Source organism: Xyrauchen texanus, chromosome 4 (assembly GCF_025860055.1).
Source record: "Xyrauchen texanus isolate HMW12.3.18 chromosome 4, RBS_HiC_50CHRs, whole genome shotgun sequence".
NCBI classification, from domain to species: Eukaryota; Metazoa; Chordata; class Actinopteri; order Cypriniformes; family Catostomidae; genus Xyrauchen; species Xyrauchen texanus.
The window spans coordinates 18,912,090-18,974,713 of record NC_068279.1 but is presented as its reverse complement, the minus strand read 5'-3'; the positions used below and the strand labels follow the sequence as shown (position 1 = coordinate 18,974,713).

The 62,624-nt window shown below is 39.5% G+C and overlaps 1 protein-coding gene and 1 pseudogene across 2 annotated transcripts; both read left to right on the top strand.

Annotated features, from left to right (window-relative positions):
* Window positions 1–3,708: 3,708 nt before the first annotated feature.
* Window positions 3,709–4,511, top strand: LOC127637418 (beta-1,3-galactosyltransferase 1-like; annotated as a pseudogene).
* A 6,274-nt stretch (window positions 4,512–10,785) lies between these two features.
* Window positions 10,786–60,504, top strand: LOC127643233 (dual specificity testis-specific protein kinase 2-like). 2 transcript variants are annotated; one of them, XM_052125878.1, is made up of 10 exons: window positions 10,786–11,000; window positions 11,516–11,618; window positions 34,126–34,319; window positions 35,162–35,283; window positions 44,733–44,781; window positions 44,926–45,075; window positions 56,402–56,569; window positions 56,701–56,784; window positions 56,910–56,996; window positions 58,859–60,504. In XM_052125878.1, exons 2-10 carry the CDS (start codon window positions 11,585–11,587, stop codon window positions 58,958–58,960), a joined length of 990 nt encoding a protein of 329 aa, XP_051981838.1. In that variant the 5' UTR covers window positions 10,786–11,000; window positions 11,516–11,584; the 3' UTR covers window positions 58,961–60,504. The 2 variants fall into 2 exon arrangements, with proteins under 2 accessions (XP_051981838.1, XP_051981840.1); XM_052125880.1 differs by lacking the exon at window positions 11,516–11,618.
* Window positions 60,505–62,624: the final 2,120 nt, after the last annotated feature.

Below are 62,624 nucleotides of genomic sequence, written 5' to 3'. Positions count from 1 at the left end.
GTAAACTTTATTAAAAAAATTACTGAGTGCACCTTTAAAGGGTTAGTTCACCCAAAAATTGTCATTCTCATCATTTACTTGCCCTCATATCATTCCAGATGTGATTTTAGAAGAATATTTCAACTCTGTGGGTCCACACAATGCAAGTGAATGGGTGCTAAAATTGTGAAGCTCCAAAATCCACATAAGAGCAACATAAAAGTACTCCAGATGACTTGTGGTGATTAAATCCATATCTTCTAGGTATATCTCCCTCTGCTGGTGAGGCAGTAGAATTTATAATAAAAGATTACTTAAAGTGAAATCAAAATGAAAGTTTAGCTGCTTTTAGTCTGAATCTATTAGCTTTAAGGGCATCTGTATGCTAGTGCACTTCTAAACGTTGACAAAATTAGTTTTCAGAAGATATAAACATTTAAAATCTGCAGTTTCTCTCTTCCGACTAAGATCACAATTTATGACTCACAATGTACTGTATTAATTTTGACCAATAAAATGCTTTCTAGAAATGAGAATTTCCCCTCCCCCTCAATCTGATCAGCATGTCTGGCTTTGTTCTAACTGGCGTTGATCATGACTTCACAGGGCACTTCGAAGTGTGCACAATCCATGCTGTAGTGTTGTTCCAAACAGCTTTTCCAATAAGAATCACATAAAAATGTTGTTTTAAATTACCTTTATCACCATTCCAATGCCAACGCTGAACTTGAATTCGAGGAAACTCATTGGAGTTTCTTCATATGTTTAATGCAGCCATTTTTCTGAGGTTTCTTGAGATGTACAGTGCAAGTGTGTGTTCTTTATTCTTTATATTAAGTATACTCAGATTTAAACATGAATATATTTAAATGTTTTACTCACGTGTTTTTCATTCATCTGAATTGACGAGCACAATGGCCCAAGCTTCATTGTTAGCAAATACTGAACGCAATGTGCTGTGTCTGCTTGTAGCCTGCAGAAACAGATCAGTTTGATACTCAAGTCAATGGATAAGTTGTCAGTCTCCGGCAGATCGCTTCCCCAGTTGAACACCAGTTCTCTCTGGCATGAGAAGCATCAGGTGTGTGTGATGTAAACTAAAGCTTATTAGCTGTTTTTTCAATAAGGCATGGGCTGTTTGTCAAGTCCGGCCCCAACATCATATTTCAGTAGGTAATACGTCAACAGGCTAAAGAAAAATGGGTTTTTAAGGCACTTCAGGGGGACTTTAAATATTGACCTGTTTCTCAACCACACCTATAATATCATGTCTGAACACATGGATTTAATCTCTGGAGTCAAAATTATTACTGTTATGATGACTTTTGGATGATTTTGAAGCTTCAAAATGTTGGCATCCATTCACTTGCATTATCTGGACCAACAGAGCTGAGATATTCTTCTATAAATCTTAATTTGTGTTCTGCAGAAGAAAGTCATACACATTTGGGATGGCAGGAGGGTGAGTAAATGATGAGATGAACAACAAACCTGTTGTATTGAAACAATATAGCACTCGCTAATATCACTGTTAATTGCCACGGCTTTGATGATCTTCCACCAAATGAAGGCAGATGTTTTCCTTTATTACACTTCCTCATATTTTGTCACATGAAACTTCAAATATTTAAGCTATTTAAGCCTTCTTGTGTGATTGGTTTCTCTTGTTCTAACAGGCTTGAAACCTGAAGTTCGAAAGACTTTACTTTGAGAGAGAGGCAGTTGGTTTACTACAGTGGCATAACTAGACCGTTGCTGACAGGGCTAAAGCCTCAGATCTTTTGTTAATAGCCCCAAATGTTTTTTTGTGATGAGAGAGAGAAAAAAAGTAAGGCTTAATATTAATTAGATCAGGGTACAAAAGCAAAAGGCAGGATTCAATTCTGGCTTCAAATGTAAAATAATTCAGATCAGTGAGCCCCACCTGCATTAATTGACAGTTGACTTTTACCTGCTGTTCGTGCTCAAGTTCATCAGACGAATCGTTACGAATGCCTTTGGGAGCTTTCTATTTTCTCTCACAGGGGTGCAGGTTTTCTGTATCACACTAATATAGGCACTGAGGTTTTATTATATAAACTTTCTTTCAAAATATATCATCTATAAGCCTAATTTCTAATCTTCATTTGTTTTTAACAATCCACACACCAAGTAGATTTTAATGCATGCACCAATCATCTTGTTTGGTTATTCGGGTTTAGTCAGGAGTCAAACGCAGCTCAAAATAGCACCACAGTGAGCTATAAGCTTAAATAGCACAATACATAGGTCTTAAAATTGATAAAATCTCATATTAAAGTCAAACACAAATTACCTGTATATGCAATCTGCCCATGCTGGTTCACATTTCCATGCAATGTGTGTGGAGTTACACTGCTGCGTTTAAATAGCCTCTTTGGGCAGTGGTGGCTCAGCGGTTAAGGCTCTGGGTTACTGATCAGAAGTTCAGCGGTTCAAGCCCCAACACCACCAAGACACCACTGTTGGGCCCTTGAGCAAGGCCCTTGAACCTATCTGCTCCAGGGGCGCCGTATCATGGCTGACCCTGCACTCTGACCCCAGCTTAGCTTAGCTTAGGATATGTGAAAAATAAATAATTTCACCATGTATATGCAGAAATGTATGTATAATGTGTGACAATTGATCAATTAAATTAAATTAAATTTGGGGTGCCTTTATTTTTAAATGGTTTTCATTGCAAAAGGGAAAAAATACTCTCTTACCGTTTATCAAGCGTTGAAACTTTGCTTAGTTAAAAACAACCAGGAATCATGTTTAATAATAGCAGAGGAGGTCCTAGGGACCCCACAAAACTTTTTATTTTTCATTTATTTTCCAAAAATAACAGGAACATATAAAACAGAACATTTGCAGTAAGCTATATTTAAAATGCACGTAAATTAAATCCATGCAATAATAGAAAAATGATTTAAGTGCACATTGTAATACAAAAAATTTAAATATACACTCAACCTGGACTATTCTCATTGTAACACACAGAATTAGGTAAAATAATTTTTGGGAGAAGGCCATATCTTTATAAATAATACCACATTGTGAATTCACATTCAATATGTGCTTGCCTGGGGTGTTGTAAAGACTTCAGTAATGCTCTTAGAGAGAGAGAAAACAAAGCATGAAGCATTTACGCTATTATATCTTTCACTAACAAGCATTCATTTTTGTAACATACAGTATAGGTCCAAAAGTTGGCAATGCCATCTCACAACCACTCTTTTCATGAAAAATAAATGATCTAATCCATAGTAGAACTTGCTTATCTAAACTCGACAGAAATGTAAACTAGCTGTGATGTAATAACTCTCTTCTATTCGTGCCCCTCTCTTTATGTACATATGCAACACGCACCATGAGAGTTGAATAATTTAGAGGAAAATTGAAAGGCAATCCAATCTTTTCTAAAGAAATGTGAAACATATGAGAATCCATAAAATTCTCTCTAAATGCACTCATATAAACTACAACTTCTAATGGACGTTGTTTACTGAAGCCTCGTTTCTAGCAACACCCCTGGTTCACAAGCAAAACAATACAATGTCAAGAGGGTTAGGGTTAGGGTTGGGCACTGCAATGTAACAAATGCGTGATGAAGTTTACACTAGGTTGGACTTTGCAACTTTGATTAAACGACATTCAAATCCGTTTATCGTGTGGTGAATCCGCTTACCTAACTTAAATAAGCCAGAACGATCTCGATATAGGCATTTAATGTTCCTTGCGGTGGCTTGCTGTGGATTAATTACAGTTGTAGGTATCCTGGCTTTAAACAGCACAGTTCTTTCATCGTTTCTTCTGAAGAACAGGCTGATTCCGACACTTACTTACAGATTCATTTTGAACCAGCCAGGTCTCTGTAAGAGGTAAAGTCCTTTCCTGGTCCTTACGATCCCAGTGACCCTTAAAGACACAGAGGCGAGGGCTGCTATAAGAAGGATGTGAGGTCAAGAGGGCTTGATTCCAAATGTGAATAATTTGCGATTATTTGTCATAGGTCAGCATGCACAAAGCAACCCAGGCTTCAGGAGCATCTTGAGAGGGATAGCAAGGAATATGGTGAAATCATTCAAATGGATTTTGTGGACACCTACTGCCAGTGTGCCTGCTATGTCGTGAAGATCGATGCATATAATTTTCTCAGCGTGCCTTGTGGACTGTCTGCATGCCCAGGGTGAGTCGTCAAGGAAAGACTACATCACAGGATCAGTCATCATCAAAAATGGTCTTTCTCTTAGGAACAGCTGCAGCAAATTGTATATCTCAGAGGATCTTTACCCAGACACCACATACTTGTCTGGAGTTGCATATATCTTTTCCACTGACCTGTAGAGAAAAATAGAAATGGCCTAGGTTTATGCAGCCAATTCCACTTGAAGCTACGTGGGGTTGTGCCTGCACGTCCTAGGTATAAGTTCAGTATACTCACAGACTCAGGAATCTTTCTGAGGTCCTGAGGTAAATTTAGGTATGAAAGGTGCACTTTTGACAGCCGCATTATTGTTAATGATTTTTAAGCTTCTTTAAATTTGGCATTACTTTTAGAACTCTCATTTTACATGTTGGCAGTTGTGTAGTAGTGTACGCATACGCAGGCAATTGTGAATTAAACAATATTTTTTTCCATTTCAGTAAGGGGCTGGATGTTTCCAGTGTCTAATGCTGATGAACAAGCATTGCTGGAGTAACCATTGTCAGTTTGTTCAGATACTCAGGTGACATTTCACCCCATGCTTCCTGTAGCACTTGCCATAGATGCTGCTCTCTTGTCGGGCACTTCTCACACACCTTATAGTCTAGCTGATCCCACAAAAGCTCAATGGGGTAAAGATCCTTAACACTATTTTCCAATTATCTGTTGCCAGCATCTGTGTTTCTTTGCCCACTCTAAATTTTCTTTTTGTTTTTCTGTTTCAAAAGTGTCTTTTTCTTTGCCTATTCTTCCATAAGGCCTGCACCCCTGAGCAGGGCCTTAGCCAGGGTTTGAAAATTATTGAGGTCCACGGAGAGGTGTCAAGACTTTTACCAAAATTACACCTACACCTACCCATATTCTATACATCAAAATTAAATATAAAAATTAAAGGATAGAAACCAATAATAATACTGAAATATTGTTTTAATCGCAAATGCAGTTAACAATATTAATACTGAATTTCTGTCACATAGAAATGCACATTTGAAAATAAAGCATTGATTTTGAGTTGAGCTGCAAAGTTTACTCATATTAACTAAAGAAAAACAGCAAAAGTTAATTAACAACTAATTTATCTAGGGCTATGTTAACTCTGTTACATTTTAATATTATCCAAAACAATCAATTGTTTTCCTTTTACCAGACTCTTAATTATTTAAAGGTGCACTCCGTATATTTTCCCCATTAAAAATAATTTACTCCTGAAGAAATTAATTCTAATTTTGAAACAGATGTATAAAATTATGACCACTCAAATGAAATGAAGACTCTAGTCATATTAGTAACCTTATAAAAGCTGTTTTATTCTACATTTCTAAAATGGCATCTGTAACTGAAAAGTGGTCCAAGATGACATTAACAAAGAGTTACTGATTGTAAGCACCTTTAATTCACATTTTTCAATTAAAGTTCATTAGAACTAAACATATTTACAAAGGAGAGAAATTAATAACGTAATACTTAATCCATGAGTGTCCAGGCTTTAAAGCTTTATGTATTTAATTTTTGTAAAAAAAATTGTATTTGCATTTATGACAATTTACCATTGTTTGTGCATAGTATCCAGAGTTTAACTATGGTATTAGTAAGATCATATTAATCACAGGTAACAGGTAAAAAAAAAAAGGTTAGTTGTATTTTATTTGAATTTTTTAAAATTATAATAATCTATGGAATGTGTAATGAAAAACAAATGACTTTTATTGCCCTAATATAAAATATTTAATATTTTTGTAGGCCACTAATATTAACATTTATTACAAATATATACACTATTTCTGGCAAAAGACCATAGTTACTACTACAGTTAATGTTACTACAGTAACTGTCAGGTATATTTCTAGGGTGCTGATTTGTGGAATGAAAAGACTGTAATTACAATTGTGAATTGAACAATGTTTTCCTGTTAAAGTCAGCACTGCAACAGATGACATTGGCCCCACAGAGCCCCCCACTGAACATGGTGTCAGTCTGAGATTACATAAAGAGACAATTGAGACTAAATAGATAGAAGAACTGTGGTGAATTCTCCAAGAAGCTTGGAACATCTTATCTGCCAACAACCAAGAAAAACTGTGTCCAGGTGTACCTAGGAGAATTTGTGATATTTTAAAGGCAAAGGTGGTCACACCAAATATTGAGTTAGCTTTTTTTTTAAAGCACCTTGGAGAAACTCAACAGCAGTGCAAAATATGAAAAGACAATGCAGAAAAGCAGAGCGCATGTGGCGGAAGACAAAACTTGTAGTCCATTATAACATCTACAAAGACAGCATCCATGCTTTTAATATGGAACTAGGCAAAGCTAGACAGACTTTCTTCTCGAATATTATAAACAGCAACTTAAACAACACACGCACTCTTTTTGCGACTGTAGAGAGACTGACAAACCCCCCAAGCCAGATTCCCAGTGAAATGCTCTCAGACAGCAAGTGCAATGAGTTTGCTTCTTTCTTCTCTGAAAAAATCAATAATATCAGAAAGGTGATCAGCACATCCTTGAGTTGTGCTGGGGTCAGACAAATCAAACCACAACCTGAGAAATTAGTTACTATGTCTGATTTCAAAGAAATTGATGGCAAGATTTTGGGAGAAACCGTACAGCACCTTAAAACATCAACCTGCGCCCTTGATGCACTTCCCACATCTTTTTTCAAAAGTGTGTTCAGCTGTTTAGAAGCAGATTTCCTAGAAGTGGTAAACTCTTCACTTCTCTCTGGGAGTTTTCCAAACTCCCTGAAAACTGCAGTTGTCAAGCCCCTCTTGAAAAAGAGCAATCTGGATAAGACCATATTAAGCAACTATAGACCGATCTCAAATCTTCCTTTCATAGGCAAGATCATTGAAAAAGTTGTCTTCAATCAGCTGAACAAATTCTTGAACTCAAATGGATACTTTGACAATTTTCAATCTGGTTTCCGATCGCATCACAGCACAGAGACAGCGCTCATAAAGATAATAAACGATATTCAGCTTAAATACTGATACAGGCAAATTATCAGTACTGGTACTGCTCGACCTCAGTGCTGCATTTGACACTGTTGATCACAACATACTTCTTGACAGGCTGGAAAACTGGGTGGGGCTTTCTGGGATGGTCCTAAAATGGTTCAGGTCATACTTAGAAGGGAGAGGTTATTATGTGAGTATAGGAGACCATAAGTCTGAGTGGACGTCCATGACATGCGGAGTCCCTCAAGGCTCAATTCTTGCGCCACTCCTGTTCAACCTGTATATGCTCCCAATGAGCCAAATAATGAGAAAGAACCAAATTGCTTACCACAGCTATGCAGACGACACACAGATCTACTTAGCCCTATCACCTAATGATTACAGCCCCATTGACTCCCTGTGCCAATGCATTGATGAAGTTAACAGTTGGATGTGCCAAAACTTTCTTCAGTTAAACAAAGACAAAACTGAAGTCATTGTGTTTGGAAACAAAGATGACGTTCTCAAGGTGAATGCATACCTTGATGCTAGGGGTCAAACAACTAAAAAACAAGTCAGGAATCTTGGTGTGTCTCTACAGTCAGACCTTAGTTTCAGTAGTCATGTCAAAGCAATAACTAAATCAGCATACTATCATCTGAAAAATATTGCAAGAATTAGATGCTTTGTTTCCAGTCAAGACCTAGAGAAACTTGTGCATGCTTTCATCACCAGCAGGGTGGATTATTGTAATGGACTCCTCACTTGCCTTCCCAAAAAGACCATAAGACAGTTGCAGCTCATACAGAACGCTGCTGCCAGGATTCTGAGCAGAACCAGAAAATATGAACATATCACACCAGTCCTCAGGTCTTTACACTGGCTCCCAGTTACATTTAGGATTGATTTTAAAGTATTATTACTGGTATATAAATGACTCAATGGGCTAGGTCCTCAATATATTGCAGATATGCTCACTGAATATAAACCCAACAGATCACTCAGATCATTAGGATCACATCAGCTAGAAATACCAAGGGTTCACTCTAAGCAAGGAGAGTCTGCTTTTAGCTTTTATGCCAGCCGCAGCTGGAACCAGCTTCCAGAAGAGATCAGATGTGCTCCTACAGTAGTCACATTCAAATCCAGACTCAAAACACATCTGTTTAGCTGTGCATTTACTGAATGAGCACTGTTCCACTGTGTGTCCGACTGTTTGTACTGTATTTTATTTTATTTTATTCTAAACTGTTTCAATTATTCTTATTTTTTTATTCTTATTTTAATCTCTTCTATGTAAAGCACTTTGAATTACCATTGTGTATGAAATGTGCTATATAAATAAACTTGCCTTGACTTGTATGACATTAAGGGATAAAAGAAAGCTATTTATGGCATAATGTTTTTAAGACTATTTTAGTTTAGATTTTATTGATAACTAAAAAAGGTTAGTGTTTTTGTCACGTTCACGTTTGAGCTTTTTGTAACATCACAACATGTCTGGCGCATAAATGAAACAGATGGGGGCGCTGTTAGATTATTAATCGCAAATGGAGGAACTTGAGCCTATTTTGGAACCTTTTGATTTTTTACTGAGGTATTTCCTTTTAATCCTTTCAATTCAGGTTAATGTATTTGATATATTTACACAATGCTGGAATGTGTTCATGCTGTCTCTAGAGATCGGTGTGTGTGTGTGATAGCATGTGTTAACTCAATTAATTATTACTTAATGTATATTTGTTATACATTTCATTTACGTGTTTGTTATTCATTAATATTGATTGTTGTTGATACTTATGCTACACCTTTGGTTAATCAGAAGAGGCAGCTGTCCGACCTCTTTTTTATACGCAGCGCAGAACGGGTAACAGTGGTTTAGGAGTAGACCGGTTACATTGGTTTATGGACCAGTTTACCTCAATTATTAACTATTACCAGTGACGTGCGGTGATGTCTTAAAGAGGCTAGGCACTGAGTTATGAAAGCCAGATTACCTGATTTATTGTTTAAGCTAATAATACGTAATAACAGTGAACGTTACGCACAAGCGCGGCATATCAAGAAATGTAAAAATCAGGATGTATATCGTGTACTCTCTCTCTCTCTATCACAGACACACACACACACGCACACAAGCGCGTAAACAGTGAACGTTACGCACAAGCGCGGCATATCAAGAAATGTATATGTATTTTATATATGTTTTATATATAATATATACGATTTTGTTAATATATCTTCATTAGATATTATTATACAAAATTCAGTAGTCAAAACACAGAACATATAACAGAACATAAGTTGTTTATTTTTTACAACATTATGTGCTTATTTTTTTATGTGCAATCTTCATCTTTATAACAGAAGATACAATACAACAATCCTTTACCTTTTCATTGTGGTAGGTTATATTCAGCTTCCTTTGCTCGTCAAGTGCAAGGTCGATCCGAGATTTTCCAAAGATTTTCAGTGTAATTTGACACTGGATGTGAGCTGACGACTTTTCATGCTTGGTTAAAGCTGCGGGCAGGTTGTTCAAATCACAATATCCTGCTGAAGTCCAAACAGTCTGACTGGTTGAAAAAAGCAGGCAGGGATGCTGATTGTTAGCACAGCCACATAGCCAATCTTTTCTTGCATACCAATCAGTTTGAAATGATCGGAAAATGTTTGGGCCCTTTTGCTGTACTAGTCCATCTGGCGTAGACCTCCCTCTTGCAATTAACTCATATTTGGAATTAAAATCGAGCTTGGAAGTTGGAAAAATTTCTTAATTCCGTGATTACGGCCGGTGCTGTCGTTTTGATTTTGAATTTGGCGGGGATTAGGCATAGCTGTGGTGTAATGACGTTAGCTACGCAAATGTCTAGGAATATCTCGATTTTAATTGGTCCATGTCTGATACGTAATGGAGATGATTACGGGCATAACATATTTACGTCAAAAGGCACAGCAGATTTGTGCTTTTTGCCGTACATGTTAAAGAATACAGGATCGAAGTGCGCATGAGCAACATGGGTTTTCCGCTTGTCGTCTGCAATGAATGGACCGTAAAAGCGCTGCTTATTCTACCATTTGTTTTTAGTTGATTATGCGTAACTGCTACATTTGTCATCATAACGTCTAAACAATTGGAATAACACACATATTGCATATATAAATCACAAGAATAAATAGTAAAAATACGAATACAAGTTTATTATTTAATAAACATTTTATTTTTGAATTTTGGCAGGGTAGGCAGTGCCTAGTTTGCCTACCCAGACCGCACGTCAGTGACTATTACATGCATACAATTAGAAGAGTTACAACCCAACGAACAGATTATAGGTACCCTTCACTATAGATTCATAACAAATTATGGTAGTAGTAATTAAAAAAGAACACAAGAAAAACTACTTAGGCAGCATTTTTAGACATTCACGCACGTTTCGAGTCAGCAGCTTGTTGGGTCTTTAGACACCATTTATAATGAAGAATTATGCCCAAAATGATGTCTATGTAAGCAATTCAGTAGTTTTTGACAAAGCCCCTGGTCTCTACAGGTGGGTGGGGTTGAACTCCACTAGTTTGACGTCACGACAACTGGCTCCTCCTACATACAGCGGATGAAACACGTTTCATCTAAAGTAGAGACTTGACTACCAGCGGAGCTGTCTGTTTGAGGGCGGATGGTTTCGCTGTATTTGAAGATTGTCTGGGCTTAGTAAGCGACGGAAAATTGAGTCCTTCTAGAAAACGCTGTAGATGCGGTGGTGTGTCTCGGTCTAGAAACGAAATACACTCTAAATTAAAGAACTTGTTTAAAAAGTCGATTTTATTTCAATACTTAGAAACCCATCAGCAGCGCACGTGAAGACACCGCGGGGCTTTCTACTGTGAGTAAGCGATGCATTTTTAATAAGGTCCTATGAGAAGGTTTTATATATATATATATATATATATATATATATATATATATATATATATATATATATATATATATAGATGTGTGTTTATTTGCTATATTTACAGTATACTCATGCACACATTTTGCTTAAAACCTTTCTGCTAGTCAACTGTCACCGCATCTTGCTTCCTGTCTATTCATCCATCCACCCACTCCACCGTCTGTCAATTTATGTTCTCATTTTGACTAATAATAGGCTGTGAAAACTAATTGAAATAATTATTAACGATTTGTAATATCGCATTGTGCATTTGTTATCCGCATCTCAGGTGACTTTGCACTTTATCAGAGCTGACACCATCTACTTTAAGATGATGTTGAATTTAAATGTCATGTTCAATGTGCAGTTTGTAAGTGCTTGCTGATTCTAGGCTCTGTTACAGTGCTGTGGGTCTGTGTTTGTGTCTGTTCATTGTTGTTTGTATGTGTGCTTTTTCCTCATAGCTTCTGTGATATTCCCATCTTCTGTGTCTCTGTGTTTTGAGCTCGTGCGGACTGCCTTCCACCCACCTCATGATGCACGTGAATAGCTTATTGAACCAGTGCAGTAAGTAACATTGCCTGATGCTGTAGGAATTGTTAATTGTTTTGAATACTTGAAACCATTTTTTATCCTTAAAGGCATGCTGTATTACTTTGCTTTGCCTAATGCATGAGTTTACTGTTGGTGATAATTAATCTAATCAGTGATGTCTGACTCAACACAGATGATTGTTCATTCGCACTTGACATTTCTGTCACTTGTCTCATTACGGCTGGGAGTAAGTTTGTGGATTCACATAGAGCTTGTCATGAAGATAAAAAGTAAAAGTTCAGAATAGATGCTCACAGACTCTCTAGTAACTCTCTCTAGCCATCTCCTTCCTTTCCATGTCTTTTTAGACCCCTTCCCCCTTTTTTTATTGGCTCAAATCATAATCAGTAGACTTTAGTCAGCCCCATGCTATGATGTGCCATTTCTCCAATATAGAGTACACATTGTTCCTGGTATTGTGTGCTCATTCCTCTTTATGGGTATTACTATTTTCCATTCTGTAGGGTGTATATCTTTCTGTTTGTGCCCTGGTGTTGACATAACTGAGATCCTCCCTGCACTTTGGAGCGAGACAGGAAACCATTTTTTCTCCATCCATCTCCTTCCAAAAGTACACTACCCTGTTCCTTTCTCTTTCATTTAAAATTGTCCAGGACCAAGCACAATTTCAGAGCTGGTCTCTGAAGAACTTATCTTGATTTTCTCTGGGTTCCCAGTGACACATTATAGCCCTCTGCATTTTAATTATTATTTTTTTAAATAAGTTATGTGATACATAGTAGGGATGGGCGTTATCGTGTAATTTTGTAGTCCAGTAATCTTACCCACAAAAAATTAGTAGGCTAATTGATTAATCGTAAATTAAAATGGAAGTTGAATATAACAAGTATGTACATGAGTCTACATAAAGGCAATCACATTTTTATCATTTGTGAATCATTTCATAATTTCACAAAATTGCGATATTAGAGTAGTGTTTATAATAGTTGACTAGCTGGTGCTGAAGTTCTCGATTAACCATTTACTTGTGCTCATCCCTAATATGTCATAATTATGAGATGCTAAAATACAATTAGATATTATGAGACACCATGTCATAATTATTGGATACCAAGTCAAAATAATGAGATGCTAAGTCTTAATTATGAGATTACACATTTTTAATTTTGATAAAAAGTCATAATTATGAGATGCTAAATCATAATTATGACATAAATAAGATATTCATTAATTCAGACTGTATTCAATATGTAGATCACTCGTCATCATCATTATCATCATTATTATTGTCGTAATTAAATTTTGGAGAGTGCCTTTCCTCTGCTTACTCATGATCCAAAGTCAAGCATCACCAGCTAAAAGTTTATGGCTGATTCTATGTTTAAGAAGGATTTTAAAGAAAACAAAATCTAGTTTTTAAAGAATAGATCAAACAGATTTAAACTTGTAACTTTTCAATTACTTTTATTAATTAGATAAAAGCCAGAATGTCTCCTTCACCCAGACATTTGAACTACAATAATTTATCATAATTAGAGACATTCTTCACTGATTTCTTCATTGACATTGTTCATTTATTTTCTAAGAACTTAAAACCTATTTTCAATTAATTTGTTATTTTGTGTACAATTTGGATTTGTTAATAATGATCAGAGATGCAAAAGCATGAGGTGAAAAAGGAGTGAAAGTCAACCTCCGTGAAGTTGGCACCCCATATAATTAAATAATCACCAAAACCATTTAATTCGTTTGTGCTGATTTGTGCCGGAAATATTAACGTTTGTGCTGGTTTGAGATATTAAGCATTCTTTTTTGGGCTGTGTGACGTCACTCCCCACCCCATCTCGCTCAAATTGACCCAAACCGGTGCTGGTCGTTTGTGCTCCGTTTAACCGGAGCAACCGGTGTTCGTGTTTACCATCGCCAGACACTGCACAAATATAAGATTTATGCAACAACCAAGCTGCATGATGACCTGCAGGAGGCGGTACGCAGACTCTGCTTGCTGCGGAGACCAGGCCTCCAGTCCTCGGCGTCGCCTGAAGCGATGTGTGAGGAAGCGGAAGCGCGGCAAGAGGGCGGGGGTCCATGCTAGGCTAAAAACAAACCCTAGCCGGCCAGCTCTCCCGTCTATCCTGCTGTCAAATATTTGCTCCCTGGACAATAAACTGGACTACATCCGACTCTAGCAGGCTACGCAACATGAGTTTAGAGACTGCTGCGTCTTTGTTTTCACGGAGACGTGGCTCAGCGAGTTCCAGATGCTGCCATTCAGCTAGACAGGCTCCCCTCGTTTCATGCTGACAGAAATACAGCTCTGTGCGGTAAGACTCGCGGTGGTGGCTTATGTGTTTACATCAACACGGAATGGTGCAAGAACTCTATGCAAGTCTCTAGCTACTGCTCATCGCTGGTGGAGCTTGTGACTGTTAGTTGCAGACCTTTTTATTTACCATGGGAATTCACCACTGTTATCATATCAAGAGTTTACTTTCCCCCCAGTCCTAACGCTAAGGAAGCGCTCCGTGAACTTCATGGGGCTATGAGCGAACTGCAGAACGCTCACCCTGACGGACTGTTTATTGTCGCCGGAGATTTCAACCATGCGAATCTCAAGACAGTGCTCCCTAAATTCCATCAGTATGTGGACTTTGCAATGAGAGGGGCGAACGCACTTGATCTTGTTTACACAAACATCCCAGGCATGTACCGGGAGGAGCCCCGCCCCCACTTTGGCTACTCAGACCACATCTCTGTTATGCTAATTCCAGCATACAGACCGGTCGTCAGATGCACAAAACCGCTTCAGAAGCAGGTGAAAACCTGGCCAGCAGGAGCCATTTCTGCTCTTCAAGTCTGTTTTGAGTGCACTGACTGGCAAATGTTCAGGGAGACTGCAACATAAGGCGACTCTACCAATTTGGAGGAATACACAGCATCAGTGACCAGCTACATCATTAAGTTCATTGATGATGTCAATTTCTCCAAGACCATTACCACACGCTCCAACCAGAAGCCGTGGATGACTGCGGAGGTGCACGCACTGCTGAGGACCCGAGACTCCGCCTTCGGAGCAGGCGACTAGGCAGACCTAAGAACAGCGAGGGCCAAACTGTCCCGGGCCATCAGAGAGGCATAGCACACCCACGCCCAGAGAATCCACAGTCACTTCCAGGACAGCGGTGACACACGGTGCATGTGGCAGGGCATCCAGGCCATCACCAACTACAGGACAACATCAGTTGCCTGTGACAAAGTTGGCTGAACGACTTCTACGCTTTGTTTGAAATGCAGAACGACGTGGTGGCATCCTGTTTAAAATAATAAAACAACATGACATTCTATACTTCATTATCCCTGAGTAATGATTGTAAGGTGAGGTAGGTCTGTTTAGATTAAGTATTTGAGATGTATTGTACATAAAATATTCCATAATAAGTCCACGCTGTGGGCACTGCCATTGACATTTATGCTTTTTAAAATTAAAGTTCATGTATTACATCAATAAATAGGCTATGATTTATTGAAATTGCACATATTGCATATATACTGTATATTGTTCCATGTTTGAGTTTACATATTTGTACTATTTATTATGATCTAGATATGTAGATCAAGTGCTAAAATGGTACTGTCTTTTTAAGACATGTTGCAGGGATTTCGACAGTAGTTTTTTTGGTCGAATGGTTTATTTACAGTATTCATGCTATGAGTGATTAGAATTAAATGTTTCTTTTGTTGTTTTTGATTAATAATTAACTGTAGAGGATCCTGCAGGATCAGTTTCAATCGTGCCTCATATAAGCATCTCTGACTGCACTGAAAATATCACAATACATGAATCTAAGTATTGATATAATATCGTGAGGAAAATTATTGCAATATATCAATATATGATTGTATCGATACAGACCTACTCTGAACATAAGATGATGCTGAGGGAGTGCATGATGTTTATGTTGATATGAGATGTGCTTGGAGACCAATTGCATTAGTACATGAGAGGTATCTGATAACATTCGGGTTGTGTGCGTTCATATGCGGTTTCGTCAGCGAGCACCACCAGTGTGTCTCGAGACACTTTTCACCCATTCTGTTGTGATGAGCTCACTGCACGCAACAACAAACCCAGTGCGAGAGAGTACTGACCAAATTATTCTTTTAAACCTTTTTCTTGAATCACCCAAAAAATAACTGGGAGTGTGAACTCCAGAGCACAGGTTAGCAGTTTGAAGTCACTTTCTCAGCAAATCATCCATCAGTGTGCTCACAACTGAGAGCGCAGACATTTCAAAATAAAGTCCCATGTGTATTCCGGGCTTTATAATTAAAAGTCCCGCACCAAGTGTCTTGGTGGTGAGCGTTTTGGTGCTGGCATGTCAGTCGCTCTCTGAAATAGAGAAGCTTTAAAGTCTTTAAAGCTCCCTCTGGAGAAAACGTCCTCCCTCTCATGTTTCTCTTGCCAGCATTTATAATCCTAAATGTTTAATTGTCAAATCATCAGATTTCCTTTGAAATACTTCATTATCCAAATTCCTGAAGACAGCGAGAGTATCAAAATCCAGGTATTTTGCAGAAATCATTAACAAGAATTACCATAGACCCAAAATTATTTTTACTATTTTTAATGCTGTTGTTAATACAACTGTTTGTGAGTACCCTGTTATGTCAAACTGTGTGCGGATTTTCTTTGATTTTTTGTTAATAAGATAAATTATATCAGTTTGGGAATATCTCCCCCTGTTTTTGATCCTTCCATTTGAACCCATCTCTTTTATACATCTTCAAGAAATAGTGTGTCAGTTAAAGCCATCAGGCTCCACCATTGATACTATTCATCAAATTTTCCTGGAACCAGTTTTTGATGCAGTAGGTACCTACTTTTTGTCTATTATAAATCAGTGTGTTGAAACTAGTTCTGTACCTGATGTGTTAAAACATGTTACAGTTTATCACTTGCTTAAGAGACAGAAATTGCCCTACTGTTTAAACTAATTTTAGACCCATTTCTAATCTGTTTTTTATTACAAAGATCTTAGAAAAAATAGATTTAAAACAAAATTTTCTTGATGAAAATAAAATCTTTGAGTTTTTTTGAATCAGGTTTCAGAAAACACCACTCGAAAGAGACTGCATTTTTTAAGGTTTTAACTTATATAAATTTTTAACTGGTTCCTGCTTGTGCTCCTAGACTTGAGTGCTGCATTCGATACAGTGGATCATGCTGTCCTTCTTGCTCACTTGGAGCACTGTGTTGGTATAAAAGGAAGTGCTCTTAAATGGTTTAAATCATGTCTTTCTAATATAAGTTTTAAATTTAACATTGGTGAACATTCATCTGAGGCAGCTCCTCTTTTGTGTGGTGTGCCCCACGGTTCTATCTTAGCTCCCATTCTGTTTTCATTATATATGCTTCCATTGGCTTCTATCTTTAGGAAGCATGGGCTGTAGTTCCATTACTATGCAGATGATACTCAAACATATCTGCCCTTAAAAAATAGTTCTGTTGGCTTCGAAGCACTTTTGACATGTTTTTTCTGATGTGAAGGCTTGGTTGTTGTAGCACGGAGGAGGGCAGAGCCGGACTCCAATCAGCCTGAGGAGACGAGCGAGGGATAAAGGTGACCGGAGATGGTGGTTCTAGAGAGAGAGCGAGAACTAGGGCAGCTGCCCTGTTTGTGTTTAAGTTTATAAATAAAGTTTAATGATATTGTCAAGCCGGTTCTCGCTTCCTCCTTTACCTTGTAACCCCTTTACAGTTGTGTTTAAATTTTCTTAATTTTAATGAGAGTAAAGTAGATTACTGTAACTCACTGTATTTTGGGATTTTCTAGTCAGCTCTGTCCCGCTTGCAAATAGTTAAAAATGTGGCTGCAAGACTTTTAACTAGTACTAAAAATCTAGATCACATTGCGCCCATTTTACGTTCTTTGCATTGGTTGCCTGTACGATTTCGAGTAAATTTCAAAATGATTCTTTTAGTACTTTTTTGGTTTGGCTCCTCCTTATCTTTTGGATTTACTGACTTAACATCATCCGGTTTTGTCTCTCTGGTCGTCCAACCAGAGATAGTTGTGAATCCCGAAGTTGAGGCTGAAATGTAGGGCTGACCATGCCTTGTTGGTAGCTGCAACCAGATTGTGGTATACTCTGCCCCTCATTGACATCATTCTTTGGAACATGGCTGGACCTGGTATTGCCAGTGCCTTGTGGGGGAGCGAAACGCAGCCTTTTCCTTGGCTTGGTGTGTAAGGGGTACCTGCTAGTATCCCTTGGATAGGTCTAATGTGGAGATATAGCAGGCCCTTCCCAACCATTCGATCAACTCATCCACTCGTGGCATGGGGGTAGCTGTCAAACACAGAGACTTCGTTCAGCTTCCGGAAATCATTGCAGAACCGGAAGTTGTTGTCGGGCTTCGGGACCATGACAATCGGACTGGTCCACAGGCTTTTAAAAGGTCTCGAATACGCTTAGCTCCAACATCCGTCTCAGTGGCTTCCGGACATTTATTGGGCCGCTGCCGGACAATGACTCCTGCAGGGGTTCTCACATCGTTGGATAGGAAGGATGTCCACCCGGGGCAGTCGAGGGTTTCAAACTTGTGGTGCCATGGGGATGACAATTTGGAGCTCAGGTTGGTCATCGGTTGGTCATTTCAACCCAGCATTTAAGCAAGTTGATGTAATTAATGTTTTCTTCCGTTCGCCTCCCGGGCTGGCACATCTGATAGTTTACTGGCCCAACTCATTCCACCATGGCATAGGGACCTTGCTAAGAACATGGAGGTGGTGTTTGGAAGGAGGACTAAGACCTGGTCCCCCGGTTGGAACTCACGGGACTGCGCTCACCAATCGTACACTCTGTTGAATGTGCTGGGCCTCTGCCATGTGTTTGCAGGAGGGGTTTAACCTTTTCTATCCTTTCTCTCATGCTTTGCACGTGCTCTATGACGGAGCGATGAGAAGAGGATTTTTGCTCCCAAGCTTCCCATGCCATGTACAGCAGCCCCCGAGGCTGATGACCGAAGAGCAGCTTGAAGGGGGTAAAACCTGTGTAGGTTTCAGGAACCTCACGGATGCCGAAGAGCACATACGGGAGCATGAGGTCCCAGTCTTGCCTGTCCTCGGCAGCCACGTTATGGAGCATCCGTTTCAGTGTCTGATTGAAACTTTCCACTAGCTCGTCTTTTTGGGGGTGGTATACTGAGGTGTGGAGCTGCTTTACGCAGAGACGATTGCAGAGATTGGCCATGAGCTGGGAGACGAAGGGGGTTCCCTGGTCCATCAGGATCTCCAATGGAATTGCCACACAGGTGAAAAGCAATTACATCTCCTTCATTATAGCAGATGAGGTGGCCAGGCGGAACAGTACAGCCTCTAAATACCACGTGGCATATACCACTGTCACAAGGATGTGTTCGTGCCCCCGGGACTTCGACAGCAGCCCTACTAGGTCTGTACCGATGCTGTCAAATGGCACCTCGATAACTGGCAATGGTACCAGGGTCCCGCCTGCCATCACCTGTTTGAAGAGATCAGAATAGATTTCCAGGTTAGTATTTTGCAACTCAATCACTCTATCACTCCTCGAAACAAGGTAGTCTGACCTGGTGCAAGCCTTCTTGGAGTTTCTGGATAGTCGTCGAAAGGTGGGTGGGCCGGTCCATTGCAGTAGATGATCCAGTCCTGGCCAGTATCTTCCTAACATCAATGGTGCCGGAAGGTCCTTCATGACCCCCACTTCCATGGTCCAGGTACCTGGGAGGCGGAGATGGAGACAGTGTGAACTGGCTCGTACCTGGTATCCCCATGGACACAGGTGATGGGGAGGAGGGACCGTCCCAACTTTCCTTGCCCCAGGAGCCTGGGCTGCATCAAGATCCATACACTCAGAGGCTTCTGCCGGAGGGTTGGTGGTCAGAATTTCGTCCTGAATGTCATGACAGCGGGCATTTTAGGTGCTGGTGTGTCAGTCACTCTCTGAAAGAGAAAAAAGAGAAAGCATTAAAGTCAGCTCCCTCTTGAGAAATCATCCTCACTCTCTTGTTACTCCCGCTGGCATTTATATTTCCATCCACTTAGTTGTCTAATCCTCCTCAGCTGTGTGCTATCAGCCGTTCATCGTTGTGTGGCAGTTGCTAAAGGCAACCGGGGCTGAAGCATCAGCACCTCACCACAGTAGCATACAAGCAGTCAAACTCCTAGCAAAAATAGTCCAACATTAGTAAAACATTTGACTTTTTTTTTCATTTGGAATGCCATGCTGACAACTGTGCTGAATGTAGTTTTTTTTGTACAGAGAGCGAGAGTGGGAGAGAATGTGAGGGGGAGATCTGGGGCCGGACGCCAAAGCTCTCTCTTCTCCAACAGATCTAGAATTTACTAGAACTACTGTACTGCCCCTGTAGTTCACACCAATCCCAGCAGCACAGGGGACAACGTAGATCAGCACCTGTTTTGATGTTGTGTAGTGCATGGACTGATCTGAATTTCATGACTTAAACATGTGATGTCCACTTATGTTCAGAGGAACAGTTTTTATTATTATCCTCCCTGTTGTTTCCCTTTGTCTTTCATATCTGTTCTCGCCTGTACTTTTCTTAGTAATTTTGGAAATGTACTGCCTACTTGGTAAGAATAGGTTTTGTTGTTGTAGGTATTTGTTGGTTAAAGCTAAAAATAAAGGATAATTCGTTCAAAAATTTTAATTCTGTCATTTATTCATCCTCTTGTTTTCCTGAGTAGATGATGATTGAATTTTTGTGTGTACTTTCCCGTTAACATGAACTAACAATGAACTTTAAACATTAATCTTAGTAAATGTTAGTTTCTACATACTACATGATTAACATTAAAAGTTAACATTAATGTATTTTGAACATAATCAATTAACAGTAGTATTTTGATTAATTCTCATTAATATATGTAGCTTTTTGCACATTAATATTTGTAACATTTTAATGTATGTTTGTACGTTTGGATGGACACTAAAACTTACAATAATGACCTTTTGAAAGCATCTAAAACATAAACATTTGTATGTATTTACAGCTTTAGAGACGTAAAATATTGACTAATCCATCACAAATATATTTGAATACACTAATCTATTATACATTTTTTTTATTTACAAGATATTTATGTACAGTGAAATATTTTATAACAATATATTAATTTGTATATATTTTACTGCTGCTAATCTCACCCCTGCTCCTAAACCTAACCATAAACATTTATTAAGCATATAAAAAATGTAACCGGCAGATACATTTAATCACAATAATCGATTCAGAATAATGGCAAAGTTCAGTACAGAAGTAGTCCAAAGGGTGATGAGCTGCATCCAGTGTGCTCCTTTGTAGCACACAATAGCTTTGTGTGAGGTAGAGAGTGAAATTTAAGTTAATAATGTCTGGAAATCTTCTCCTGATGTAATATGTAATGGCATTGTCATATCTCATTTAAACGTATACGTGGCGGAATACGGCATGTCGCAAACGGTCACAAGACACTAGAAAGCCAATGAGCATTCGACATCACTGCTGAAAAACCTATGTCGTGCTTCTTTAGGTGGCAATTTTTTAATTATGAAAATGAAACCAACGCAGGTTGACATTACGGCAGGGGCGCTATGGCGGATGGAGACGGAGATCATTAAATTAAGCTTAATTTGGTTCTGTTCCTCACACAAAGCTATCTGAAGATTTGGATTATAATGAACAAATTAAATGTATTACTTTTATTATTGTTTTGTGGTGCTTTTGTGTTTTTCTTTTTATATATGTTTTTATATTCTGAATACTCCTTTTGTGTCCCATGGCAAACTAAATTAAAATTATATTCTTAATAAATGATTACAGTGTTACATTTTATTCATTTTAACATTTAAAGGTTTATTCTTGGTTAATCTGACAAAATGATGCTTTAAAACATTGTATAGGACAGCAGTAATCACATAATGAAACCGTTGAAATGCCATATAATTTCAACTGCGTTAAATGTGATGAACTAATCTTATTGATTAGATATGCAATGAATTTAACTGATTAATAAATTTTAGATGCTGTCAATACATCATTATTGTAAGTTTAGGTGTATGTGTAAGCATAAGAGAATTAATGTTTGCTAGAGCCAAACTTTACGTAAGAATACATATGCATTCTCATGAGATCAGGCTGGATAAATTAACATTAACTGAGATTTATAAATCCTGATAAAAAAAATTATTGTTTAATGTTCATGATACCTAATGCATTTACTACTTTTTTTGCTTTTAGATAAAAGGCTATCAAATTATTTTATGTAACGTTGGATCTGCATCAAAAATTACAATTAGTATTTTGGTCTTGTAGTTTTGCAAAAGACATTAAATTGTGGTAAAGGGTTTTGACCTTTTTATACATCTTATTATATCCTTTAAAAGACCCACTACATAATCAAAGCAAATAATGATAAGATCTCTGGTCCTGAACATTTCTTTTGAACGCATAGAGAATCTAATTAAATAAGAAATGTAATTACATGCACAGGGATATACTGATGTCTAAGTTCTGGCCGTGGCCATTTCTATCCTGTCATGGTTGTAAACGCAGTGCACATACATCCTGTTCTGTGCTGTTTCAGTGTGTGGGAGGAACTGCTTTGGGAATCTGTGTCGCACTGAGGTGGTTTGTCGGCTTTAAGGCTTATATCTACTATCTGTACCAGTGAATCAGTTTAACTACAGCATTTTCATGTAATGCAAAGATCATGAAGATTTTTGACTCTGGTAAAGGAGAGTCGTTAGGGTATAATGTTAATGAGCTCAATGGCTTTCAATTGGATTATTATACAATTTAAACTATGAAGGTTTAATTCTTGAATTAGTGGTTGTATGCATTTCTAAAGCAGTGGAATTTAAGATAATTATACACACCAATAACTACCAAAAAAAAAATCTGACAATGCAAGAAAATCGTGTTTATACAGTGAGACTTGAAATAATCTTTTCAAGAAAAATCATTATCATTGTTTCCCCATCTGTCGCTCTCTCGACGTTGTGTCGGAGAAGCGACACTAGGGGTCCCTCTTGAGCACCGAATATGCCTCTGATCTATGAAAAAATGCCAATGAGAAGTTGGCAGATAGTATTTGCATACCCCACCCCGGACATACGGGAGTGCTCGAGGCAACAGCGGCTTGCCTTACAGCCAGCCTGCCTATCCTCTGGAGCTTGAGGTGGATGAGATCATCTCCTTCGGGCCAGCATGCCCAGGCTGAGGCTGACGCTCAGATGACCGACATGCTTTCCCGGGCCGCCTCCAGCGTGGGCTTGGACAGGAAAACCTCAGTCCTCCCCACAGCCATCGCGGTTGGATGACTGGTTCCTGGGGTCTGGGCGCTGCTTACAGCCACGCTGTGTAGGACAACATCCTCGCTGACCGCGAAGGCCTATAGTGCCGCCGGACATGCCGCTTCCGCCCTGCATGCCATGGCCCTCCTGCAAGTCCACCAGCTCAAGGCACTCAAAGAGCTGCACATGGGTAGCCCTGATCCCGATGTGCTGCAGGAACTGCGCTCAGCGACCGACCTCGCCCTTAGAGCCACAAAGGTCACAGCGCAGTCACTCGGGCAGGCGATGGCCATGCTCGTGGTTCAGGAACGTCATCTGTGGCTGAACTTGGTCGAGATGCGTGAGACCAACAAGACTCTCTTTCTCGATGCCCCAGTCTCCCAGTTCGGCCTCTTCTGTGACACCGTCGAGGACTTCGCCCAGCAGTTCTCTGTGGTGAAGAAACAGATGGAGGCCATCTCTCACATCCTGCCACGCCGCAAGTCTGCTGCCATGGACCATGCCTCATCTGCTTGCTGAGGGCGTCCCCCTGCGAAGAAACACCAGACTGCTCCGCCTCAACCTGGGCCCAGCTCTCAGCCCACACTTCGAGCACCCCGCAGGAAGCAGACGCCACCCATCTCACGGACCCCCTCGAGGACCCGGAAGGCTCCCAGGCGCTCCTGAGACGTTCGACCCAGAGCTCTAGATGTTAGCTCCGGAAAGGGTAAGACAACTTCGACCCCCGGTGGAGGGCCGGAAGGAGAATCTTTTGTTGAATTCATTTAATTTGCCGCCCCCCTAGACGGGGCTGCGGTACCCAAATTCTCAACAACAGAGCTATTTCCTTTGTCTCTGGGTCATCTGGCCTGCAAATGCCGTTCTCACGGCACTCTGCCACCAGATCTCAATAGTCCCGGCATGCTGGATGCAGACCCCCCGCCTTCAGCCCCCCGACTGTTCCCCGGCCAGCCGGTTCCGACGAGTTCAGAGGACGCCTACACCGGACCTCCTCCTCAGTCGCTAACCCGCCCCCTGCCAGGTGTGGGGAGCAAGGTAAGTGCTTTGAGTCTTTTCTGAGCACTAGAGCCTCGGGACACACCCTTGCCTCCTGATGCCATACTACCAGGAACAAGTCCCACTAGTGGCTCCCTATTGGCCCACCCAGTGTCTGGTTCTCGGACCTCATACTCCTCGCGACAGCCCCTCCCTGGCAAATTCCCCTGAGGAAGGACCTTCTTTCTCAGGGGCAGGGCACGCTCTGGCATCCGCACCCAGACCTTTGGAACCTCCACGTCTGGCCCCTGGACAGGACATGGAAGATCTAGCCAGTCTACCACCTACCGTCGTAGACACGATCAACCAAGCAAGAGCCCCTTCTACCAGGCATTTCTATGCCCTGAAATGGCGCTTGTTCGCAAATTGGTGTTCTTCCCGAGCCGAAGACCTGCAGAGGTGCGCAGTTAGGTCAGTGCTCTTATTTCTGCAAGAGAGGCTGTCCCCTTCCACGCTAAAGGTGTGTGTCGCTGCTATCGCGGCCTACCACGACGCAGTAGACGGCAATCATCAGGTTCCTAAGAGGCGCACGGAGGTTAAATCCCTCCCGGCCAAGCTTGTCCCCCTCCTGGGACCTCTCGGTAGTCCTCGCGGGCCTCCAGGGACCTCCCTTCGAGCCACTAGAATCAGTTGGACTCAGGGCCCTCTCTCTTAAGACTGCCCTGCTTATCGCGCTCGCCTCCATCAAGAGGGTCGGGGACCTGCAAGCGTTCTCTGTTAGCAACACATACATGATCCTAAGACCGCGACCGGGTTATGTGCCCTAGGTTCCTATCATGCCCTTTAGAGACCAGGTAGTGAACCTGCCAGTGCTGCCCCGGGAGTGTGTATTATCCGTGGTATGGACCCCTTACAAAATTTGTAAGTTGTTATCACCGTGTTGTAGCAACTCCCCCCTCCTTGAGGCTGGATCTACCACCACGGCACTTTCCACATGTCGCCTAAATACCCATGTGACGTATTCACCACTCTTACCTCCCCTTCCGGGCAGGTGTGGTCTCCACAGTGTCTTTCCCCCCTGAAAGAATAGGAAACTGGGTAAGACCCCCTTCCCTTGATGCATGTAAGGGCCCCGGCCGTTTATTGCTCTATGCGAGAAACATAGAGAGAAAAGAGGCCCAGCCAAAAACTGGCCCGTTTCCCAGGTTGGCAAGCGTCGCCTTGTTCCCCTGTCTAGGGTAACCAAAAGGATTCCGACGACTCTTTTGGGGCATGACACAGCTGGCCACCTGTGCACGTAAAATACCTGCCCGCTCCTGTGCCAGAACACGTACACGGCTCAGCGCATGGCTCGATTTAAATTGGACCCCTAGTGTCGCTTCTCCGTCGCTTCACAACGTCTCGTTCCATCCATCAGGGAACGGAGGTTACATCCGTAACCTAGATGTTCCCCGTCCGTCGCTCTCTCGACGTTGTTCCTCCCGGCCATGTCGCTGAGCCGAGCCACTGTAGTGGCCGGACCATTTCCGGCTCCTCAGAAAAATCCTGAATGAACTCTAGTATTTCCTCGACCTTTATACCCGTATGTCCGGGGGGCGGGGTGTGCAAATACTATCTGCCAACTTCTCATTGTCCTTTTTTCATAGATCAGAGGCATATTCGGCGCTCAAGAGAGACCCCTAGTGTCGCTTCTCCGACACAACGTCTCGTTCCCCCTAGACGTTTCTTTTCATAAAATCATTATTTTCTGCTTTTGATGTGAAAATATCATGCACACAACTCACAGGTTAAGGTGTTTACATGCAATGCAAAATTTGCAAAATTGGCAAAAATCTGCATGTGTCAATCGTTTATATTCTTAAACCCTTTTTGAGCTTACCCAGCTAAACAAAAGCCATTTGATGTGTTTACAGTACCACACATGCTTATTAAACATGATCGGAGTGCAAGAAGATCATGCATGTCAAAGTGCTCATGGCCAAGTTGTGTAGCTTTGGCAAACAAACTCGAAATATTTTGCTGCTAAAATTGTTCATTTCTCAGTGTACGCTACTGTAGTATATAGTTGAAACACAAATGTAGTGAAGAATAGCTATTTCATTATTTTAAACAAGAGTTGCAATTTTTCTTCAGTGAGTCTTTTGAGCCCCCCCCCCGCATCATTTCATTTTTGTTTTAAAATTAGATGGATTTATCAGCCTAAACGCAGTTTAAAGTGGCATTTACTGCTTCTGTTTTTCTTTTTAATTTCAACAGTTTTCCTGTAAAAGTCCAGGTTTTGGGGCAACTTCCTCTTATGTACATGTGAAGTCAGGTTGTGGGCCCCGTGATGGCATACTGACGTGCTTGATGCTGTGTAAACTTTGAGTAAATGCCTCTCTTTGACCCGCATATATTGCAAACCTTCAGTCTCTGCATTGCCAGACATCAGCTGTCCCTTAGATGGCATCTGTTTCCTCTGAGGGTGGTGGGAGGTTAAGTCCACTTCCAGTGCTGAATTTTATCACTGCAGTGTTAATTTGTAATTTGGCAAACTAAATTAACTTGTGTGCTTGATCTGTAGTTGAGGTGCCAGTTCAGTTGGTCAGCGGCTTTTCTCGTAAATCAATCTGTGGTAGGATGTTGGTTAGTGCAGTAGCATTTCTTCCATAGGAAGTGTGTTTTTTTTTTTTTTTTTTTTTACAAAGTATTATTAACCCAAGCTCTACCAGGGGCCTGTTTTCAGTGTGTGTATGTATATATATGTATAAATAAATTAAATCTATTAGATTTGTTATCCACAAACCCTATGAGAAAGAATATTAGGATTATGCCATTAGAATGGCAGAGAAAAGAAGTACCTCTTCAACCAGTGTAATAAAATAAAACACACATTTGTTGTAGCGCCTCTAGTGTTCATTTCACCAGGAAACTGCAACGAAATGTAGAAAGCGGCACGTAAAAGTCAGTTTGCAAAACTTTATATAGAGTAATGTTCATTCTGTGAGACCAGGTTGGCATTAGGAGTTATGATTCTGAAGGGATAAGTTCATAAGTTTTGATGACATATATCAGATGTCACTTGTGGTGCGGCCAGATAATTTTTTAACTTTCATGCAATAATTTTCACTCACTGTTGCGGCAAACCGCCCGTCACCCCGCATTCCCTCATTAGTACCAGGTGAAGCTAATCCGCAATAAGTTGCGCGTACCCAGACCGGATAAGGCAATGTACCGTTGCTATTGTTTGTGTGCACTGGAAGCTGACGCTACGGCAGACAGCAGCGCTGGCTCGAGTATTAGAGCTTGATGTCTGTTTTGAACACTGTGCGGGATCGTGTACTCACCAAAGAACTCTGAAGTGACAGCCGGTAAGCTTGAAGCTCTGCTGGTTGAAAAACACTGAACTTTGAAATGCTTGCTAATTGCTGTTATCAGCGTGTGAATATAGCGTTCAATGAAGCTCTGTAAATCGCGTCATTGTTCTTAAGTAGTATATTTTTAATATATGGTGTTTATTGGTGTAGTGTGTTAAAATATGCCTATTCGTGTATATTTAAATTAATCTACTTAGTTTGTCTGGTTTGATTTGGTAACTGTGTTTGAAATATTTAACAGCTGTCCAAATCATATGGAGTACTACTTAAACCCATTTGATAAATAGAAATATTAACTTAAGTGATTTGACTATGTAATTGCATATAGTTTGTTTAATTATTAAAATGGCAATTCATTTATAAATATGGTTAAAAGCATAGGTTAATTCATGGCCTTTGTGGTTAAAGTCCAGTCAGTTTAAACCATGCAAATGTTTAAAGGCTATTAATGCATTTATTTTGTACCTTATAATGTAGGATAAATTACGGATGTAATTTATTGTTATTGAGCTGTATAATACTTACCATCTTTAATTGAATGTGTAATATTTACCAACCTTTGTGCAATATATTTAGGTTTGGTGGAATGTTCATGTTTTAAATGGTTTGTTAACTTAAGGTACTGATGTATTTGTAGTGCTGCGCAAAGATGTTAAAATTAAGTTATGTTAAACCTGCTAACTTATGCACTTTATTGGGTTTCCTTGTGATTAACACTGTATGTATGATTATGTTTTGAAGGTTTTTACCTACATGAATTCTATAATAAATGGATGGAATAATTCACAAGGCCTAATCATTGAGTGGAATCCAGTTTATAACTTCAAATAGTGAGAACCTATCTCCTTCAAGCGTGGGGAAACGCACAGTCAAAGAAACGCTTGACACTCACTTTAGCATTTTCAAAATACCTTGTACAAATATTTTCTATGCGTTAGAGAGGGATTATGCAAAAGGATGTTTGGAGGGATACGCTACTGTAAAAGTTTGGTAAACACTGTTTTAATCTGATAGGGTAAGATGTGTTCCAAGATTGCTGATATTTAGTACACCAATTCAGATTGCTTCTGTGTTTGTATTATTCCACATGTCTTTGTAAGTGGGAGTTCCAACATTGATCCTGTTTTGGCTTTGTTTGGGACTATGTTTGTTGATGGGCAAAATACCTGGCCATACTGTCTAAAATGACGACTGGTAAAATGAACTCAACATAGCAGCACTCATGAATGTGCACTCTGCATCATATGTAGAGAGCAGCTTTTTCCTCAAAGACTGATATGACAAGAGTCTTCATTTCGTGCGTCTACATTTATTTCTCCCAAAAATACTAGTCTACTTTTACGTGTGCACCTTTAAAGATACTGTAATGCATTTGGTCTCTTATTCATCATTCTGAGACTAAAAAACAGAGAAAACATATGCTAGATGAAAGAAATTAGTTCAAACAAACCATCAGAAAGAGAGACTCATACACCAGTTAGGATTGCACGTATCAGTTATCTGCCTTTTTGCAAGATTGTGAAACTGAAAGGGCTGTGATTGTGTGTCTGTTGCTGAAAAAACAAAGACCGCATGTGTGCGCTCTACCCTTTATGAATACAACTAGATGATTCCCTCTTAAGTGACAAAGCCTAGCGGGATGTGAAAGCGTGCCACTCTGTGCTATTCAGTGGGCTGTGATGACTATTCCCATTGACTTCAATGCTCCACTTTTATGGTTTGTCTCCACAACACGAAAATTAGGCCTTGGATATATGCACAAAGAGTGAAAGACACAGTGACACAGTGCACAGAAAACCACTGTTATATGTGAAAACCTTTATTTCATGTTGCAAATGTGGCAATATCCTGTGTGGTTTTATACTTAAGATGCAGTGCCTAAAATTATAGCTTAGGCCCACCGTAGATATCGGTAAATTGTATTGTCATTAAAGGCAACCATTAAAGTCCATTAAGGAAATATTTCATAATATTACGTGCATACCCCCTTTCCACCATTCTACTTCTTGTTTCAGCCAGAGCTTTTTGCAGCTGTAGAAGCTGTAGAAAGGTTAGTCTGAGTTAAGTCAGAGTCTTTAAACAATCGACTCGAGTCAGAGTCCAAAAGGGGCCGAGTCGGACTCAAGACCAAGTCCATAACAGGCCGAGTCCGTGTTGAGTCCGAATTAATTTGTTCGTGAATCTGAATTAAAATTGTAACCATAAACTCAACATCAATAGTTTAAGCTTATTTTAACCTTCACATCTAAGAAAAACTATTTGTTTTAATGTACCAAAAACACCTCTGTTACATTTCATATTCACATTTTATTAGTATCCTGCTGAACAAACTTCAAATTGTCCCTCCCCCTAATACCACCTACAACCAACAAACAAGTAGCAAACATCTTTCAATTATATTACAACCAATAATATGTAAGGGATAATCCATGGCGTATTTTAAATTATTTTAATGCACAACGTGTAGACAAAGAACCACCCTACGCTAAGTGAATTCAAATCGTTTAACGTAAACCTAGCCGTGCATGATTCTGCTTATACCTATCTCAACCTCGGGACTCCTATCCTGATGTCACCAGAACCGGCTGGATCCAGCACCATTCCTGCTTCTTGTTGGACTCCACTGCTACGTGTCTCTGAATGATAATGACTAAATGCAGCCGGGGTCAGCCATACATCACTTCAGTCTATTATGATGGACTTCAGAGGATGAACTGATGTCAACTCCAACCATAAGACATGGGATACTTCATATGCCATTGTCTGAACCTTGGATTTAGGCTGGACCACACCAAACCTCACCGAAATTACTGGCCAGGTTGAACTGCGTTTCACATCCCTGATCTCGGCCTGCATCACCTCGGTCTATTGATGGACTATGATCTTGTAATGGAATGCAATTGCCAACAATAGCCTTCATCAGCCAGTTAACAAGGACAATTACATCTATGTGAACTTCTGCAGTTAGTCCAGGATGGACTTCAAAGTCATTGGTCATTAATCTTACAGTTCAAACTAAATCAATGTTTATACACTGACCCTTAACACTTAGTTTAATAATTTTAAACCATGACTTTAACTATACATAAGTAATATTTACATTATATTCATGATGTTAGCCAGAGGGGCACTGGCCCCCACAGTGAGTCTGGTTTCTTCCAATGTTATTTTCTCCATTAATCAACATCTTATGGAGTTTTGTGTTCCTTGCCACATTCGCCTTCAGTTCGCTCACTTGGGTTATTAATAAAATTATTATTTAACTACTTATTTTTAAACACGATTAACAATCGTATTTTATCTAATTACACAATGATGATTCATCGACATTATAGACATTACAGTTTTAACGTCTGTTAATGCCTGATCTTCTGTAAAGCTGCTTTGAAACTATGTGTGTTGTGAAAGGCGCTATACAAATAAAATTGTCTTGACTTATACTGTGGTTACTTGCCAGCATTGATTAGGTACAGCTGTCATTGAGTTTTGCTGTGAGAATTTCAACGGGAAGAATAACAATAACAGTTAACTTTATTTTACGGGGTCGTTAGATCTAGAGTTCTGCTAGTTCTAAATCAAACATAGAGATAAATTAGTGCAATCATATTTCATTTATTTCATTAATTAAATAAAGCTATACAAATAATTGGAGACTACACACTGTACAAACTCTTGTGAATTTTAATGCAAAATTCAGAAATAATACTAGCATGTAGAAGTAGGTATTCTACAAATAATATAGAAGGGCTGGCACTCCTAAGAACTTGTAATATTAAAGGTCCATTCTTTGTCATTAAAGAGGAAAAAACAGCTTTACGGATGTGACAGTTGTAGAAGTGGCACTTACTGTTCGTGATGAGAACAAAAACATTCAAAACGCTCTGAAACCTGCTGAATTTGACCTCTTAGACATCGGTATGGTATCCATCAAGGCTGCAAGATTGATTGAATTAAGAATGAAATCGTGCTATGGCCTAGCGTGATTACTATACTACAAAAGGCTGCCCTTTATAACACAGTCTGCATTCCTTGCTTCAGTCAGTAATGCATGATCAAGCGGCGGCCTCTAGCGGGTGTGTCCTGAGCAGCGCAGCAATATTAGATTATGTTTATCTTATTACAATTCAAATCGTCTTGCCAGACAGCGAAAGATGCATTTTTTGGGTCCCGGTTTTCCTCTCTCCACCTCTGTGCAAAACATGGCTTTATGTTAAACCATACTTTCCTTACAAGTCTTAGGGTATGTGGAAAGTGCTCTAATAAACTCTCTAATAGTAATATCGCACTCTGTACATTTATGCATGTATGTGTACCTGTATATCCCATCCACCTCCGACATGTACATAATAATGATAATAATAACTTTACTCCTGCATCCTATGCACTCTTATCACTGCACTATTTGTCAATATGTCTATATTGTTTTTGTTCATTGTGTGTATATTTGTGTTGTCTACACTGTATGATTTTATTTTATTATTGTGTTATTGTATTTTTGTATGAGTAAGCACATCGTGAGCAATGTACAATCCTGAGTCTAATTCCTCGTATGTGTACACATACCTGGCAATAAAGCTGATTCTGATTCTGATATGGTGATGATGAACACTGGTGTCTCTTCCATTTTTCCCTGTAGTGCTTCATAATTGATTTAAAGACTTAAAAATGTCCTGTTTTGTGATGTGATGGTTAATCCCGGCTTAAAGTCTCATCAGACTTGCAACATATTATTTGCGTCCAGAGGTCGTTTGAACAGAGGCATAAAACTCACGCAATGTCTCATTACAGAGAACATAGAGTAGACATGTTAAAATAGAATGGTGATTAAACTGACTGAATTTATAAACTGACTTGAATAGTTTAACTGATTAAACTATCTGTGCATTAAATGGTTTTAACACATGCATTCCAGCCGATCAAAATCAAGTATTCGAAGACAATGCAGGGTTCCCATGCTTCCTGCAATTTTGCAATGCATATTTCCAGTCATGGAAAATTAGAAAAATACCTAAATATCCTGGAAAAATAATGATTTGTCCTGGAAAATATTAATATAACCATTTGACTGTGTTGCTAGCAAGGTTTCTATTACAAGCACAAAAGCATGGTAACGATCTGACTCGGAATAGGAGTCAAATACACAAATTTATATAGTTTTTCACAGCTGGCGGCTGCACATTGTGAAACAGCATCAGCGGTTAAGGGCGATTACACCCTCATGATTAATTACAACAGCAGCCAATCGTGAGCTTGGCAATCGTGGTGCAACCAAGGCAGATCTCTTGATTGGTTACAGCTACTATCAATGCAAAGTAAGAAGAGGCATTCGTGAAACTTTTCATTCATTAACAAACTGAATGACCTGGTACTTGTAACGACTGACTGAATGAGAGAGGTATGTTGTTAGTTTACTTCAGCATCTGCATGTGAGTCTACCTTGTTCATCATGGAGAGAAAAGGGCAGAAGAGATATTAATGTGTAAAAGTGACTGATGTTTCTACATGTTGAGGGGATGTCAAATGACTTGTGTCAGTGCTGCTGAATACATTGAAGTCTATGCTTCACGTCAGCACAACCTCGGCTCCAACTTCACACCAAAGTGTTTTTCACATGTTTTGCCTCACAAATTATGTACAAAAGCTACAAAGCTACATTTAATATTAAAAAATGGTTGAAATTTAAGAAGAGATGTTGAACATCTCTTAATTTCCCTCTTCCTCCTCCTGACGTACCATCCCCTTTGAAATCAATGCATTCGCAGCATTCTCTGACGCAGCATAAACTTTAGTCAGTGTGTAAGCACCCTAATCTGGAGGACAAAGCACTGCTTGATGCTGGTGTTTTGTGGAGTTTTGACACCTCGACTCAACTCATGTGAAATGCACTTTACAATGATGAAGGGACATCATTATAACTCAAAATTATTGTTATTATGCTATTATTGTTGTCTTTTCTGATTAAAGTCATGTTCAGCAGTATAAATACTTTAGGAAATTGATACAGTACATTTGCTTTGTTTTTATAATGCTTAAACATTTTACTGAACTCAGTATATTTGACATGCAAATTGTAATGTAGAAGGTAAGGACGTTATTGATACTCTTTATTATTATTATTAGACTATTATTGCTGTCTTTTTGGATGAAAAGTCATGCTCTGCCATTCAAAAATCTGAATGGAAATGATATATCTTCTTTGTTCTTATAATGCTTAAACACTATAAAGTCTCTTGGCAGATTTCAGTAGTGAACATTTCAAATTATTCAATGACTCGCTCATAGCACATTAGACTTTCATTTGTTGCCACCTAGTGGCATTTCCAGATGGGGTCACTAAACTAATCAATTACACTATGTAACACAATTTTTGTTCCTGGGTAGTAAGTGTTATTTCCTAATTGCTTATGCCTCAAAAGTATAGAAAATGGCTATTATTCCCCAGAAACTTCACTTTTGTGACCAGGACGGTTATATTTTCCAATGAGAAAACGGGCAAATTTGTGTCTTTTCGTTCACATAAAGTCAGAAGTCATTGAGCATATATACTGCTTATCTGGAGGTGAGGAATTTCTGTCAAAAACAGAAAGAAAGCTAAATTAAAGCTCAGTTTTAATGGACATGTGTTTGTGCTAAATATTACACTTGTTGGGCGCATAAAATGTCCTGGAAAATTGTGGCTTGAAAAGAGTGGGAACCCTCCAATGGGATAAATACATATAACCGATATATGTTAAAACAGGTTTATGTGAGGGTTAGGGGATAGGGGATAGAAAATCTCAGTAGCTCAGTATAAAAGCAATAGAAGTCAATAGGAAGTCCCCACCATAATAGAATGCATGTGTTTTCATTCTTAGCGAAGATCTCCAGGATGTGTGATGTGGACGTTTCTTCTGAGCCTACCAGCCCAACGCTGTATAGAGAATCTTCTGATTCTTACTGCCATGTGGACCGATGGCAGAAACTACGCACAGCCGTGCGCAAGCTAGAATTCTGGGAAAATTTCACTCATGAGCTCATTGGCAGTGGCTTCTTTTCAAAGGTTTACAAGGTAATACTCCTTTAACATGTCAGCTGACATTATAAATTGGTTTAATGGAGAGAATATCTCCATAATATTTAATAAATAAATAAAAGTTTTGGTAGAATGTCTAGATTTATTTCCTTAATTAGAGAAACTTGCTTGCAATAGATGTTTAACAGTGTACAACATTGCCCTGCACATACTCAATGTGCACATTGATTTACTCTCATTGAGTTATGTGTTTTTCACAATTAATCTTTTTCATAACTATATCATAATTAAGGTAACTGTGTTATAGTGAAGTCTTTCACAGACCAACTTGTATATTCACTTCTGCTTAAGTTGAAGTTATGTTTATTCAAGGCATTCTCTTTAAGATAAGAATGTAGCCGTGTGATAATCTCAGTCTAAATTGAAATTATTTAGGCATCATGATGTTGTACTGCAGAGGGTCTCCCACAGTGTGCTGTATGTGTGCGTATATAACTTATTGGTGCCTGTACAGTGCTTGTATTGTAGACCTACTAATTAGGACATATTTTTCAGCTAGGCCCAGTTTGAGGTGGCCTTCATGCCTGAGTAGACTAAACCCATTAATTCCTGATGAGTCCCTGCTGTGTAAATTATATAACTGATGATTGCATTGCTCATAGAGGCCAAACCATTATTACCAGCAGTTCTATCTCTTCCTGTATATTAAACGTTTAGTTGGTTTTTGTGATTTTATTTATTTATTTTTTTTAAATATATATATATAATGTGTGTGTGTGTGTGTCTGTGTATTAGAGACTTTATGAGTATTTATAGCTCTTTGATTCATTAACCTTTTCTCTAAGCTACTGTTCACTTTGATTTACTTTCATTGTCAGGTGATCCATAATACCACTCTGAAAATTATGGTAGTGAAGATCTACAAGAATGACGTGGACCAGGACAGCATTGTACGAGAAATCAGCCTTCTGCAGAAACTCTCTCACCCCAACATAGTGAGGTAACACTCTTATTAATGCTAATTAACAACTCTCCATCTGTGATTGAACTCCATCTTAACGTATAATAGTCGTTTGGGCCTTTTAAGCCTTCAAGTCTCTTTAAGATTTGTATACACACTGTATAGGCCATATACTGTATGTGTATATACATGGATGTACCATGTGGCTAAGATTCTGATGCTTATTTAACCTCTAAACACATACCTCAGGACTTTAGTGACCCGGGACCTCATTCCACTTCCTGTACCTTATTTAGTTTTTGGAGTTGCAACTATATATATTCGCATTGATTTTCTGTGCAATAATGGTGAATTACCATTACCTCATATGCATGCGCACATGCATATTATGCATGCTGTTTGTTACTCGAGGTGACTGTGGCAGCAGGGGCGTGGTCGAGCATTCATCCGGAGATAGAGAAAGCGGTAAGGGTACACACCTTAACATTATAATGTCTAACACCCGTTTCTGATTGCGGTAAGAACTGGGGAGAATGCAGCAGAGTGCAATTGTGTGTGTGACCTGATTTAAGACTGAATAGATACAGTTGAGAAAAAGCTGTTAATAAAGACCTGAGTTTTGAGTTCAACTTACCTGATTCCCACTGAATCGCTGGAGGAGGCCGTCCAATTGGCTGATGACCATATGCTGGCATACTAGAGGACGGAAGAGCCCTGTCACTCCATCTCCTCACTCTCTCTTCTCCCCCTCTCTCTCCTCTCACTCACTCTCTCACTCTTCCCCCTTTCATCGTCATGTCCCGGTTCCCCGGGAACGCGGGAATGTCCCTCCGAAGCCGGCTTCCCACTCGCTGAGTTTTTCCCAGCCACCGCTATTGCAGGTGCAGACATAACGCCTGGGCTGCCCTGCTGGAGTTGCAGGGAACCTGGGAATTTCTAGGACCAATGTCCCATGATGGAGCTGGGAACATTGGTCTGGGTCCCTGACACTCAGCAGTCTGCCCCTGATCGAGCTGGAGCATACAGAATACCGGTGAGTGTCAAGAAGAGTACACATCAAGCCTTGGTGGATACTGGCTGCAATCAGACCACTATACACTAATGTTTGGTTCAAGATGAGGCTTTGCGCTCAAGTAAAAGGGTGAAGGTGAGGTGTGTGCATGGGAATATATTCACAATTATCCTGTAGTGCCACTCATCATTAACGCTTTCCCGGTCCGACGTGCCGAACTCGACCCACGGTGTGTTTCAGAGGTTTATGTTTTTGAAAGATAGAACTCCAAAAAAAAAAAAGTAAACATAATACATATATTTGGAAAGCTGAGATACTCGTGATTCGAACGATGTAAACCTTTTTAAGATACAATCACAACAGCAGGTACAATCTATATCTTTGTCAGACCACCAACATATAAACAACCAAAAACAAAATTTAGGCAACTCACCTATGAAGCCTCATAGTAGTCCACTGAGCCATAACTTCCCGACAAAAACGGTGTTGTTTCATTGTCAAATGTCCAAACGATCACTTCAAGTAAAATGTTTAGTCCAAATCACATTATTACATCAATAAATATCCACAGACTCTTGTTGCATCATTTCAAAGCACCTGGCAGCTGTGCCTAATCTTTCACATATTATCGGTAATAACTTCAGTTCAGATGTAAACATTTCCTATATCCGGTATCAAAATGGAAGCACGCACTCTGACCTTTCGATTGACACCTCATTTGACCCAATAGGAGCTTCCATGTCCTATCCAAAGCCTTCAATACCCAACCACAGTCTGTGTCGAATGTAAGGGCATACCCACTTTCCTTTGTTTACTGATCAAACCAATTACATCGAAGAGTGGAAATGACTGACGCATCGTATAGCCAATGAAATTCTGAAAACAGTGATATGCGGCTTTAGTGGAGCCATTAGAGCACGGTTCTCTTATGCGTGTGCGTAAGCAGCCTCGAAGTTTACCGACAGTTTTAGCCTCCGCGCATAAAGCCATTGGAGAACTGTTTTGGAACTGTTTACACATTTGCCGATTTAAATATGGTGAAACGGACCTGAAAAACAGGATTTTCACCCCAGGATGTGATATAAGAAGGCATTCATTGTCAAAATTCTGAGTTTGGAGATGAAATTTCTGAAAACAATACGGATGATTTGGAGGCAGAGGAAATATGGAGAGATGAGAACATGGCTCTGGACAAGTAAGTGTTTTCTTGTGTTTTATAACATATATTACTGTATATTCCGCATAAATAAGCTTTAGTTTGAATAATGAACACATTTTGTAATTACCCTTTGTCGTGTGTTTCCTCAGTGAGTGTTTGAACCGTTTGTGCGTGTTTTTGTATTTGTATGTGCGTGTGTGAGGTTTTAGTTCATTGTTTGTTTCAGATCTATTGACATGCTATATAGATGTTTTGTATATTTACTGTAAATATATATATATATATATAAATGGACGCGAAAAATATATATATATACAGTGAGGAAAATAAGTATTTGAACACATTGCTATTCTGCAAGTTCTCCCACTTGGAAATCATGGAGGGGTCTGAAATTGTCATCGTAGGTGCATGTCCACTGTGAGAGACATAATCTAAAAAAAAAAATCCAGAAATCACAATGTATGATTTTTTAACTATTTATTTGTATGATACAGCGGCAAATAAGTATTTGAACACCTGAGAAAATCAATGTTAATATTTGGTACAGTAGCCTTTGTTTGCAATTACAGAGGTCAAACGTTTCCTGTAGTTTTTCACCAGGTTTGCACACACTGCAGGAGGGATTTTGGCCCACTCCTCCACACAGATCTTCTATAGATCAGTCAGGTTTCTGGGCTGTCGCTGAGAAACACGGAGTTTGAGCTCCCTCCAAAGATTCTCTATTGGGTTTAGGTCTGGAGACTGGCTAGGCCACGCCAGAAACTTGATATGCTTCTTACAGAGCCACTCTTTGGTTATCCTGGCTGTGTGCTTCGGGTCATTGTCATGTTGGAAGACCCAGCCTCGACCCATCTTCAATGCTCTAACTGAGGGAAGGAGGTTGTTCCCCAAAATCTCGCAATACATGGCCCCGGTCATCCTCTCCTTAATACAGTGCAGTCAGCCCTGTCCCATGTGCAGAAAAACACCCCCAAAGCATGATGCTACCACCCCCATGCTTCACAGTAGGGATGGTGTTCTTGGGATGGTACTCATCATTCTTCTTCCTCCAAACACGGTTAGTGGAATTATGACCAAAAAGTTCTATTTTGGTCTCATCTGACCACATGACTTTCTCCCATGACTCCTCTGGATCATCCAAATGGTCATTGGCAAACTTAAGACGGGCCTTGACATGTGCTGTTTAAGCAGGGGAACCTTCCGTGCCATGCATGATTTCAAACCATGACGTCTTAGTGTATTACCAACAGTAACCTTGGAAACGGTGGTCCCAGCTCTTTTCAGGTCATTGACTAGCTCCTCCCGTGTAGTTCTGGGCTGATTTCTCACCTTTCTTAGGATCATTGAGACCCCACGAGGTGAGATCTTGCATGGAGCCCCAGTCCGAGGGAGATTGACAGTCATGTTTAGCTTCATCCATTTTCTAATGATTGCTCCAACAGTGGACCTTTTTTCACCAAGCTGCTTGGCAATTTCCCGTAGCCCTTTCCAGCCTTGTGGAGGTGTACAATTTTGTCTCTAGTGTCTTTGGACAGCTCTTTGGTCTTGGCCATGTTAGTAGTTGGATTCTTACTGTTTGTATGGGGTGGACAGGTGTCTTTATGCAGCTAACGACCTCAAACAGGTGCATCTAATTTAGGATAATAAATGGAGTGGAGGTGGACATTTTAAAGGCAGACTAACAGGTCTTTGAGGGTCAGAATTCTAGCTGATAGACAGGTGTTCAAATACTTATTTGCAGCTGTATCATACAAATAAATAGTTAAAAAATCATACATTGTGATTTCTGGATTTTTTTTTTTTAGATTATGTCTCTCACAGTGGACATGCACCTACAATGACAATTTCAGACCCCTCCATGATGTCCAAGTGGGAGAACTTGCAAAATAGCAGGGTGTTCAAATACTTATTTTCCTCACTGTATATATATATATATATATATATATAAATAAATAAATATAAGTTGAAAATAAGAATATATGTTGTGTTTGAGAGTCTATTTGTTACAATGCGGGAGGTGGGGGAGGTGTAGGCCCATCTATTTGTTACAATGCTGAATTGATGGGGGAGGTGTAGGCCCATCTCTTTGTTCCATAGTACATTGGCAAAGTATACAGTATTTACAGTAAATATACATACAATAATGCATATTTACACACTCGAAAAGAAAACTATATATATATATATATATATATATATATATATATATATATATATATATAATACAGAAAAGATGGAAAAGTTGTGTCTAGCTTTGTAAATTACATTTATTTATTCTCCCCACTCAGCAAGCGGCCACATAAAGTGGAGCAGCAGGACAGCACCTCATCAAGAGAGGAGGGCTTTCAGAGAGACTCTTGCTGAGGAGCTGGCAGAGTTGGGGTCTCACTCCACAGCCAGACCCGTATCTCCTGCTCCACGAAGAGCAGATCACAGGCCGTTGCACATCACCAAATCTTGCACCGCTGGTCGTCTGAAGTGCAGGCAGTGTCATGCAAAGACACCAGTGAAGTACTCTTCCTGTGTTCTGCCTTTGTGCTTTGTACCCAAATGTGACTGCTACAATGACTGGCATGTTGCTAGAAACATGTACAATTTTATAATGGTTTGTAAATACTTTGTGTAAAAATTCATGTAAATAGTTTGTTGTGTATTTTTTATATAAACAAATTGTCCACCATAGCACTAGTTTTGACTCTTTTATATGCACAACATTTAGTTTCAAGAAGGGAAAAGGCACTCTAATGTGTTTATGCATCAGTTACTCTGTGTCAGCAAAACTAATAGTGGATCTGGATATGGAATATGATAGCTCTAAGTGTCATCTTTCATTAGAGCCCAAAATTATGACTGTACGTTGAAGCGTTCAAAAGTAGGAGCCTTTTTGTCCTAGGTTACCAAAGGGTCCTTTTGGAGTATCCAAAAGGCACTTTTGTAAAACGCCTGGGTGTACCCTTAGAAAAACATGTGTAAAATATTCATTTTTTATGGTATTGTTCTAAAATTTGAACTTGGACTAGGTAAGGCTCCATGCTGTGATCCCATTGTGTTCTCAAGCTAATAGCTACAAGTTATAGTCATCTGCAGGCATCTGTATGCAAAAAAAATTTCAGGCGGAAAAAAAAAACTTCTATTTCATTGTGTAAACTTCTATTACTCAGAATCAGTAGCACTTACAGTAATTCTGACTGCTGGGGAAAAAACTTCAGAGTGTCCCCTTTCAAATGTGACCAAAACCATGCATGTACTCCAAACGGTTCATGAACAGCTTTAAATTTACTTTGGGTATGCCTTGATTAGGCGTTTTAGGCTAATTTTACAGGATTGGGAAGAGGTTAAATTGCGGGTGCAGAAGCATAGAGTGGAGGTTGCAGTTAGTTCCCACCTCATTTTGGGAACTAATTGTCCAGAATTTAAGACTCCATTAAAGGGAGTATGTGTGGATGGGTCCTGCAAGAAAATGATATGTGTAATGCCTTGGCAGTGCCGGGCGGCATTCGTCAACTCCAGGTCAGGATGACGTGGGGGAGGCTCTGGCCCCTTCCATCCTTGGAGGATACCTGAAGGGGACTTCCCTCTGGAGCAGTCGAGAGACGAAACCCTTAGGCATGCCTTTGACCAAGTGAAAGTTACTGATGGTCTACAGCTCCAGGCAGACACTGCACTTTCTTATCCATATTTGTAAATTATCAAGGATCAGTTGTATCAAGTTACGCAGAATGCTGAGACAAAGGAGGATACAACCCAATTGTTAATAGCATGGAGCCATAAGGAAATGTTATTCCAGATGGCTCATAGTAATCCAATGGCAGGTCACTTAGTGCAGAAAAAGACACTGAACCGACTAATGGCCTGCTTCTATTGGCCGGGCATTCGTGGGGATGTTCGCAGGTGGTGTGTCGCATGCTGTGAATGTCAGCTGGTGAATCCGCCAGCCAACCCAAGAGTGCCCCATCTGTTAATCGAGGTCCCCTTCGAAAGACTTGTTGGACCTCATCAGGCTATTAGAGCAGACGGCATGCAGACATCGCTTTGTATTGGTTCTGGTGGACTATGCAATTAGAGTAGATGGCACGTGGACATCGCTTTGTAATTGTTCTGGTAGACTATGCAATGCAATATCCGGAAGCAGTGCCTCTGTACAACATCTCAGCACAAAGAATAATCTCCCGATAAGGGATTCTGAAAGAAACCATCACTGATCAGGGCACTACGTTCAAGTCACGTACACTACGCAAACTATAAGAATTGTTAATAAAATTAATAAAAATTAATAAATAATTAATAAAACCCTGAAAAATATGATTTGTAAGTTTGAACATGAGGACGCTAGAAATTAGGACAAGTGGCTTGATCCCCAGCCTCCACAGGGTTTTCTCCATTTGAGCTGCTCTATGGGCTTCGACCATGCAAACAGCAAAAATTAAATTCAGTATGTTCTTGATCTTAGAGCAAATCTCCCCACTTTGGGTCAACTAACAAAGGAGAATTTGCTCCAAGCTCAAGAATGTCAAAGCAGACTGTATGACAGGGACACTCGGCTACAGGAATTTGCACAGGGAGACAAAGTGCTTGTATTACTAAAAATGTTGAGCTCTAAATTACTGGCCAAATGGCAAGGGCCCTTTGAGGTCACATGTCGTGTAGGAGATCTCGATTATGAGGTACGGTGGACAGATAGAGTGACGCATGTCAAATATACCATCTCAACCTCCTGAAATTATGGAGGTAGGCGGTCCCTGTGACATTAGCAACGGTGGTTCCGGAGAGGGAGGAGCTCAGGCTGGAGGTGAAGTAAAAAGGCCAATCATGTCACCCTGGTCATGTGTGAAGACCACCTCTCGCTGTCTCAAGTCACAGAGGATGCCAAGTTGCAAAAATAATTTGCAGATGTGTTCACATCTCTGCCAGGGTGCACAAATCTCATAGAGTACCACATTGAGACTACACCTGGGGTAGTGGTAAGCACTCGTCTCTACTGACTTCCTAGCACAAGAAAAAAGTGGTTCGGGAAGAATTAGACAATTCTCGATATGGGTGTAATAGAAGAGTCCCACAGTGACTGGTCCAGCCTGGTCGTTCTAGTCCCTAAGAGCAACAGGTCGGTACGATTCTGTGTGGATTATAGGAAGGTCAATGGGGTGTCTAAATTTAATGCATACCCAATGCCTCGGATTGATGAGATGCTCGATCGGTTGGGAACAGCTTGAATATCGGAGTGAAGTGCCCAATTATTCAACCGCCAATCTGCTGACTGATCTCGATAAAAATGGAGCAACAGATCTGGTCCAGTGGAAGAAGCTGTGTCAACAGGTGTTTACGCAGGTGAAAGATGCACTTTGTGGTGGAGCGCTTTTACATTCACCTGATTTCTCTCTCCCTTTCATTTTACAGATGGGTTTTTCAGACAGGGGCCTGGGGGCAGTGCTCTCGCAGGTGGTGGAGTGGGAGGAACGGCCGGTGCTGCACACTAGTCACAAGCTCTCTCTGAGGGAGACTAAGTACAACACTGGTACAACCTGTTGGGTCGTGTCTTTACCCTCTGTTCAGATCACGCCCTGCTCCAGTGGCTCCACTACATGAAAGATGCCAACGCATGGATCACCCACTAGTATCTAGCTCTTCAGCCTTTTAAGTTTGAGGTGGTCCACAGGCCGGGGCCACAGATGACTGTCGCTGACTTCCTCTCGGGGGGGGGTGGTGGTCATGTTCATCTGTAAGGGTACACCTGAGCACTATTATGTCTTATTTCTGATTGCAGTAAGCACTGGGGAGAGTGATAAAAGGAGAGACGCAGGAGCGAGTCAAGGAGAGAGAGATGCAGCAGAGTGCAGTTGTGTGTGTATGACCTGAGTTAAGGCTGAAAAGCCACAGTTGAGAAAAAGCGGTTTATAAAGACCTGAGTTTTGAGTTTAATGGACCGGAGTCCCACTTCCTGTTTCCCAAGAAACGAACATTGCTACAGTGATACTGTTGTTTTGGTGATTGATTTTATTTACATTTGACATTGCTACGTAATGAAGGAACATCATAGAAATAATATATATAATTTGTAACACATGAACAGTATGCTAGGGGTGTAATTTAGGTGTTTTTAAATTGTACACTATCTGGGCATTTTGTAGATCCATTAGTTATAGATATATTATGTGCCAGGTCTCTAAAGACCTGAGTTTGTTATAGTGTTTGGTGGTATACCCATGCATTTAAGGGTTAAAAGTTGTACACTACCATTCAAAAGTTTAGGGCCACTTACTCATTCTTTATTTGAATATTTACTTTTTTTACATTTTAGAATAATAGTAAAGTCATCACAACTATGGAATAATAGAAATGGAAATATGAGAATTATGTTGTGACTATATTTTAGCATCTTACAGTGGCCACACTTTGCCTAAATTTGGCAGACGTGTACTCTTGGCATTTTCTCAACCAACTTCTTGAGGTATTACCCTGGGATGCTTTTTAAACAGTATTGAAGGAGTTCCCATCTATATGCTGGGCTCTAAGTGGCTGCTTTTCTTAATTATTTGGTTCACGTCATCCATTTAAAAAACTTTTTTAATTTTTTTTTTTTTTATAAACTTTTAGTTTTGAAATTAAATAAATTAATATGTTGGCACAGTTATATTTTTGTCTACAAAACAAATTTCAAACATTTAAGCATACGCCTTCAGATCAAAATGTTTTTAAGATCATGAGAAACATTTCAGGCAAGTGACCCCAAACTTTTGAAAGGTAGTGTATAAATGTTAAAGTTAAAAAACCAAGTGTGATAGCATTTTTATTTATTTTTTTCAATAATAACAAAAAAATAATCGAACAGTCAGTCAAGCTAAGTCCTGTCCGGCATTCTGCTAATATAATGCGTTTAATCTAGATTTATCTAAATCTAAAAATATGAGCATGTGTGTTTATCTAAACTATTTCAGAGTGGATTTTTATAGTGCGTTATGGGAGAACAAAGCCATATTTTAAAGCTCTCAGCACAGCTTTAATCTCTCTTTCCAATTGCCTGCCAGCATCCATCACCCTATTACAAATTACAGTCACATTGACCTATGAATAGGATTACTGAATTTGATAGAAACCTTATGAGATCACCATGACACATTGAAATTTATATTTAAACATATTCATTGCTCATTTGCGGTTCTCTATTATACAAGTGGTGACAAATGAAAGTGAATATAAAGTATTCATTCTTTCCTTTGTTAATTTCTTTCCACATGTCTCTAATTGCTCTTTTGACAATGCAGATTTAGGGAACATGTCATACTGACAGCTTGTGATCTTCTCTCCCATCTCTGCTTCTAGGTATCTGGGTATTTGTGTCAAAGAGGACAAGTTGTACCCGATACTGGAGGTGAGCTCTCCATCTTCTCAGCCTCTGAATCAAAGTTCAATTAGACTGTTCAATATGTTTCTTTTATGCATTTCATTTTATTAAAACTACATAGTTGTGATGGACATTTTGTTTCTTCCCCTCCCTGGCTGTCTCTTTGGACAGTATGTTAGTGGAGGATGTTTAGAGGAGCTGTTGGCCAGGAAAGATGTGCCTTTGTGCTGGAGAGAGAAAGTGGACCTTGCCAATGACATCTCAAGAGGGATGATTTACTTGCACTACAAAAACATCTATCACAGAGATCTAAACTCTAAGGTACAGCAGGAGTACACATTTCAGTCATGCTCATCTTTAGCTTTGAAAAGTGTGGCCTGACAATGCTCTTATAGTGTAAGTTTTATGCTGCATCAGAGAACACTAGATTAACATTTAGGTTACGGATGTAACCTCCGTTCCCTGATGGAGGGAATGAGACTGTGTGTCTAAGAAGTGACACTAGGGGTCTCTCTTGAGCGCCGTATATACCTCTGATCTAGGAAAAAATGCCAATGAGAAGTTGGTGGACAGAATTTGCATGTCCCGCCCCTGGACATACGGGTATAAAGGCGGGGAAATATGTTGGTTTCATTCAGGATTTTTCTGAGGAGCCGGAAATGGTCCGGCCACAACAGTGGATCGGCTCAGCGACGTGGACGGGAAGACCCAACATCTCGCTCCCTCCATCAGGGAACGGAGGTTACATCCGTAACCCCCCTTTTAGGTCACATGTGGGAAGTTACGCAGTGGTAGATCCCGCCTCTTCGGAGGGAGGAGTTGCTACAGACACGGCGACCGGGGGGCAGCGGGAACTGCCCAAGGGAGACACATGTCCACTCGTAAGGAGACCATACCGCAGAAAATACACACAGGTGGAACGTCCATGTAGGAGCCCTAACCTGTGGGGCACCTATTCCAGTACAGAGTAGATTTGATTAACCGCAGTGGATTGAGTCGGCAAAATCCTCCGCCGAATTGCTGACCCACAGGGCTAGGGAGGAGTCATCCAGGGAGCCGAGTGAGTGGGCTCTCCTGGGAGAAAAGCGCACTGTATTACCTCAGCCGAGGGAAAAGGCGCTAGGTGCAAGCGATTCACTCGGTCAATTCGTCAGCGTGTTACAGAGTTCTTCCTGCTCGGACCTGAGAAAACATGGGATGAGACTGACTCTACCCTGAGATTGTAGAATCTCGCAAAGGTACTAGGTGTTGCCCAACCCGCTGCTCTGCATATGTCTGCCAGGAAGATGCTCCTGGCCAGTGCCCATGAGGATGAAACACTCCTTGTGGAGTGTGCTCGGACCAGCAAGGAGGGGAGGGGGGGGGGAACGGCCTGAGTGTGATAAGCCAATGAAATGCCGTCCACCACCCAATGGGAGAGCCTCTGTTTGGAGATATCGTTCCCTTTCCGCTGTCCACCGACGCAGACAAAGAGCTGCTCAGAGCGTCTAAAGCTTTGCGTGCGGTCCAAGTAGGTACGCAAATCACGTACCGGACACAGCAATGAAGGGGCTGGGTCTGCCGCCTCCCGGGGCAGCACTTGCAGGTTTACTACTTGGTCTCTGAAGGGCGTGGTAGGAAGCTTGGGCATGTAGCCCGGCCGCGGTCTCAGGATTACATGTGTGTCTGCCGGACCGAACTCCAGGCAAGTGTCGCTGACAGAGAATACTTGCAGGTCCCCGACCCTCTTGATGGAGGCAAGCGCGATCAGCAGGGCCGTTTTCAAGGAGAGGGCCCTGAGTCCAACTGATTCTAGTGGCTCGAAGGGGGTACTCTGAAGGCCCAAGAGGACCACTGAGAGATGCCAGGAGAGGAACAGGCTTGGCCGGGAGGGATTTAACCTCCGGACGCCTCTTTGGCACCTGATAATCAAGTCGTGCTTACCCAAAGACTTGCCGTCTACTGCGTCGTAGTGGGCTGCTATAGCAGCCACATACACCTTCAAGGTGGACGGGGACAGCCTCCCCTCCAACCTCTCCTGCAGAAATGAAAGCACTGACCTGACCGCGCACCTTTGTGGGTCTTCGCCCTGAGAAGAACTCCAATTTGCGAACAAGCGCCACTTTAGGGCATAAATTTGCCTGATAGAAGGGGCTCTGGCTTGGTTGATCGTGTCTAGGACAGCAGGTGATAGATCAGCTAGATCTAGATCTTATTTTTATAATTATTATTATCTTTAAATTAATAATTGTCTTTAGTTCTTAATTTGTATGCTATTAGTAATTTCCCATCTGTTGTCATTGATGGATACTTGCGTGATGGCAAATGGGGACATTTGAGCCGGTAAATGTTTGAATGTGGGGAGGTGGTTATAATAGATTTTTTGATCACTTCTTATTTTAATAGCTTTTTTCATTTTGTTGAAAGTGCATTTTGAATTTAGAAATGTCTTTTAAGTTTTTCGTGTTTCAATAAACTAATTTCATTTTTAAAGCAAAATCAATAAAGCAAAAAATATTCCCTGACCCTCGGCAGGGGGTTTGACAATGTAATCGGAAATCAAGATATTATATTAAGGCAATTATAAAATTTGATTTTTTTTACATTTCACCAGCCCTAGCTTGCTCCATTAAACTGCATTTCGCTAATTCTGCACGATTCAAGTAAATAATATGTAATAATAATATGTCCTACACATGATGTTAAAATATGTGTGCACATATCGGCCTCAAGTGTATCGTATAAATAGACTTACAGGACTTTCACCTGTTTGTAGGCTATATTCATTGATTGATTTATCATTTCTTTTAATGTTTGTATTTATTAATAATTTGCTTCAAAATATGTGCTTCACATTTCACAATTGCTTGGCACCTCGTGCCTCCAGAATATCATTGTTATACATTCACAGATATACAGTAAATGAAAAATATTTTTCAGCAGATATTAATGTCAGAAATACCAGCAAAAACCACTGAACAAAAAATTCCACAGTTAATGTAGCCTACATATTCAGCTTCATCTGATAAGGAAAAAAATTATAATTATAATAATTTAATCAAATAATAATAGCATAATAATTATAATTGCAACTATTACAGTAATTATAATAATAATAATTAGTGTTATTATTTTTATATTATTATTATTATGAATAGGCATATACAAGGCATATTTTATTTATAGAAACTATAAAAGTAATACATTTAAAATGGGTGTTTTATTTAGTTTTGATTTAGTTTTGACGCTCGTCCGGTTTAAGCCCCACCCATATCCGGCTCTGCCCGAATACGGATGATTTTGCAAACCGATACCGATACAGATAATGGCTTCACTACACACCCTTCATAGTCTACAAAAAAAATATGGCATGATTTACATATGAAGTGCACAAGTTACATTTGGCATGTAACTTCTGTTAATCAACATTGTCACGATTACATTTTCTTTTTTTGGTCATCATCGTGCAAACCTATCATTCTTCAGTGCACTCTGGCATCTGTTGATGCCAAACTGATCTACTGAAATACCAATGAGTGTTTCAGACAGTCGGGTCCAGCTTTTGGAAATCCAATTCAGAGTATGCTTGAACCTTAAAAATATACTAGTCTTACACATTCCAATTAGATAAACACTGTCATAGCTTCCTGTAGTGTGTAGGCCTCCTCCTATGGAGATCCTCAGAGAAATCATCAGATCTTAGACAATGCTTGTAAAGCACCTACACTACCATTCAAATGTTTGGGGTCACTTGCCTGAAATGTTTCTCATGATCTTAACCTTTTGATCTGAAGGCGTATGCTTAAATGTTTGAGATTAGTTTTGTAGACAAAAATATAATTGTGTAATTTTATTTAATTACAAAACAAAAATGTTATTAAAAAAACAGATTTTGAAATGGATGAATGGACTAAGTGCCCAACATAGATAAATACTAAGATAAAGAACTCCTTCAATACTGTTTAAAAAGCATCCCAGGGTGATACCTAAAGAAGTTGGTTGAGAAAATGCCAAGAGTAAATTTTTTGCTAAATCTAGGCAAAGTGTGACTACTTTGAAGATGCTATAATATAACATAGTTTTGATTTATTTAGTTTTTATTTAGTCACGACATAATTCCCATATTTCCCTTTCTATTATTCCATAGATGTGATGACATTCCTATTATTCTAAAGTGTTAAAATAAGAGTAAGTGAACCTAAACTTTTGAACGGTAGTGTATATCTAGACTGTACATAGAATTCTCCCTTGAGAAATACAGACATAGATGCATTCAAGTGAGTGTTATTGGTTGCCAGGTTTCACACAAGTGCTCCGCAAATGTGGGGCGAGGGGCGCTGCAACAAGGCCAGTCCATTGTGATGGTAATAAACTCTTCCACTCTGTCTTCTCTCTCATTCTTTCTGTCACATACACACAAACTCTCCCCAACTCTTCCCATCTCATCTAAAAATGCAAAATACACAAACAGCTTATAGGCTAGCCATTTTACCATCCGCCCTCCCCCTTTGTTTGTGTTTACTCTGGCCTTGTCTCTGTGACAGCTCAATTGTCAGCCATTCAGAGATGAACAATGAGCAAACAAAAATGCCAATCACACAATTAACATGTACAACTGTGACATCTACAGTATCATGTCGGTCAGTGGGACCATAGGTTGTTTTCCACTGCACTGAAAGTTGGCCTGACTGTGGAAAATTGTCTCAGAAAGTAGAAGTTATTAAAGTTGACTTCACTTCTCTAAAGCTAGTGTTTTAAAAAGCATCAATAATGCTATTGGAACACTACTTTAACATTTACAATTAAACAGAGTGAAAGAATTCAATAGTGTTTTTCCATGGAAATGTCATGGAATTTTTCTATGAGACTATAAGATCAAAAACATCCTTATAAAGCTCTGACCGTGAAACATTTCTGACCACGCATAATACACTATGAAATGTTGGATAATTGGATATTCTTTATATACTGGGGTAAAAAAAAAGTTTCATTCCACTTTAAAAGTGCTTCTATTTTGCATGTTTCTAATTTGTTTTTGTTTGGGGGGTTTTCTGTTTTAATGACAGCATACATTCAAGCAGGAATGGATTTTTAATTCACGATTTTTAATGTGGACCCCTTGTATTTACTGTACATACAGTGCATTCAGAAATTATTCAGACCCCTTAATTTCTTTTCACATTTTGTTATATTGCCACCTTGTGCTAAAATGCTTAAAATTATTTGTATTTTATTTTTCAAATCAATCATCAATCATCACTCCATACCCCCATAATAACAAAGCAAAACCCAGATTTTTGACAACTTTGCAAATTTATTAAAAAGAAAAAAATGAAATATCACATTGAGTCTTTGTTGTGATATTTGAAATTTAGCTCAGGTGCATCCAATTTCTCTGGATCATCTTTGAAATGTTTTGATTGGAGTCCATCTGTGTCAAATTCCATTGATTGGACATGATTTGGAAAGGCACACATCTGTCTATACATTTGAATTTAGAAGTTTACATTAGAGATGCACCGATCGACCGGCCAGGGACCGGAATTAGCTGATTTTCCGCATGCTCGGCCCGGACCGGTGATCGGCCGGTCAGCCTCACGTCTTAACGATTCCAAGCCGGTCCGTTTTGTTGCCAGCGGCGCAGGCAATAACGTCACAGCCTCACGTAAACATGTCATTAGCGTGGAAGATCTTCACTGTGTGAGTGAAGAATACATAAAGTTCGAAAGGTGTAATAATTGTAAGGCCAAAGTAAACCGTGGGGGAACCACCACAATAACTTTCGGATCAGCAAACCTAATTAGACATTTAAAACACCATCACCCAGCTGAAGATGCCCATTTAAAAAAGAAGCTAAGAAGTGAAAGTGGCTAAAGCTAGCCAGAGCTCAGAGCCAGCCACAAGTCAGCAGCCTTTCCTATCATTCCTTGGTATGAGCAACGAAAATACCAAAGCAATTACAAGGAAAATTATGGAATTCATGGCCCTGGATGACCAGCCGTTCTCCATAGTTAAGGACAGAGGCTTCAGAAATCTGATATATTTCCTCGATACAGAGTAGGAGGTACTTTCCGACGTCGCGTTGCCCAAGTTGTTTAATCTCGTGTCATGTAACACACGCAGCCTGTTATCTATTTGGGTACACAAATCCGGGAGAGGGGAAGTGGGGTGCTGGATGGCAGAGGCAGGCTAAATACTATAGAAATTGTGCCGTTGTGATTTAACGTAATTTTTCCCACCGTGTCCGATATTAAAATCAGTGCGACACACATTGCAAAAGGCGTGGGCATTGTCGATATGGCTTCGGGATATGAAATTCAATTCTTCCATCCAGCTCTTGTTAAATGTACATGTATATTTTGTTTTTTTCGCCGGAGCACCAGCTGATTTTTCTCCTCCCATCTACCAGTGATGCTTGATTTAACATCCCGCGTCTACTGCCTGCGCAGATATCAACAGCGCAAATGGGTTTTGGTTGCCAGATTGTGGTCATAAATGATTTGTATGATATATACATTATGTGAGTAGGATGCGTTTCATTCAAGATCTGGCAACTGGACCAGCTTGGAATAATATATTGATGTGATTATTCATATAACGTTGTTTGGGCCATACAAATTACGGGAGTTTTTTTGGGAGAAATAACAAAATGGGAGACTCCCGGGAAAAATGGGAGTGTTGACAGGTATGCAAGCTGTTCCCGAAGCAGTGCTCAGTTTTACAACTGATATTTGGACATCTAACGTAAGTTGAGCGTTTTGGACACTTCAGTTTTTCAGATCTTTGGAATTGTTTTGTTAGACGAGTAATAAAGAGAAAAAGGTCCATTTATAAAAATAGTGGAAAATTACATCTGTTATATAAAGCAACTCATTTCTACCTCTTTCTAGTCACAGAGCACTTTATTTTGAGATTTGTTTAAGTGAGAGAAGATCCTGTAACTTAGTGCAGTTTGGGGGAAATTGTAATGTTTAATAATTTATTTTTATTATGAAAATAAAATTTTGCATTGAAGAAAGGTAGATTTTGTTTGTATATGTGGTCAATAATAGTTCTTAGAAAGAAAATCGGAAAAAATCGGTATCGACAGGTCACACTTAGTAGAGAATTATTTATTTCAGCTTTTATTTCTTTCATCTCATTCTCAGTGTGTCAAAAGTTTACATCCACTTTGTTAGTATTTGGTAGCATTGCCTTTAAATTGTTTAACTTAATTGGTTTGTATGCCTCCTTGATCGCACACACTTTCAGTTCTGCCCACAAATTTTATATCAGATTGAGGTCAGAGCTTTGTGATGGCCCCTCCATTACCTTGACTTTGTTGTCCTGAAATCATTTTGCCACAACTTTGGAGGTATGCTTGTGGTCATTGTCCATTTGAAAGACTTATTTGCGACCAAGCTTTAACTTCCTGTCTGATGTCTTGAGACGTTGCTTCAATATATCTATATTATTTTCCTTCCTCATGATGCCATCTATTTTGTGATGTGCACCAGTCCCTCCTGCAGCAAAGCAGGAGGGACATGATGTTGCCACCCGCATGCTTCACGGTTGGGATGGTGTTCTTCAGCTTGCAAGAATCACCTTTTTCCTCCAAATATAACGATGGTCATCATGGCAAGTTACATTTTTGTTTCATTAGACCAGAGGACATTTCTCCAAAAAGTAAGATCTTTGTCCCCATGTGCACTTGCAAACTGTAGTCTGGCTTTTTTATGGCAGTTTTGTAGCAGTGGCTTCTTCCTTGCTAAGCAGCCTTTCAGGTTATGTCAATATAGGACTCATTTTACTGTGGATATAGATACTTGTCTATCTGTTTCCTCCAGCATCTTTTGAAAAGTCCTTTGCTTTTGTTCTGGGATTGATTAGCAGTTTTTGCACCAAACTATGATCATCTCTAGGAGACAAAATGCATCTCCTTTCTGAGCGTCATGATAGCTGCGTGATCCCATGGTGTTTAAGCTTGCATACTATTGTTTGTAAAGATGAACGTGGTACCTTCAGGCATTTGGAAATTGCTCCCAAGGATGAACCAGACTTGTGGAGGTCCGCAATTGTTTTTTCTGAGGTCTTTGCTGATTTCTTTTGATTTTCCAATGATGTCAAGCAAAGAGGCACTGAGTTTGAAGGCAGCCCATAAAATACATCCACAGGTACACCTCCTATCAGAAGCTAATTGTCTAAAGGCTTGACATAATTTTCTGGAATTTTCCAAGCTTCTTAAAGGCACAGTTAACTTTGTGAATGTAAACTTCTGACCCACTGGAATTGTGATTTAGTCGATTAAAAGTGAAACAATCTGTCTGTAAACAATTGCCGGAAAAATGACTTGTGTCATGCACAAAGTAGATGTCTTAAATTACTTTATACTTATTTTTTAATCTGTGGAGTGGTTAAATTAGTTTTAATGACTTCAACCTAAGTGTATGTAAACTTATGCCTTCAACTGTGTAAGGTCTCACAGCTGAAAATGCATATCTGAGCAAAAGTCAAGCCATGAGGTCAAAGGAACAGCCTGCGGAGCTCAGAGACACAGATCTGGGGAAGTCTACAAAAAACATTAGGCTGCATTGAAGGTTCCTAAGAGCACATAATGGCATATGCCTCCATAATTCTTAAATGGAAGAAGTGTGGAACAACCAGGACTCTTCCCAGCGATGGCTGCCTGGCCAAACTGAGCAATTGGGGGAGAAGGGCCTTGGTAAGAGAGGTGAACAAGAACCTGATGGTCACTCTGGTTGAGTTCCAGAGAACATGTATGGAGATTGGAGAAACTTGCTGAAGGACAACCATCACTGAAACACTCCACCGATCTAGGCTTTATGGCAGAGTGGCTAGACGGAAGCCTCTCCTCAGTGCAATACACATGAAAGCCCACTGAATTTGCAAAAAAGTGCCTAAAGGACTCTAAGTCTTTGAGAAGCAAGATTATCTGGTCTGATGAAACCAAGCTTGAACTGTTTTTCCAAGTGTCGTGTCTGGAGGAAACCAGGCTTAGGGACAACTTTGTGAATGTCCTTGAGTGGCCCAGCCAGAGCCCAGATTGAAACCAATCGAACATCTCTGGAGAGACCTGAAAATGTCTTTCCACCAATGGTCCCATCCAGCCTGACAGAGCTTGAGAGGATCTGCAGAGAAGAATAGCAGAAAATCCCCAAATCCAGGTGTGCAAAGCTTGTCGCATCATACCCAAAAAGACTTGAGGCTGGCATCACTACCAAAGGTGCTTCAACTAAGTACTGAGTTACTGTTCTGAATAATTATGTCAATGTGATATTTCAGTTTTTCTTTTTAATATATTTGTTAAGTTATGGAAAATCTGTTTTTTGCTTTGTCATTATGGGGTATGGAGAGTAGATTGATGTGATTTAAATTTTTTTTTTTTTATTATTAATTTATATATATATATATATATATATATATATATATTTTTTTTATAAAAGGCTACAACATAAAATGTGAAAAAATGAAGTGGTCTGAATACTTTCTGAATGCACTGTATAAAGTATATAATGGGACATTTTATAGTAGAATTGATTAATACATTTAAAAACGGTTTGTCTACATCAACAGTTCTATTTAATATGTAGCAATTTGCTAAGGAGTGCAAAATTATGAGAGAAAAAAAACAGTATTTTCTTCCAGTAACTTAACTTTCTGTCTCTTATTTATTAATGTTTTTTCTGTTGATTTTATTTTATATTGAAACCTCAGTTCTTATCCAAACCCACCCATTAGCCAGCCTGCAGCTGCAGAGCCAGTGGCTGTTGCAACTCTTGGCATATGCAGGAGTTACTGCTCTAAATTTAGTTGCTACTTGACTCAGGGCTTGGAGTTTTCTTAGTTCTGTAATCATAGGTCACAGTTTTTGAGTTTGGAGGCTGAGCTGTGGTGTAGATTTTAATATAATCCAGATGTAGAACCCACTGTTTTCATCCATCAGCACTTTCTCAGAAAGTCTCACTGGTCTTATGCAATGTCTCAGTCAAAATCTGGCATCCCTTTTCTCTGGTCAGCCTCAATGTCTCCTCATTTGCCTTTCCTCTAAAATAGCAGGTCATTTTTTTATTATATCCACAATACTTTTTAGTAAATGATGTGTGTCTAGCCATGACGCATCATCATTAGATACCATTTAAACTAAAAGCGAGGGGTAACGTTGCATGCTGGTACCCCAGAGGCGTTCAAGATGGAAGAGTGGAATTGTAGGCGGTGTAGTCCCTTTGGCAAAGTACAGGGTCAGCTGAATAATTCATTAAACAGAGATGGTGTTGACATGAAACTTCTCTCATTTGAGTTCTGTCTCAGCTGTCAGTCACTTTTTTTTTCAGTTATTTTTTTTACAGCGTATCACAGCCTGCTATAGATAGCAAAGCAGACTATAGCAGTCACGTACAGTATTTGAAGACTTTTATATATATAAATTATATTTATCGTATTTAGATGTCATTTAGATTACTTGATTTACACAGTTTTTGTTTACAAATGTCCAGTCAGTAATTACATGAAAACTATTTGTCATCCATATTTTAAATGCCTTAAGTCTCCCATAAATACACTGCCATAAATTATGGATTAATTTAATTGTTACAAGACAACGCTTTGAGATTTTGTAAATTATTATTTAATAATTGATGGTAAATTCTTGTGGAAGACTGTGGGCGAGTTGAATTTTTTTTTTCTAGTTTTTGCCTCCACCTTCTGGCTGTTATTAAGAAAAACACTTTCACTAGGGATCCACTCCTAGCACCAGATCATTGTTTAAGCCTAAAATGCATACATGCTTTTGGCATACAGTACAATTCATTAATTTATTTATTTGTCTTTTTTTTTTTTTCAATACAACGTGGTATTTTCATCTGACATTCCAAGAATACCTCTTTGGTCATGTGAACTATTGTTTTCAAGTTATATTCCCTTTATTAAAAGGGAGTTTGTGTTAATACTTTGAGTGTACGTTTCTAATTTTCATTAACATTTACTTTTATTGACAAAACATTGTGTCCCATGTTACACTTAGCCTACTACACATTTCAGGGTGGAAGTTCCCTGCTATAAGATCCAGCTTAACCAGCATGCTATTCCCATGCTGGTCTAAGATGGTTAATGCTGGTTTGGTTCTGGTCTAGTTGGTGGACCAGCATAACCACATTTTTCACCAGCAAAACCCAGGTGGTGAAGTTTGTTGACCAGCATGGTCTTTCAGGTGAAGCTGGTTTAGCTCATTAAAAGGTCTGGCAGAGTCAACAGCAAACCAGCATGCCATGCTGGGGGACCAGCACACAAAACACAACATTAGCTGGTGACCAGCAATGCAGGATTTTTTAGCAGGTTTAGTTATACATTCTAGGTTAAAAACACCTTTTAGAAGAACGCCTTACCTTATTATTTTAAACGAAAGTTAAAGGGATAGTGATTAAGGATTAACGTTTGGTCTGTTTCTCACCCAGAGTGTATCTCGTCAGAAGGCTTTAACCATTTGAGTTGTATGGATTATTTTATGCTGTCTTTATGTCCTTTTTGTAAATACTGAGAGAATCATCCATTTTGGCTGAACAAGTCCTTTTAAGATCCATTCAAAAACGTATTCATAATGAATCATTCAATGTAATTCAAAAAAATAATTGAAGTAAAGCATGGTTGTTTGTTTGTGTCTTACTGTACACAGAATTGTCTGATAAGGGTGACAGCTAGAGGCAGAGAGGCACTGGTGACCGATTTCGGCTTGGCTAGAGAGGTGGTTGAACTTCCTGCAAAAGACAGGAAGCTTTCACTAGTCGGCTCCGCCTTCTGGATGGCCCCCGAGATGCTCCGTGGGGAACCCTACGATCGTAAGGTGACAACACAGAATTTAGCACTATCTAGCCAGAGCAAGATATTCATTTGTTGTGATTTAACTTAATGTTCTAAAGTGTTTATTGTTCTTTTATTTATTGTTCTGCTAATTATGGTTTTATGTAATGTTAGGTGGATGTGTTCTCGTTTGGAATTGTTTTGTGTGAAATTCTGGCTAGAGTCTCAGCTGACCCAGAAATCCTTCCAAGAACTCGGGTAAATATAAATATCATTATTGATGCTAAGGTTTGGAAATATAAAATCCAGTCCAAGATCAGAATTTAGTGAGAGCCTTAATTTTTCTTTTCTCTTAAACTACTATACCTTTATGCTTATTGCAGGACTATGGCTTGGATGTGTCAGCATTCAAGAAAATGGTCAGTGGGTGTCCTCATCTTCTTTTGGAGCTGGCAGCCAACTGTTGTCTGGTAAGTGGGTTTTGAATTGTGGCGAATTCTCAGGGCTAGTAAAGCATTCTCTGATGGCCTAACATGCCAAATAAATACATATTTTTCTTCCTTTCATTCTCAATCACCTTTTTTCCTATGTATTTTTAATCACTTTCCACTCTTAATTAATCTACAAACAAATAGAGAAAACTAAAAGTTTATTCAGTCAAAATTTGTTCCCTGATGCTTACAAGCGAAGTGTGACCGCTGTTTCACAAATTGCATGCCCGAAGCCGAGCTCCTTAGCAGAAGCAGCGCATGAGTCTGAGCTGCACCCCCTCGGGCCTTCAGAATTTCTACAGAATCCCTCAACACTGCAAATGAATGAGCAACTAAAGTCAGATTGTCAGTTTCATCAGCTAATCAGATTGATTTATTTGTTCTTGGTGTGTGTGATCTTTAAGATATGTCCCATTTGAGGCCTTCTAGCTGGCCCTGAGTGACGCAATCATGCTTTAAGTGAGGTCTGTAATTCAAGAGCGAAAAGCACGAGAATCTTACTGAGGAATCGGCTGTCACTGCCACATCACCACTGAGAAAGAGATCCTTATGGATTTAAAAACACGAGATGTTCTGCATGACCGTGTGATTGCTAAATTTATTAAACAAGAAAGGAGGATTGATTTTCACTTGTAGCAAATTGGTAAGTGCTTTTTACATTGTTACAGCAACATCAGGAGTTTTCTAAGTATAAATTAGGCTGCTGGAGCATTCAGGGTCGGATCAAGTTTTGAAAAGTAGTGCTGCGTTCCATTCAACACGGAGAGTCAGATTTGACATATTCCTACTAGGAAAAGTGCAATGGAATACATCTTGAAGACAGAATTATACAACTTGTAGGCTCGTGCAGAAATTCTCAACTCTGATTTTGCTGAGATGCAGGTGCATGATGTCACACAAAGATGTCGACACTGTGATAATCTCTTTTGATAATCGTATACCTGAAGCACAAATGCAGCGCTGCAGCATTGTTTATCAGTTGGGTTGCTAGGAGACATCATGAGAGTCAAACCCTTGCTAAGGTAATGGAATGCATTTATGGTCTGAGATCTCAAGTAAGAATATCCCACATCCAACTTGAATGGAACGCAGCACAACTTTGTACCCTGACGAAACGAAATTTATTGCAAACAACATTTAAATCGCAAATATTATTAGATCGATTTTTCCAGGTATTATAGACCTCCTTGGTAGATTCATATGAAAAATTATGATTTTTGAATGTCTGTTCGGAAGACGTTAATTTAAAAAAAAATCAGTCAAATTGCAGTTAAAATTGCTTGAGCATTAATTGTCATTTCAAGTTCTGGCTTTCGTGCGTGGATGTGTTTTTAAAACGTCAGTTGGTATTATTAGTTGACTGCCACGTTATGTATGATGGCATAGCATCTTATTCATTGTGAAACTGTGTTTTCTTAATGGCATGAATCACACTGAAGGCATAGACTTTAAATGCACGGGCCGTGGCTGCTTTTGTACCACTGAGAATCTGAATACAACAATGGACACATAGTGGCCCATTAAGTCTTGTAACTATCTTTCTTCAGTGAAGAACAAAAGGAGATTTTAGGCAGAAGATCAGACTCGGCCTCAGTCACCATTCACTTTCATTGCATCTTTATTCCATACAATAAATGTGAATGATGTCTTAGGTGAACATTCTGCCTCACATCTTTTATGTTCCATGCAAGATAAAAAGTCATACAGATTTAAAATGGCATGAGAGTGAGTACTGTGGATGATGACAGAATTTTTATTTTTGAGTGAACCATTCCTTTAAAAAATGAATACGTTAGCATTGGCTTGCTCTCTGAAGTCTTTTTCTCCTACTTCTACTGTAGATAGAGGCTTTCCGAAGACCCTCTTTTACAGAGCTTCAGGAGGAGTTAGGTGAAATTGCTGAAACTCTGGAGCCTCCTCGCACTGATCTCACCACAGGCTGAGCTGCAGAAGGTATCCCATGAGGATCCCATGAGCTCTGCAATGAACGTGACCAGCTGGAGTTCTGTACATAGACTTGAGCACAAACACAAATGCAGCTGAACTGAAAATTACTCTCGGAATGGTTTGCTTCGAAAGGGCAGATCAATGAAAAGGTCACAATCTTTTATGGATGCTCTGCAGGAAATTAGATGACCTACCATCTTTATATAATATATATTGTATAGTAATGGTATTCAAAGAGAAATGTCGTTTCAGGATCTTGTATTAATACTTCTATATATAGAATCACCCTAAACCAGACTTGGCTAAGGTAGCCAGTGATAATGAGAAGACCTAACTTGAAGGTCATAAAATAAATGGTTCTAAATAACCAAATAATATTCCCATATTTGTATTTTTTTTTTGAAAATTGAAGATTGTGTACTTCTCTTTCAAAATAAGCAATCTACACAGAAGCAAGTACTCATCACTTTTTCTCATTTGTGGTTTTGGCTTCCACTGTGAGCTGAGATGGTGCACTTTGGAAACTCTCTATAGGGCTATACAATCATCACAGGATGATCCTTATTTCCTGCCTTAACGCGCTTCTGTGTTGCTGTAACTCTCTCACCAGAACTTATATTGCATAAGTATTGCATACTTATTTTGCTCTCATTTAGAATGAGTGTTTGGTGAACATTTCATACAATTTATCCTTTTTTCTTTGCAACATTCAAACAAACAACAAAGCTCAAGTTACTTCTCTTTCTACCTTATGGTTCATTTTAGGTAGCTTATTTACCTTGTACTATGAATTTCAGTAGTGTAAGTATGACTTGGTTTCAACAAACAGGCTCCAATATATAGTGACACCAAACAACTTCTCTTAAAACATTTCTTAAAGTCACTGAACATAATACAATAATGTGGGCTGTCGCTAAAATTCATGGGGCTGGGTCAATTTTATAATAGAGGACCTTAGTGGGCCCCCCTTATCACAAGGCCCATCAATGTTGCTGATTTGCATTACTTTGCACCATTCATACAGAATCTTTTCTTGCGATAGAATGCTAGACACAGTGTAACGATGTCTTGAGGCATGCTTTTAAGAGTTCAAAACTTAACTCGGTGTCTTAAAAACATGGAACTCATGCACGAGATGCTGAAAAAATGGCAAACAAAGGCGTCTGTGTAGCCATGCTTCTTTACGTTGAAAAACACAACGCAGATGGATGCGTTATGATTTTTTTTTCTTTTTTTTATTTCTTGTTATTTGTGTTTATTAAGTTATTAGTCTGGATAACATGGCTGTTATTTGGGTTTTTAATCATGTATGCTTTAGATGCCTTTGTAAATTGCCTCTTGAACGTTTTTCAAGTTAACATTAACAAAATCTACATTCTGTGCCTCAGGATGCTAGAGGTTTCCTCTAGTCTTATGGAGAGAAATATGTCATGCTAACTTCCCTGTTCACAGGGCTGATGTCTGTAAAGTCTGAATCTTTCCATGGTTTGTAGTGTTTTTGTAAGACATGTTAAATAAAGATAAAAGGAAATGTATTTGAATGGCGGGTATTTTTCAAATAAAGCCATTGAAAAAACACTTGTCTTCATTAAGGCAAGTGTTATTTAGATTCTTTGCACAACATGAGTGATTTGAGACTTGAGCTGATTGGATGCACTAGGCCTACTAGTATCAGGATTTTATGCAAACTCTTGAAAAGATTTCTTAATACACCGTATCAAAGCAAACTTGTCCCTTTCTCTGCCTGATAAAGGTACAATAAGGAGGAACTTTTGTTTAATAATCATTATCTGACAACAAAAAAATAAATGAGCCTTGATTGCTTTCATGTCTGGTTACCTGGCAACTTTCTCTGCAGTGTGGACTCTTCTGATGCCAAGTGTTAATGATATTTCAAACCAGGCTTCTTTGTGGTGCCTTTTATCAAACCACTCGATGCAAATGATTGGAATAATCATGAATGAAAATCAGCGCACCATGGGATTAATCTCTTATGTGATGTTGGGCTATTGAATAAATTACTATTAGCTACTGGCAGGTTACTTAAAACAACCATGGGCGTTATCTCCACATTTAACAAAAAAGCAAGTTTGTACTTTTGGTTTAGTAGAAAGGTTTTGTATTCATCTTCAGAAAGGGGAAAAGTTAAATGGTATACGGACTGACTATCTAACAAAATAGCTTTTCAATAAAAATGGAACGATAAATACATTTTGCATTTGTCTCCAGCTGTACCAAAACACCCAATAAATCATTAAGTACTGGCTTTCCTTCAGGTGTCTTTGGTGGGGTTTTTTAAGGCATAGCAACAGTCTGTAACTGTACAGATTAAAGGCACGTGTTTGGCAGCTGATGCCTTTTACGTTGCTGTTTCAGTGATGTAAGTAAATCTGTTGAACAGATGTTTTTAAATGAGTTTATAATCAGGGATTTATTATTACATTCATACTGACAGTATAAAATGAGAATGGGCTGAAGATAAATAACTGTGTTCTAGTTGTCCATCCTACATTAATGTAACTGTCCCTGCAAAACTCATGCTCATTTCAGTATCAGTTTCATCAGAAACTGGATCAAAGTACTGCTGTTTGACCATTACACAAGAGAACCATCCTGTTTATTATTAGGATCAATCTAAATCAATAAAGAAGAACTCTCTGTCGTATTTGCTTAGTTTTAGGTCAGATTAGATTTTGAGATTTAACAGACTCTGACATTGATTTATCAATACAACAGAATAGATAAATTGTTCAAAATTGCAGTCATGGCCAAATAATGTACAAATCAGGCTATGTAACCATTTTGCAAACACTGGTAATGGAACAAATTCTCCATTAGATGGCAGTGTCTTATAGGATTCACAATCTCTTGTACTTCCCCTTTTGAATTCAAGTGAAGCTGGAAGGCATTTCATTCCCATAGACTCAACATTTTCCATAATTTTGAATCATCTCATCATCCTTATGATTCACTCTGTTTTACTGCTGCTATATCTTACCAATCTGTTCTCTGGCCTGTTAAAAGTGATTGAGGGGTTGGTTGTGCTATAATGTAGACATGTAAATGTAGACAGTAGTTCACCCAAAACTCTAAATGTTGTCATTCACTCACTCTCATGTTGTTCCAAACCTGTATGACTTTCCATCTTTAATGGAATACAACTTGATATGTTTAGCAGAATGACAGCCTCAGTCACCATTCGCTTTCATTTTAAATATGCATTCAAATTGAATGGTGACTGGGACTAGCATCCTGCCTAGTATTTCCTTTTGTATTCTATGGATAGCAGAAAGTCAAATGGGTTTCAAACATCATGAGAGAGATTAAAAAGATTCATGTTCGGGTCCCTAAGCATCTTCCCCTCTGCACTGTCAAGTCTGGCTGCCCACTTTTATGCTATCATCTGTGGGCTTAATGTTGAATGTCCACCTGTAGTGATAGAAGTCTGAGGTTAATTTAGCCCTGCTGCTTCTGACCTTCATATGACCCCCCACCACGAAAACAAACATTTCGAGAACACTGGATCCTCTGTGGGGTTCATGTGCTTCCCACAGCACGTTATGAAAGTCATGATCGATGGAAATCTTTCAAATGTCAGAGCTCCTGCCATAAGAACCATAGCACATCATAGTATAATACATGTGCCCAGTGTTCACTGAC

Bases quoted from the DNA above. Each gene is read 5' to 3' on its own strand.
- LOC127643233 (XM_052125878.1), top strand. From the start codon at position 11,585: ATGATGCACGTGAATAGCTTATTGAACCAGTGCA. The intron at 44,782-44,925 runs GTGAGCTCTCCA...CTCTTTGGACAG, and splicing joins AGTTGTACCCGATACTGGAG to TATGTTAGTGGAGGATGTTT. The intron at 56,997-58,858 runs GTAAGTGGGTTT...CTTCTACTGTAG, and splicing joins TGGCAGCCAACTGTTGTCTG to ATAGAGGCTTTCCGAAGACC.